Genomic DNA, 63,548 nt, shown 5'->3' on the forward strand with positions numbered 1-63,548 from the left:
ATAATCCATGGACTCAACATTAGTCATAAAGAACTCACATACTTAATAAGCACTACGCGCATGCTCCTAGGGGGATAGATTGGTAGGAAAACACCATCGCTCGTCCCCGACCGCCACTCATAAGGAAGGTAATCAAAGAAACACCTCATGCTTCAAATTTGTCACACAACGGTTACCATACGTGCATGCTACGGGACTTGTAAACCTCAACACAAGTATTTCTCAATTTCACAATTACTCAACTAGAACAAATCTAATATCACCATCTTTATATCTCAAAACAATTATCAAGTATCAAACTTCTCGTAGTATTCAATGCACCTTTTATGAAAGTTTCTATTATACCCATCTTGGATGCCCATCATATTAGGACTAGTTTCATAACCAAAGCAAACTATCATGCTATTCTAAAAGACTCTCAAAATAATATAAGTGAAGCACGAGAGTTCATCTATTTCTGCAAAATAAAACCACTGCCGTGCTCTAAAAGGATATAAGTGAAGCACTAGAGCAAATGACAAACTACTCAGAAAGATATAAGTCAATCACAATGAGTAGTTGAATAATTATCCAACTATGTGAAGACTCTCTAACATTTAAGAATTTAAGATCTTAGTATTTTATTCAAACAACAGGCCAAACAAAATAAAATAAAATGACGCTCCAAGCAAAACACATATCATGTGGTGAATAAAAATATAGCTCCAAGTAAAGTTACAGATGAACGAAGACGAAAGAGGGGATGTCATCCGGGGCATCCCCAAGCTTAGGCTCTTGGTTGTCCTTGAATATTACCTTGGGGTTCCTTGTGCATCCCCAAGATTAGGCTCTTGCCACTCCTTATTCCATAGTCCATCGAATCTTTACCCAAAACTTGAAAACTTCACAACACAAAACTTAACAGAAAACTCGTAAGCCCCGTTAGTATAAGAAAATAAATCACCATTTAGGTACTGCTGTGAACTCATTCTAAATTCATATTAGTGTAAAATCTACTATATTCCAACTTCTTTATGGTTCATACCCTCCGATACTACTCATAGATTCATCAAAATAAGCAAACAACACGATGAAAACAGAATCTGTCAAAAACAGAACAGCATGTAGTAATCTGTGTATTTCAAATACTTCTGTAACTACAAAAATTCTGAAATAAATTGGTGGACCTGAGGAATTTTTCTATTAATCATCTACAAAAATAATCAACCTAATCGCACTCTCCAGTAAAAAATGGCAGCTAATCTCGTCAGCGCAAAAGTTTCTGTTTTTTACAGCAAGATCGCAAAGACTTCACCCAAGTCTTCCCAAAGGTTCTACTTGGCACAAACACTAATTAAAACATAAAACACAATAATAACAGAAGCTAGATGAATTATTTATTACTAAACAGGAACAAAAAGTAAAAAACAAAAATAAAGTTGGGTTGCCTCCCAACAAGCGCTATCGTTTAACGCCCCTAACTAGGCATGATGATTTCAATGATGCTCTCATAAAAGATAAGAATTGAAACATAACGGGAGCATCATGAAGCATATGACAAGCACATTTAAGTCTAACCCACTTTCTATGCATAGGGATTTTGTGATCAAACAACTATGGGAACAATAATCAACTAGCATAACTTTAAAACCTTAAGCACATAGAGAGGAAACTTGATATTATTGCAATTCCTACAAGCATATATTCCTCCATAATAATTTTCAGTAGCATCATGAATGAATTCAAAAATATAGCTATCACATAAAGCATTATTTTCATGATGCATAAACATAGAAATTTTATTACTCTTCACATAAGCAAATTTATTGTCATGGATAATAGTGGGAGCAAACTCAACAAAATAACTATCATGTGAGGCATAATCCAATTGAAAATTAAAATCAAGATGACAAGTTTCATGGTTATCATTATTATTTATAGCATACATGTCATCACAATAATCATCATAGATAGCAACTTTGTTCACATAATCAATTGGAACCTCTTCCGAAATAGTGGATTCATCACTAAATAAAGTCATGACCTCTCCAAATCCACTTTCACAATTATCACAATATGATTCAACACCCTCCAAAAAAGTGGGATCATTACTTCCTAAAGTTGACACTCTTCCAAACCCAGTTTCATCAATATAATCATCATAAAATAGGAGGCATGCTATCATCAAAATAAATTTGCTCATCAAAACTTGGGGGACAAAAAATATCATATTCATCAAACATAGCATCCCCAAGCTTGTGGATTTGCATATCATTAGCATCATGGGTATTCAAAGAATTCATACTAACAACATTGCAATCATGCTCATCATACAAAGATTTAGTGCCAAACATTTTAATACATTCTTCTTATAACACTTTGGCACAATTATCGGAATCCTTATTTTCACGAAAGACATTAAAAAGATGAAGCATATGAGGCAACCTTAATTCCATTTTTTGTAGTTTTCTTTTATAGACTAAACTAGTGATAAAACAAGAAACAAAAAGATCCGATTACAAGATTTAAAGATATGCCTTCAAGCGCTAAACTCCCCGGCAACGGCGCCAGAAAAGAGCTTGATGTCTACTACACAACCTTCTGCTTGTAGACGTTGTTGGGCCTCCAAGTGCAGAGGTATGTAGGACAGTAGCAAATTTCCCTCAAGTGGATGACCTAAGGTTTATCAATCCATGGGAGGCGTAGGATGAAGATGGTCTCTCTCAAACAACCCTGCAACCAAATAACAAAGAGTCTCTCATGTCCCCAACACACCCAATACAATGGTAAAATTTTCTAGGTGCACTAGTTCGGCGAAGAGATGGTGATAGAAGTGCAATATGGATGGTAGATATAGGTTTTTGTAATCTGAAAATATAAAAACAGCAAGGTAACTAATGATAAAAGTGAGCGAAAACGGTATTGCAATGCATTGAAACAAGGCCTAGGGTTCATACTTTCACTAGTGCAAGTTCTCTCAACAATAATAACATAATTAGATCATATAACTATCCCTCAACATGCAACAAAGAGTCACTCCAAAGTCATTAATAGCGGAGAACAAACGAAGAGATTATTGTAGGGTATGAAACCACCTCAAAGTTATCCTTTCTGATCGATCTATTCAAGAGTCCGTAGTAAAATAACACGAAGCTATTCTTTCCATTCAATCTATCCTAGAGTTCGTACTAGAATAACACCTTAAGACACAAATCAACCAAAACCCTAATGTCACCTAGATACTCCAATGCCACCTCAAGTATCTGTGGGTATGATTATACGATATGCATCACACAATCTTAGATTCATCTATTCAACCAACACAAAAGAACTTCAAAGAGTGCCCCAAAGTTTCTACCGGAGAGTCAAGACGAAAATGTGTGCCAACCCCTATGCATAAGTTCATGAGGTCACGGAACTCGCAAGTTGGTCACAAAACATACATTAAATAGATCACGTGATATCCCATTGTCATCACGGATAAGCACATGCAAGACATACATCAAGTGTTCTCAAATCCTTAAAGACTCAATCCGATAAGATAACTTCAAAGGGAAAACTCAATTCATCACAAGAGAGTAGAGGGGGAGAAACATCATAAGATCCAACTATAATAGCAAAGCTCGCGATACATCAAGATCGTGCCAAGTCAAGAACACAAGAGAGAGAGAGAGAGATCAAACACATAGCTACTGGTACATACCCTCAGCCCCAAGGGAGAACTACTCCCTCCTCGTCATGGAGAGCGCCGGGATAATGAAGATGGCCACCGGAGAGGGATTCCCCCCCTCCGGCAGGGTGCCGGAACGGGTCTAGGTTGGTTTTCGGTGGCTACAGAGGCTTGCAGCGGCGGAACTCCCGATCTAGGTTTGTTTCTGGAAGTTTGGGGTTATATAAGAGGTGTTGGAGTCGGAAACAAGTCAGGGGGATCCCCGAGGCGGCCACGAGGTAGGGGGGCGCCCAGGGGGGTAGGCGCGCCCCCACCCTTGTGGTGGCCTCGGGACTATTCTGGCCCATCTTCGGTACTCCGTGGGCTTCTTCTGGTCCAAAAATGATCTCTGTGAAATTTCAGGTCAATTGGACTCCGTTTGGTTTTCCTTTTCTGCGATACTCAAAAATAAGGAAAAAACGGAAACTGGCACTGGGCTCTAGGTTAATAGGTTAGTCCCAAAAATCATATAAAATACCATATAAATGCATATAAAACATCCTAGATGGAAAATATAATAGCATGGAACAATCAAAAAAATATAAATACGTTGGAGACGTATCAACCTGCGGCAGGATAGTACCTAGAAAGTGGGCTGCGAATATTGGAGCAGTACACATGTGTTAGCAGAATAAGGCCAGTGTTGTTAGAATAGACCCACCCTATATTACTTCATTTCATTGCTTACCTACCATGTAGCTTGCATATGAGTATGAAAGTATATCATAAGGAAAATGTGTAGAACATATGAATCATCAATGCAAAAAAGGCTTCTAGGAAATTTTAATAGCTAGTCACTTATGTAACCGCTCTTGAATGCCGAACCATCAAATTTCTTGCTCTCCTTATACAGTCAACATTGATGCCTCCACCTTCTCGTGCATAGGTTACTCCTTGACTCACTTTCCATCCCTCTAAAGTTTATGATCTGTTCATTCTATCTATAGTGATTCATGCATTTGCAATACTTATTATGTTCATGGATGTGCATGTTCTATGCCTAGTACACACTTGCATGATAAGCTTATAATATGAAATCAATATTGTTAGCACCTTCGTCATGATTTTCTTATGGATCGAATTAATCAAAATATTGCTAATATATCCAACTCAAGGTCGAAAACATGTTTGGTTTCTAGTAGAGTATCAGATTATTTATGTTTTAGGGTGTTGTATGTTTAGTATAGACAAACTTTTGACTGAGATTTCATTTGTTGATATATGATCTTTATGGCATGAAACTAGTATCACTAAATTTGAATCTGAAAGTGCTTACTGATGATTATGCTTTCAGATCATATAAACAACATATTAATGGATTAACTCTTGGTCAAACCTAATATGCCCTACGTATAGGAATGGATGGAGTTCTACCGGTACCATGTTGACACATGGCGCTATTGAATAATTTACTTATGTGTTCTATATATAGAACACATATGATTGCTACTCCCATAAGAGTTGTTCGATTCCCCGAAGAGGAAAAAGTCATGTAGCACAACAGCATAAAGTATTTTTCTCAGTTAAGAATTAAGGTTTATCGAACCAGTAGGAGTCACCAAGCTAACAATGTAAACATCACCTGCACGCAAACACAAAACAAATGCTTGCACCCAACTTGACAAGGTCGTTGTCAGTCCCCTTATCTTGCCAGTTACAAGATTAAAAGCAAATAGATAGTGGTATAATAGTAAACGGAAAAAGGTAAAGGAAAAGAAAAGCGCAAAATTGTAAGAGCTCTGTATTGATGGAGAATGGACCGGGGGCCATAGGTTCACTAGTGACATCTCTCTCGAAAGCAGGTAGTGGCATGAACAAATTATTGTTGGGCAATTGATAGAAAAATGGCAATTTATAACTATGATAATTCATGGCATAATCTCCCAGAGGCATTATGTTCGTGATAAGTAGATCATTAATCCAACTGCATCTACCACTATCACTCCACCCCAAGACCACTATCCAGCATGCATATCAAAGTATTACGTTTATAAGAAATGGAGTAACGCAATAAGCAAGATGACATAATATAGACAAGAAGAAATCTAGCAATAAGATTAAACCCTGTTGTTTTATCCTACGTGCCAACAATACAAAAACGTGTCTTGTCCCTTTCTGTCACCGAAATATAGAAATTACCACTAGATTGAACTCACTATTATGCACCACTTCCTCTAAAGAAGTACTCATCTATCTTGGCTAGAGAAGACTTATAGATCAAAAAGCATACATAGCTATTTAATTATGCAACAAAAAACTTCAAGAGATACAATAGAAATCAATGAATAATATGATCTTAAATCCATAATTCACCGGATCCCAACAAACACACCACATGAATTAGATCAGATTAATCTCATAATAGAACATGATATTGAAGATCTGATAGACAGAGAGAGAGAGAGAGAGATCTAGCTACTAATATGGACCCGTAGGTCCTGAAGGAACTACTCACACACCATCATGGAGGCTGCAAGGTTGATCAAGATGGCCACTCCAATGGCTTCCCTCTCCGGCAAAACTCCGGAACATGGCTCCAGATGGGATCTCCTCGGAACAGAGGCTTGTGGCAACGATAAAATTGTTTCAGATCTCGCTCCGAGGGTTTCTGAATATATGTGAATTTATAGGTCAGGAATTAGGCCAAATGGAGTTGCATGGGCCCCAGAAGCATGCCCGGCGCGACCATGGGGGTATGCCCCTAGGCTTGTGGGCCCCTCAGCCATCTCTTGGTCTCCTTCCAAAGCTTCAAGAGTCGCTTATGTTCCAGGAAAAATCGTCAAAAAGTTTCCATCGTGTTTGGACCTTCGTAGGTATCGATTTTCTGTAAGAAAAAAACAAGCAGAAAACAACAACTGACACTGGGCACTAGATTAATATGTTAGTACAAAATAACAATTTAAAATGATGAAAAATGATGGCCAATGTATATAAGAATGGTAATATAATAGTATGAAACAACAAAAAGTTATAGATACGCAAGAGACGCATCAATGATCATATTGGTCGACGGTCTCTTTCCATTGAACCTTGATGGTATTCTCCACATATGTGAATCATTTCTGTCTTTTCGAACTTTGAAAGTTGAAACTGCCCGCAAATCTTAGACCGGTTATTTAGTTTTTTTTGCATATTTGGCGTTTAAAAAGAAAAAGAGAAATAACATGAACACGAGGATGTAATGCATTGGGAGCCTACACCAAAGTATCTTATTTTGTCTATTGCACAAAAAGACACGATGAGTCCATTTTTCTCATAGTAATTTTGCACATTACACAATAGTCATTTTTATGTGAAATTTTACAGATTTTACACTCATGGCATCAAAAATTTACATTATATGAGAACACCTAATGAATCACCATACAAACATAAGGCTAGGGTTCAAGTTAAATTGTTTTCGAAACTTTGTGATATATATGGATAATTTCATAGTCTATGATACCAATTGGATCAACCATCATAGTTCATGGTTTTAAGTTGACCTTATCAGTCTATGACCATTCAGAGAAGTAGCTAATTATGGTAACTATGGTTAAACATCGAAAGAAAAATGCTATCCTTGGCGTTTTTCTTTATGAAAAAGACCACACACTAGAACAAAGTAGAACTAAATCCACACCTTTATTGTTCGACATTGTTGATTTTTCTATTCTATTTTTTCAACACCCCCTATTCTTACTTATCAAATATATGATTTTGGTGGTTTTTATTTGTGCTTTAAAAAATACTTCATAGTTAAATATGCCAGTTTGGCCAACATGTGTAGAAAGCACTGCCACACAATTGAAAAAACCCTTACAATGGTGTAAAGGGGTAAATCAAAATGGTTTGAAGGGTAGATAGTAAGATTATCCTTAAAATAGGATGATAATATAGGGTTTAAAATAAATATTTTCTTGCTATATATTTAGTGAATGTATTTTATTACATAAATGCGTACTTAAAATGACACTCTATCAGTTTTGGCGTGTGGCAGAAGGCGCACTCACGTGGGATGCCTTGCTCACATATGGGACATTTCTGTAATTGGAACAAGAAAGAATTGATCTGCCGTTGGTATGTGATCCAAGGGCTATGAAAGAAATCTTACTCTTGAAACACATCCCCATCTCGTCTTTAAAAACAAACCACACTCTAAGCGATGACATGTTCCCTTTAGTCCTCACCCTTTCTTCTCGAGATCTATTCTTCGACGACCTCCTTCCTCGGTGACCCCACGACCAGCGCACCGTAGATCGACGTCTCCTCGATCCTCTTGTCGGGCATCGACAGATCTGCATGCCAACGACATCTCGTTGTTGGTTTGCCCGTACGACAACATCCCTAGCCTGGTGAATTCTTGTACTCCATGTACTCCTTTTGCTATAGATCTTCTGATTTATATCACACACTCGTGAATTTGAGTAGTCACATACTTTTGCCAAACGATCTTAAGCAAACACCCTATATATTCATTGGTTGTCTTTTACAGATGTATATACACTCAAATCAGCACTCCCTTATTTTTGACGTGTGATTAGAAGGCGCGCTTACTTGAGCGCGCCTTGCGTGTTTTTACACATGAAACATTTCGTTAGTTGAAAAAGGAGAGCATCAATCTGTTCGTTGGCAGGTGATCCAAGGTTAGGAAGGAAATCTTCAAAGTTTTAGACACACCTCCCCATCTGGTCATTTTAAAAATGAACCACCTTCTCTAAGCTATGGCAATGTTCCTGTTCATCCTTACTCCTCCTTCCCGAGACTCCCATTCTTCGGCGACCTTCTTCTCCGTTAACCTCATCTCCCGTTGGGCATCAGCAGATCTGCATGACGATGGGCGTCTTCATTGTCGAGGCGGCTAGTCGTCAACGCCCCTAGCCTGCAGAATTTCTCATACACCATCTCTTATAGATCTACTGCTTTATGACACATCGTCGTAAATTTGAGTAGCCACAGATTCTGCCAAACCGATTTTGGCGTATATTTATTGACTGTCTTTTATTATATATGTACACACTTGAAACGGTAGTACGGTACTCCGTCAGTTTTGGCTTGTGGTTAGGAGCCGCGCCTAGTGGGGCGCCTTGCGTGTTTTCACATATGGGTCATTTTTGTAATTGGAGAAAAGAGAGCCTCGATCTGCCCGTTGATAGGTGATCCAAGGGTTAAGGGTCAGGAATGAAATTTTCGGGTTCTCGAAACGCCTGATATTGCTCCCTCTCTCGCCATTTCAAAAAACGAACTGCCCCCCTCTCCGAGCGACTCACCGTGGCATGTTCCTCCCCGTCCTCACCCTCTCCCTCCCGAGACCACTCTTCTCCGGCGGCCTCCTTCCCCTGTAGCTCCGCGGCCAGCGCATCCCCCTTATCTACCGATCGACGTCTCCTCGCCCCTCCTGTCGGGCTACGGCAGATCTGCGCGGCGGCGGCGGCGGCGGCCGTCTTCGTCGGCGGCGCGCCCGGCCGGCGGCTTCCCTAGCCTGGTGAGTTCCTTGTACTCTATTTCCCGTAGATCTTCTCCTTTATGGCTCACCGTCTTCGCGAATTTGTGTAGCCACTGATTCTGCCAAACTGAAAATGAAGCCCCCTTCTGAAATTTGAACGCTAGGTTGTTCTGTAGCAGCCCGTAGATTGGTAAAGTTGGCACCTTTTAGGCTTCCATTATCACACTGTTTCTGCCCGGAGGTCATTTGACAAGAACTGTGGCTGGGGCCGTCGGTTCTGAGACTTGAGGACATCTGGTGTTAGTTTTTGGTTGAAATGTCGTTCAGTTTTAGTTTTGTGCAAGGAAACCTATGGCTCTGTTATATGCTTAGAAATTTAGGGCACGCCGACAGTGAATCGCTGGTAGGGGCAAGTTTGTTGTGCACATTTAGGTGGGGGTGAAACCTGAACATGAAACTATTAGGACTGGTTCTGCAATGCCGTTCAATTTCACTGCAGTTATATGCATCTTCCCGGTTCGCTTTTTGTTTGGCCGCTATCACTGTAAGGTACATTTTTCTTTTTGGACATACATTATTTCAGTTCAACATAAAAAGTCCGAGTGTTCGTGCAACATAGCTTGCAGCAACTCCTCAAATGCCTCTATTAGGATTGACAGTTTAATGATTCTGATTCATAGGAAGATTAAACTGTTTTTTATACATCTACAAGGCTCTGCTATAGAGGGGATTGAGCATCCAGTCTTCACCCGTGATGACAAGCGATAAAGGAAAGGCTCCGAAGAAGGCTGGAGAGGCTTCTGGACAGCCATCTACTACTCATGAAGGGAAAGTCAGCAATGAGCCACAGAGGCAACGGTCGCTCAATGGGTAGATACTAACAGATCTTTGCATAAATGGTTAATTGTATAACTTTTTTCTTATAGTTATCTGCTCCTTCACCTTTAGGAGGACCACTGGCCCGACACGACGCTCAACCAAAGGAAATTGGACCCCCGAAGAGGTATGCCATACGAGCCGAATCTTATGTTTTTATTGGCAAATGGCTATTTACTGTCCAAATGGCTGGATGGTGAGTGCTGACTGAACATCCGAGAATAGTTTAGGACTGATCAACTGTAAGATATGCATTATGTTTATTTGCATCTCTTTCTTAAATACACAATAATGGCAAACACTTATAAGTTTTATGGAAAATAATAATAATTCGATGGAACACTCTGGCCCTTTTGTGGAGGCTTGAGTTGTCTCATTGGGTGGTTTAGTCCAACAGTTGTAGTTCAGTATGAGAATTTCTTGCACATACACCCATGGGAGCATATCATAACTGCGCAACTTGGATTAACCCATATACTCCCTCCATCCTGAATTGTTAGTTGCTATGCTATCAGTAGTGCTTCTGTCATATACTCAATTCCAGTTCCACTTCATGCTGTGCTTGTTAGTTGCTATGCTATCAGTAGTGCTCCTGTCACATTTTTGTGGGGATATATTGTATATGTTTCAGTGCCTCACTGACATGTGGGCTCCATTTAATTAGCACCACAATGCAAAAGTCATAAATCAGTGGATTATACAAAAAATGAGTTTTTTTACTGAAACCGTCTAATATTTCACTTGTGTGCTAATCAAATGCAGGATGATATATTGTCCAGAGCAGTCCAGACTTACAATGGGAAAAACTGGAAAAAGATAGGTATATTCTATGGATCGATTCATACGTGTGTAAAGTTATGTGGGAATGCTATTAGTTTACTCTTGATGATGGTATTTTTGTAGCACATATAATTCTTTTACCTTTCTTGGACATCTCTATCACTCTTTCTGTACTTTGAAGTATATTAATACAAGACGACACACATTTGGGTGCTTGTTCAAAGAAAACACATTTTGAATTATATAGGCATCTAAAATCCATGTCCTATATCATCATAAGTGTTCTTTTGAGGGTAAGGACCCTACAGTATATGAAAGAGTAAGCTAAGAGAGTGGATCTCAGGGTATGAAGAACCCAAAATTGCTGGACAGACACACCCCCCTCAGCTAGTCTGTTCAGGGTGCCAGAAGGGTTGAATGCAGGTTCTGTTCTTATTTTGCCTGAGGGATTCAAAATTAGTGCCGCTCGAACCTATTTCCCCTGAGTTGAAAGAAAAGGTGGAAAATCTCTCTTCTCAGAGTTATCGTCCCAATAAAACTATATGCTTGTGATCCTGTTCCCGGTAAGAAATATAGTGAAATTGTCTTTCCCATTCTTTCCCCTGATCCTGCTACGAAGAAAGATGTTTTGCCGTGTCACGTTCCGAAGGTGGTTTGTGCATTTTTCTTTAGCATTTTTATATCTATGCGGCACTGCATTTTTTACAATGATGTTAGCTTCTTTTGTTCTTTTATTCTTCTATTCTCTTGTGCATGTTTGCTTTATAATTACATACATCGATTCATTAGAAACCAAGAGGATGATCCTTCCGTTATCTAAGATAAGATATTGATTTGTTCCATTAGTTTCTGCTTTCTCTCATTCGTCTCCAGTCAGCTTTCCTTTTTTTCTTTTCTGTTATTAGGAACACCTCCCTACACTTTCTGTTTTTTGACAAGTCTAAGCACTGACATATTGCCTTCTTTTCCAGCGGAGTGTTTTCCTGATAGAACCGATGTACAATGCCTGCACAGGTGGCAAAAGGTTCTAAATCCTGAGTTGATCAAAGGGCCATGGTCCAAAGAAGTAGGCCCCCTATTTGATTTGTTTCCATTTTCAGGCTTATTGAGCATCTTGTATGCTCACGTGAGTCTTATCAACCTGTTGTTTCATATTTTTAGGAAGACGATATCATTGTTGAAATGGTAAAGAAATATGGTCCAAAGAAATGGTCAACTATTGCCCAAGCTTTGCCAGGACGTATAGGAAAGCAATGCCGGGAACGGTATGGATGGGAGTGCCCTTTAATTTCATCAATCTTGTACTTAAGAACCTTTTTTCTTTGCAATATAATATATACGACTGAGCATTGAACAACTGAATGTGAACAGTAACTCATGGAGTTCCGTGGTGCCTTGTTGCTTTTGCACATCAGCACTGTAGTTTTATAAGGCACATGAATAATGTAATTCTTGATGCAAGTGATACAGAGTTCTCCTATGTATTCCTGGTTAAAGAACACAGTAATCTCAACAATCACTAATGCAATATTGATTTTTGCAGAACCACAAAGTGTTAGTTTGCCTCTTTCCATTATCCTGATGGTTCTACTGTTAAGGCATAGGCTGGGTTCTGGATAAAAATGTTTCATTAAATAGTTTCAAAAACATAGAGGATCAAGTGAATAAAATGTCAATATGTCCCAACCTTGTAATGCTAGCACCTCTTCGTGCTGCTAGCTAGTAATATCAGAATTCAGGAGAGCTGATTTTATAATTTCAGATTCACCAGCCTTTTGGTAAAGTCAGTAAAAAGCAAAAAGACATTGGAACTAAAGTATTAACCTTTTTTTAATTACATGTTAACATACTACAGCTGTTCCTCTTACAATTATTGTTATTTCGTGAAAGTTCTTATTTTGGGGCCAACTGAGTAGCAGCTAAATACATTGGCTTTAATTCGTAGCCATAACTAATTGACCATAGAGCATGTATCCTTTCACAATGGACTATCTTATCTGTGATTAGGTGGCACAATCATCTTAACCCTGGCATAAACAAGGATGCATGGACACAGGAGGAGGAAATTACTCTTATACATGCTCATCGAATGTATGGAAACAAATGGGCTGAATTGACAAAGTTTTTACCCGGAAGGTAACTAAATGATGTTTCCATTTATGTATGAGCTGCTGGGAAATATTTATGTATGATATCATGATGAGTCCTGTCCTGTGAAAAGAAGTTTTTCTTTTCATTCTCCCTGATGAATTCACAAACTTTTGGGTTCAGCATCCATTCCCCTTTTTTTCATTCGGCATCATTTGGAAGCTATGGTGTTATACTCGGGAAAAGATGGTAATCTCAAAAGGGAACTAAATTGTTTTGCTTTTGGATAATAAAATTAGGGCACCGGTCCCATAAAAATGTTAAACCACTGCCACTGCAATAGCTCTCTTTTATTTTCTTTGAACAAAATTTGAAATAATATATGTTATTTTTAGTCAAATATGGTGTCGACTGGTGAGTATTACAGCAAGCAGAGAGAATGTGCGACATGTTAGCAGTATTCCCTTTATGCGCATATATGCTTTGCACCTGAAATGATTGACTTCTAAATTTATGTTTCCCCTGCCAGGACGGACAATTCAATTAAAAACCACTGGAACAGTTCTGTAAAGAAGAAAATTGATTCTTATATGTCATCAGGTTTACTTGCTCAAGTCTCGCGTCTCCCACTTATTGAACACCATGCACATTTTAATTCCTCACCGGCAATTACGCAACAAAACAGTGAAGACAGTGACAGCAATGCTGTCCGGGAGGTTGAGGATTCATCAGGGTGTAGTCAATCCTCATTGGCCATGGTTTCTTGCTCGCAAGCGCAGGACACCAATCTGGCCTTGAGCTGTGATTTACATGTGAATGCGGATCCCAGCAAGACAGAAGCACATGATTCTCAGTCTTCTATGTGCCAGGAAGGCTATACTTCCACCGAGGGTGTTGCATCTGCTTTGTCTGAAGTTCATTGCCATGCTTCTTCCTCCAGATTTGGTCCAGATAAACTCTTGCAGCAGGAAATTTCACAAAGAATGGATTTGCAGATGGATATTGATGAAACACCAGGTAACTCTATGTTTGAAAACAACCAGACCATTTGTAGTACATCGAATAATGAAAGACCGATGTTACAGTATGAGATAGCACCAGATATGCCTATCTCTGTGCTAACTAATGTTTCTGGAGCTGAGCCAAAACTACATTTCATGTCCGAGGCTGACTTCAGCAGTCCTAATTGTTTGAAATCAGAACTTTGGCAAGATGTTTCGTTCCAGAGTCTTCTTTCTGGACCTGATGTAGTTGATGCTGATTCTCTTTCAAGACTAAACCACCATTCAGATACACATTCCTCTGAAGCAGACACCCATTTTTTGGCAGCACCCAACCCATCGCATACATCAAATCCGTCGAGTATGATGATGGCTGCTTATGGCCAGGATCCATCGTTGTCAGTACCACAATCTCTTATTCCAAATGGTTTGTCGGATGTGGCTGATGAAAAGTCAAGAGAAATGCAAGTTTCTGGGTCAGAGATGATCACATGCATGCATGATTCTTTTGGTGATTCTGAGCAGTTTGCTACCCCTGGCAGTACTGATGGTAGACATGGTGCTTCAGCAATTATAGAAAGAATACCGGAATACGGGGACAAACAGTTAACTGACGCTGAAGAACCTGCTTCCAGCATGGCCAAAGAACCACCATTGGCACAAGGTGAGGCTGCGTCAGATGAAAAGCAAGATAAGGGAGCGCTATTCTATGAACCTCCTCGCTTCCCAAGCATGGATGTTCCATTTGTCAGCTGTGATCTTGTAACTTCTGGCGATTTGCAAGAGTACAGTCCCCTTGGCATTCGGCAGTTGATGCGCTCAACCATGAGCGTAACCACTCCATTGAGATTGTGGGGCTCCCCTACCCATGATGAAAGCCCTGATGTTGTGCTGAAGAGTGCCGCCAAAAGCTTCATAAGCACACCATCAATATTAAAGAAACGACCGAGAGATCTGTCATCTCCGACTCTCGAAAAAGGAATAGAGAAGAAGTCTAGGACTGAACAGGACAGTGGTGTGTTGGGCACATCCTCCGTCAGTGCTCAAACAAGTTGCATGCATGCCATTAAAGACAAAGGACTTGTTACCGAATCAGTTTTTTGCACTAATCGATCTTCATCTTTTAAACCTCTGGAGAAGAAACTTGAATTCTGTGATGAAAACAAGGGAAATTTGGGTGAAAGCGAGCAGGCAAAAGATGGACGAAATGCACAGAACAACCATCCTGTGGATGAGCATGCAAGAGGGGAACAGTGTTCCACTGCAAATATGGTCAATATTAATGATGAGGTAAGTACTTCTAAATCAGTTCTTCAATTGGTACCATATCTTAGTAGAACGGAAGGTAGCGCTTATATAGTTATTGCGGCGTAGCATAGCAGTTGCTACAATTTCTCCAGTAAATCTAGCTTTACGTGTCTTCAAGAAATGTGATTCAAAGTATCAAGATCTCTAATGATGTCATCATGTATGTGATATGTGGGGTTGAACTGAAAGGCGGGGGCAAAGTGGCATATAAGTTTTCCCCTTGACCTGCTGATCTTGTTCTTACTTATATTTTTGTTCCATGCAGCCACCGGCAACTGTTCTTGTTGAGCACAAGGGCAATGACATTTCTGATCATGGCGCAAATGCCATGTATCAGAAAATGAACACAAATCTTGAAGCTCTATCGGCCTGTAAGGAAACGTTTGCTAAATCGAAGTCTGGAGAACTCATTGCCGAGAAATCTTCACCATGCATTCAAATGGATTATGAATATGTGAACATGTAAGATTGCACACTAGTCTGTTTCCAAGATGATTTTTTGGGTTCTCCAATCAGTTTCTTTACTTTGGTCAGCACGTAGTATGTGTGAGTCTAGATCTGGCAGGTCTTACGAAATCCACTAAATATAAATGTGAAACTGGTACCTGGCAAGTTGCCATCATTCAATGTTAAAATCTCTTCATCGCTAGAAAGCTAAATTTGCCTGAAGATTTGGATTTACCTAGGTACCTATTCTACTATTAGATTTATGAATTTAATTATTAATACTCCCTCTGTAACTAATATAAGATCATTTAGATCACTATTAGTGATCTAAATGATCTTTATAATAGTTTACAGAGGGAGTACATATCTGTGAGAGTAGAATATTCTTTAAGTGCTCCCTTTTCTACTCTGAAGCCTAAGATTTTGTTTTATCTAGACTAAAATCATAATAAGTCATTTATCTACTGACCCCCTTACTGGTATGAGCATCTGCAATTTGAATTCAACTGTCGAAGAACACATGGATCTTTCTAACGAAGAACACAATTACCGTTGCTCTTTCTTGCTATTCTGAATTGCTACTCTTTTTCAGATTGGCTGATACGCCTGGTGTCAAAAGAGGACTGGAATCTCCATCGGCTTGGAAGTCCCCTTGGTTCATAGATATGCAATATAAGGTACATTTAGCATTGAAATATTTATTGTCTTATAGCTATCCTGCGTCAAATCTGCAACAAGGTTTTTTTGATGGGCCATATTTGTAGTTTTGGACGAGCTGAAGCATGAGAAGTACTTGTCATCTGTTACTCATTCTTTCTTTCTTTTGGTTAATACCTTCACTTGTGCAGGGGTCATACTTCATCAGCCCAGCGGATACAACTTATGATGCATTAGGATTGATGAAGCGGATAAATGTGCAGAGTGCTTCTGCTTTGGCGGATGCCCGCGAGGTCCTGGCAAGTGGCAGCCAATGTGGCAACAAAGATTTTGATGAGGAAAACAAGGAAAACATAGATGCCGAAAATGAAACAGGAACTGGCAAGCCGCAAAATAAAATCATGGTGCGTAGTTCTCATCTGCTTCATTCAGTACCTGGGATAGTAGAGTTGGAATTTCTTAGGAGACCATAATTTAGTTGTTTTTTCCTAGGTATATAGCAATTACAAATCTTATGTGGGAAAACTATGGTAATTTGATTCCTGTAGTTGGTCAGATGTGATGATTTCGACCAATTTTGATTTTTGAACAAACTAGATCGAGCATTGACTACAGATACTACTCTATATATGATATTTAAGACTGCAGTATCATCAGTATTTCTAATTCCAGTTTAACTCTGCAGGCTGAAGCAAGAGTCCTTGACTTCAACGAGTGCGCCACACCGGTAAGAACAGCAGACAGCAGTGTGGGCGGCAGGCTGACAAAATCGCTCAGCTCACCCATTCCTTCCTCCCACCTCCTGAAAAAATTCAGATAGCTAGACCTCCGAGAAATACACCAGAGATATTCTTTGATTGCGCGTTACCAGCATTGTACATGCCTTGTCGTAAATCCCAACAGCCAGTTGTTCTCCTATTCGTTGCTCCTGTTACTTTGTACTTCGTGACTGGACCGCTGTCCGGCACACATTCCAGCCCGGAAAGAATCCTTGGACTGTTGAAAGTTGTATCATCAGTTAATTTATGTTGTTAATATTTCATATCCTAGACCCAGACTTTCACTGTCTTGGTGAGTCTGATAAATGGGACAGTTTTGAGCTCGTCTAGTTATATACCAGCAACTCTTTCATGTTTCATGAGATTGAATTCATTTTGCCATCAAGTTTGGATGCCATAATTATGTACAGTCTTGTCAATTATCAACCTTATTTCATACTCCCTCCGTTTCTTTTTAGTTTGCATATAAGATTTGCAAAAGATATCAATATTCACTTATGAAATCAATATTATTAGATGAATGATGATATTAGTTTTCATAACATATAACTTTAGTATTGTAGATGTTGATATTTTTTTCTGTAAAGTTAGTCAAACTTTACAAAGTTTGACTTTGACCAAATCTTATATATAGACTAAAAAGAAACGTAGAGAGTTGCTCTGGATCCTTGCCATGTCCCACTGCCCTGAGTGCTAATCTACCAGCTCATGCACTTTGGCAACCGATGCATTTGGTAGCTTGACCATGGGCCTCCTGCTATAATTCGAAATCCATGGGTCTGTCACCACATCGGGAAAGTATTAGGTGATACCAGCCCTTATATGCTACCATGATACCAACTTAAAAAAATTCATATTTAAACTTTTCAAAAAATTCCAAAAAAAATCATGGATGTTCATGACATATATGTCGACAACCCCTAAAAACTCCAGATCAAAATTTGAAATATACATGAAGAAACAAAAAATGACAAATTTAGATGTGAATAGTGTCATTTTTGCTTTTGTCTTCTTTTGACACTATTCATGATGGATTTGTCTTTTTTGTTTCTCTTTGTGTATGTCAAATTTTGATCTGATTTTTTTAGGGGTTGTCGACATATGTCACGAACATCCATGATTTTTTTTCAGATATTTTTGACAAGTTTAAATTTGAATTTTTAAAGTTGGTACCATGATAGCATATAAGGGTACTTTCCCCAACATCAACAACACTGCCGTTCCCCACCCTCTTAAGCAATCCAAGCTGCGGGGCATCCTTGCCGTGAAGAATCACTTGCCAAGTATGAGAGGCATTGCGCCTATCTTTCTATGTCATAAAGTCTCCATCGGCATATTTACCTTTCATAAGAGCATCTACAACCGCATATGACAAATATGACCCCTTAAATGCCTGTGGACGCGCTCAGGCGCTTCCATGGACAGTGACCAGACACTTCTCAAATTAACACAACTGCATCTGGACATCTTATACTAAATTTTTAAATCCATACAAAAGCATGCAAACTAAAAAACCTATGTACTACGTAGCTACTCCTTGTCGGAGATGTCGACAATCTCCGTGCCCGGCTCCGGGTACATGGGCGGCAGCTGCAGCTCCGGCCTCCTCCTCCTACTTTGCGTCGAGTTCGACGACTCCTGTTGGAGGAACTGTCGGTTGGCCTCCACATAGGCCTCATCCTGTATGGACTCCAAGATGACCTGCTGCTCCGCCATCTTCGCGGCTTCGGCGACGGTGAACTCCACCTCCGCCATGGCGAACCCCGGAGCAGGCTGCTTCGCTTCCTCCTCCTTCGGATCCGCCACCTCCATCGGCTCCGGTAGCTGCTCTCCCTCCTCCAGTGAGTCTGGAGGCAGACCGGCAGCGATGCGGGCAGCGCGCCTAGCCTGGATCTCCTCCGCGATCTGCCTCCCGCGCTCCGGCGTCAGCATAGTGTACGTCGTGATCTTGCGACGGACCTGGCGATGCCGGAGAGCGGGGGAGAGAAGGACGGCGGGCTCGGGTGGCGGCGCAGAGAGGAGGTGGATGGGCTAGGGTTAAGGGACGCCGACCAACTTAAATAGCTGGATTTGGCCTCGGACGGCGAGCCGGAGTGGCGCCACACGGCGTTCACGCCACGGCAATGTAGGAGGCGTCTGTCGGACCGTCGTGTTTCCGGGTGTTTCCGCGTGAGGACCCCATCGTCAGTCCTACGTGACGGACGCGGCCGGGCGCGTCCGGACGCTTCCGTATCCGCCCCATATTTGGGCTAGATATGAAAGGTGCCGGTTAGCCCGACATTTTGAGACCCGTTCGAAGCGCCCGTCTGAATCAGATTTTCGTGTCCGGTCATTGACTGGGCGGGCCACCCGAGCGTTTGGCCCGGTTTGGAGCACCCGGCTGTAGATGCTCTAAGACCCTGGGTCGGGGTTTGTAAGCAGGTGCCCTGCTTGGCGAAAATAGCTTGGTCGACCAACTCAAAGTCTAGAAATCCACTTTCCCATCGTATCTCTTCGGTATGTCAGTATCTCTTTTCGCCGATGCATTTTTCTTCTATTTTCATCTCCTCTCGCTACCGAGCTTTTTTTTGCACATGTTTTCAGATAATTTGAAACAACTCATTAAGAAAGTATGACAGCCTGCCACGCAGAGTTCGCAAGAACTTCTCTTCCGACACTATTTATCAATTTTGGGGTCCAACCATTTTCTAGTTTTCTAATACAATGGTTGATAGGATAGTTTTATCTTAAGTCTTGCATGTAATTTAGAGATGACAAAAAAAAATATTTACAATGGGTCATCTCTTACCCTTATCTTCGATAACTAGCTATTCCTAAAAACATGGTGAAACATATTATGCTAAGAGATCATCTCTTGTCTTCTCTTAAATAAAAGAAGATAAAACTTTTTTTTATGATTTCTCTCTTCTCCATCTTCATTTATCATACATGGCATTCTTAATATAAAACCATTGTAGATGCCCTAATGTTTGTAGGAATACTTCTAAACTGGGCGTCAGGGGATCTTTCATGATGAATCCCAACTCCCTCTGCGCCAGGGTCAAGAAGGGTTGGTACTTTCCAGACTCTGAATTTTTACTCGCTACAGTTCCTAAATCATCCTCAGCCACATGGAGGGCGATCGTTGCAGGAAGAGATGCACTAAAAATGGGGCTCATAAAACGAATTGGAGATGGATCAACGATCTCGGTGTGGGAAGACAGGTGGATTCCCTCTATTGTTACTATGATGCCAAAGCTACGACAAACAGTAAGCGATTTGATTGATACAACAAACAGGGACATGGCGACATGATCTTGTGCGTAGCATATTCATACCACCGGACGCATCTGCTATATTGAACATTCCATTATGGCAGGGTGGCAATGAGGATTTTCTAGCATGGGCTTATGAGAAATCCGGCATTTACTCTGTTAAATCGGTGTATCATGCTCTCGTGAATCAGAAAGAGCGTTTGGCTCTAGAGGAAGGGCAGATTACAGGAACTTCAGTGGATCAACAACAGATGTGGAATGCTATTTGGAAACTCAAGGTAGTCCCAAAAATGAGGGTCTTCTGATGGCGTATAATGCGAGGTATTGTGCCGGACGAGTGCACATTGAAGCATCGCCATATTAAAGAAGAAAGCACCTGCAAAATTGCCTAGCAATGGATGAAGATTTGGAACATGCACTCTTACTTTGCTCTCATGCCCGTCGTTTCTCGAAGGAAGCCAGACTACTGTTTGATATACATGTTCCACGACTCCATCCTTCTATATGGAAGAAAGACGTCCTATGTGATCAGCAATTCTCGGACAAGGGCCGAGCAATCATCATTACAGTGATGTGGGTTATTTGGATGTCCAGGAACAGATGGACACATGAGAAAGAGCGGATTGATCCGGTTACTTCAATTAGAAGAATCAAGAAGGATCTAGCGCTTCTGGATTTGCCCCGTGAGCGGGCACTAGAGTTGCCCGAGTTTGGCTGGCAGCCTCCAGACGTGTTACATGTCAAAACAAACACAGATGCTGCTGTTCACTTTGATGATGGCAATGCCGGCGTCGGTGGTGTTGCTCGTTCTGCATCGGGTTTCAAGGGTGCATGATGTAAGTCTTTTGCAGGTGTCACGGACTCACTCATTGCCAAAATTCTCTCTATGAAGAAACGCGTCATTTTTGCCACACTCCAAAGCTATACGCACGTGATCATGGAAACCGACTGTCTAGAAGCAGTTAGCCTCTTGAATTCTCGCTACACTGATTGTTCAGTGGCTGCACCAATTCTAACAGAAATTAGAAAACTAGCTCTTAGTCTTACTTCTTTTAATATTCAACATGTAATAAGTTAAGCAAATAGTCCTGCATATCTCCGTGCTAAGCGTGGATGTACGCTTAATGTGACCGATAGCTGGTTAGACTCTACCCCTAGCTTCCTGATCAGCAGCCTCTTGCTGACTGCTCGGCGAGTGCATTCGTTGAATAAAGCTCTGTGATATCCCCGCAAAAAAAGGTGGTTGGAAGACCGTACCTAAGTACTTCTCCCTCAGCGCTTCGGCTAGGATCCCACATGCGCCATGTCGGATCCAGCTCATGCTGACCCATCCGACTCCAGATATATCCGTCCTCATCTGCTTTTCAAACCAAGCCCTCTAGCCACTTCACTCCACTCCTCTCCCCTCCACTCCTCCACCCAAACTCCCACCGGCGATTTCCGGACTTGGCGGGAAGCAGATCTGAGCCCCACATCTCTAGATCCGTTGACCCCGAACTCATCCCATGCAGCCCTGAGAAGGAGAAGACCGTCTGACTTGCGCTCCGCCGCTCCCAGGAGGAGGCCACCGATGGCAATGCTCGGAGTCCTTCCGTCAGAAATCCATTGCGTCGGTCCAAATATTGGACTATTGGACAAGCCATTAGTCCACGCTTGGCATCGATGTAATGGAATACACGTGTAACTTAAAATGACGGGCAGATGCCTGTAAGTTTTATATGGTGATATTTGAAATGGAGCCTAAGGACTCATAGGTTTTTTTGCATCGAGGAACTGTCGTCGCACCTCAATAGACTGTTATGGATATGTTTGCTGCCACCTGCCAGTGACTGGAAATTGTGCTAGCGGCATGTCATCTACAGTAGTTTTCAAAATCCCCATACGGAAGACTGGCTTGCAAACAAATCACTGATATTAAAAAATTCATATTGTGATAACGACATCAATAAACAAGGGCTATACAAAGGACAAGTTTTTGACTCTTATTGCTAGCAGTACAACCGGAAGACCTCGTACAAATACTTCTTTGCTTCATGCTTGCAATTCTCCAGGCTTCTTCAATTGTACGTGATACTGACTTTCACCTCACCGTGGTTTGTGCTGATTGTCCGAATTCTATGGTCCCTGTCAAGAGGGAACTCAACATCACCTTCAAAGGGGATGGGAACCCCCTCGTTGCTTGGAGTTGTCACATTCAACCGTACCTTAATTGTAAGAAATGGCTGTGGATTGATTGGCACCGTAACAATGAACCGCTGCATTGGCTTTAGGATCACACTACCATTGCCAGCAGAGGGGGTGAGCTGCACCTTCTCCTCCTCCTCACAGAAGAAGAGCAACACATTGTCATCCTCGAAGACCCGGTTATGTGCAGTGATTTGACCGTGCAAGTGGATGGTCTGAAATGTATCGTCACCAAAGAGGCGGAGGCTGACCTGCACATGGACCCCCAAGCCTTCCTTCATCAACACATATGACACAACGAGGTGGCGGCCATACTTTGTTGTGATAAGGCGATCTTCATGCTTGGCATCCACACATGGGTAATCTCCAAAAACTAGAGTAGCAGTGTCAATAACACCAGGTCTGCTTATCTCAGGGATTTCAATTGTCATGCAACCGGAACCGAATCCTGAGATAGTTTTGAATGGCCCTGTGAGCACCAAATTTTCCTGCAATTATCATATCAATGAGATTAACAAAAGATGAACATTCAACATAAAAAATGATACATAAGTACTCCCTCCATCCCATAATATAAGAGCATTGTTTTACACTAGTGTAGTGTCAAAAACGCTCAAGGGGGGAGTATAATAGATGTGCAGTCGCGGGTTAACCTACTAGAATATTCATGCTTTCACGCAAGGGCCTGTGTGTGTGTGTGTGTGTGTGTGTGTGTGTGTGTGTGTACACAAATATAATATCAACTTTGTGTCACAAAAACATGAAGAAAATGTTGGTAAATAACTTATGTAACAAAACAAGAGAAATACAACTTATAAGTTGGAATCTAAGATTAATAAAGATAAGTAAAATTAGCATTTCACCAACATGTTAACATTCTTCTGCCCAACTCTAAAACAACCCTATATCATGACAGAGCCTAGCTATCATCAAATGAACCATGCCTACCTCAGAGTCAAGTTTGGGATTTTCTCCTTCTTCTTGGTGGTAGACAAACTGACCACCATTCTCGTCAACAGCGATTTTCCCAACAAAGGGGAAGAAGTGTGGATACACAGCCAATAGCTCCACCGATGGTTCAGGTCGACAAAAACGTATGACTTTCTTAAAGTCAACCACATCATCACTGGTTTCATTAGGTGGCGGCATTGGTAGCAGTTGCTTAATGTCATCATCCTCAGCATTGCCAGCAGTCGCTTGCCATGTCGATCGCTCTTTGCCATCAATAGTAGCAACAGTAGATGCCGGATCTTGCTGCTCATTGCTAGCATCATCCTCATCGCCAGGTGAAAGCAAACGGAAATCTATCATATTTTTTGTTCTTGTGTTCCAAGCCTCACAAAAAATCACCATTGTTCTTGAGAAGGATGCCTTTCAAAGAATGTGGATAACATTAGTAATAAGCATTTAACCTCAAATCTCTCCTACTTAAAAAACTATAAAACTATGTAAGCCATGCAATCCATATTAATTGTCACTAATTTAGTGCAATCCATATTATATTGTACTCTCTCCGTCCCATAATATAAGAACGTTTTTGACACTAGTGTAGTACAAAGCATAGTGATCAAAGTAGCATCCAGGATGACCGAAGTACAAAGCTAACTTGCAGCAGGAATCATCAAATTAGCTTTGCTAGCTACTCCCTCCGTTTTTAAATATAAGCCCTTTTAGAGATTTCAACAAGGACTACATACCGATGTATATAGGATGTATTTTAGAGTGTGATTCATTCATTTTGCTCCGTCTGTAGTCCATATTGGAATCTCTAAAAGGGCTTATATTTATTAATAGAGGGAGTATCAATCAAAACAAAACTAGGAAGTTCCCCATCAACCCGAGCAGATGCAACTCAAGATTCCATAATGCAGATTCCACTAAAGAAGCACCACCGAGAAGAACATTCTCTACTGAAAAATCAATTCCATAAGAACCAAACAACAATCGTATACTAATAGAAGAAATGAGAAAAGTAGAATGTTCAAGGCAAACTATTTTGTTCAAGAAGCACATCTCTTCTGAAAAATCAGTTCCATAGGCAACAAAATCGAAGAAATGAGAAAAGTAGAATGTTCAAGGCATACCATTTGTTCAAGAAGCACCAATGAGAAGAACATCTCTTCTGAAAAATCAATTCCATCAGCAACAAACCAGAATCATATTTAGTGGAGACTAATCAAAGACATGAGAAAGTAGAATGTTCAAGGCAAACTATTTGTTCAAGAAGCACCAATAAGAAGAATATTCCCTTTGGTAAAATCAATTCCATAAGCAACAAACCAGAATCATGACACTAACCGGAGACATGAGAAAAGTAGAATGTTCAAGGAAATCCAATATGCATTATTTTAGTTTATTTATAACAAGGGTCTGTTTAGGGCACATCTAGATGTGCCCTAATTATTGCACACCTAAGTGACTCAATCAAATATAAAAAAAGAAAAGAAAAAGGAAAAAAAATACCCACACGAATCTTCGCGTAAAATCAATGACACGGGGCTTAGATACTTAGGGCACATCTAGATGTGTTTTAGAAAAGACCATTATAACAACAATTCCTAGCACCTCTCAGCATCAAGTCACTACAAGTCAGGAGGCCACTACTGTTAACACAACAAATAGAAACCAACACAAGTGAAAGAGAGCAAGCAAATTAGGTGGCATCTTTCTTTATTACTCCCTCCATTTTTAAATGTAAGTCTTTTTAGAGATTTTAATACAAACTACATACGGATGTATATAGACATATTTTAGAGTGTAGATTCACTCATTTTGCTCCATATGTAGTCTCTTATTGGAATCTCTAGAAAGACTTATATTTAGGAACAGAGGGAGTACCAAATATCAAAATCTGCTCATACCAAAATTTTATTTTGTCATAAGATGAACCTAAAGAACTCACCAGGAAATAGTTAAAAACCAAGTGCAATCATCATTGACAAGTATGTAGAACAGTAGTCCGACAAATCCAAGCATGACCTCAAAGCAATTCAAGTCATGTTCATGTGCATGCCACACTACAGCCAAATCATCCAGCAAAGCATACAAGCATACAAACACACAGACAAGGCACACACCATCCACCCGAGGCAATATTCACACACACACACACACACAACAACAACAACAACAACAACAACAACAACAACAACAACAACAACAACAACCATGGAAACAGACTGGGGGGCACTCCATATAAATATAAGGGCTAAAAATTCCAGAACTTGAATGAGTAAGCTGATGATTTCTTAAGAGGGGTGAGGGTGATTCCAATCTTCGGTCTCGGAAATAGGAAGCTAGAGTATCTTCATCACTAGGCACATAACCTTCCACAATTTTAGGCATTAAATGTATGGATTATGGAACATTAGTGACATACGAACGGATACCTTGTCCTGATAATCCGGGATGTAACGAATATGCAATCGGCAGGAATTATCAAATCAGTGTTTAACTAGTTGTCAATTAAATTAGAAGTTCCCAAGTGTGCTTTGCATCTTAAAATCCAGGATGAAATAAGCACAAAACAAATTGGCATATGTACAAAGCTAACTTGAAAGTATACAACTAGCAGAAATCATCAAACTAGCTTTGCTAGCTATCAATCAAAATAAAACTAGATAGTTCCCCAGCAACTCCATGATCCAAATTCCACTAAAGAAGCATCAATGAGAAGAAAAGTCTCTGCTGAAAAATCAATAACAAACCAGAATCATATTTAGTGAGGATGACAAGATAAAAGTAGAATGTTCAAGGCAAAATATTTGTTCAAGCTTCAGTTCTGAATCCTCGATAGTTTATAACAACAATTCCTGACACCTCTCTGCATATCGAGTCATCAAGATTACCCAACTACAAGTCAGGAGGCCACTACTGTTAACACAATAAATACGGTATAAGCCAACACAAGCGAAAGAGAGCCAGCAAATTAGATGGCATCTTCTTTATCACCAAATTTCAAAATCTGCGCGTACCAAAATCAGGCCCAGTTCTTTTCACCCGGGATTCTGCAGAATCAAGATTCTAGAAAATTTTGCGAGAATCTGCTTCCCCCAGAATCTGGCGTCGAGTTCTTTTCTAAGATTCCAGTTTGAGATTCTGGAAAGAGTTGTGTGCCGAAATGTCTATAGCACCCCTTGACAGAAACTGTTTGATGAATTGTTAACAATTTGTTGTTTCGAACAATATCTTGTCAAATGTGAGCCAAAGCCAAGTTTCGGCAATAGCACCAATATGCAGTAGTATTGACAATATCAACAAAAAAAATTCTAGCACAATCCATCCATCAAACAAAATAAAACAATCCATCCATCCATGTGACAAATTGAACAATCAATCCACCCATTCATGTGACAAATTGAATAATCAATCTATCCATCCATCTAACAAATTGACACATCGGTTCCTCTATCTATGCAACAGCTTTTTTGCATCTACCTAGTTTATAGCTAAAAAAAAGAAAAACAGAGAGTTGGGAGAGTGGATGGATCACCGTGGAGGAGTGGAGGAGATGTTTATGTTCGGCTGCAGCTTCGGGACGGAGGCGCCATCGGTAGCCGGTGCGGAGGGGCCCGACGGCAGCTTCCGGGTGTCCCGGTGGCGGCAGAGGGCAAAGGGGGAAAGGGCCCGCAGAGGAAGCTGGACTGCGGCGGGAGTGCCGACCGGCGGCGGGAAGGTCCGCGCCGGCGGTTGCGTGGTCCGGGATGGCGAACTGGGGCGGGCGGCGGCGCTGGAATCTTAGCGGGCGGCCCTACTCGAGGTCGCGCGATGCGAATAGATCGGCATCGGTCGTGGGTGGCTCGGTGGCAGTTTTGCCGTAATAACCTGCTGCAACAGGGGCACTCTGTTAACTCCAAGCGTTTTCTTTGGTGGGACTTGCCAGAATCCTGAGATTGTGGGAGAAACCAGGTATTTTGGGATTTTGGGATTGTACTAGGATTCTAGAGAATCCGGTTGAGATTTTGGAAGTTCAATCGAGTTCTTTTCGCTCGGGATTTTCGGGACCAAGATTCTCCATAATCTGCTCAAAAGAACTGGGCCTCAATCTTGTGTCGTAAGATGAACCTAAAGAACTCACCAGGAAAATAGCTAAATTAACAAACAAAGTGCAGTCATTGACATGTTGAATAAAAAATGCTCTTATATCAGAGTCATTGCATACAAAATATGTGTAGCCCATTGCAACGCACGGGCAATTATGTAGTCCAAGAAAAAATTAGTAGGAACTAACCATACGCTCTTTCTATGATATGATGAAAAATACAATTAATCATTCTCAAAGCACATAACAAGATACAAAGCGCAAATTTTGCAATCACTAAGTTTATCTATTGCCTTATATATAGGGTCGCGTTATTCGTCACCCTGCATGAGAAATAGTTATTCTTCACCCCCTCTATTTTACCATCAGTGCATCGTAATTTTATGTTCCGTAAGTTTTGTCTTATTTCCGACGTAAAAAGAGACCGTAAGAAAATATATAATCGTTGTAAAAAATATTTCATGTTATGTAAAATTACAAACGTAAAAACATAGCGTAAAATATACATAAACTGTAAATTTTTTGTCTTATGACTTATATTTTTATTTTCTTATGCCAAATTTTACGTAGTAAATCAATAAGAATGTAACTATTTGAATTCGAAACGTAATTTAATTATGAAATGATCGTAAGATTATCTCGGATGAAGAATAACTTGTTCTGCACCCAGGGTGCAAAATAAGTTATTCTTCATCCGAGGTAATATTACGACCATTTCATAATTAAATTACATTTCAAATTCAAATAGTTACATTCCTATTGATTCACTACGTAAAATTTGACATAAGAAAATAAAAATATAGGTCATAAGACAAGAAAATTTGCAGTTTATGTGTATTTTAGACTATGTTTTTATATTTGTAATTTTACATAACATAAAATATTTTTTACAGCAATTATATATTTTTTTACGGTTCCTTTTTGCCTCGGAAATAAGACAAAACTTACGGAACGTGAAATTACGATGCATTGATGGTAAAAGGGGGTGAAGAATAACTATTCCTCAACCAGGGTGACGAATAGTGTTACTATATATATATATATATATATATATATATATATATATATATATATATATATATATATATATATATATTAGTTTCCAATCTAATAAATTATGATAATCCAATTTGCCTAACCAGCTTATGCACCATTTCCACAACAGATCATAAATAAAGTAGAACATAGTTTAAGCAAAAGGTATCTTTAAGGCTGTCTTAGTTGCGTACAAATTTGTATTGTCCTCAGGATCTAGTATAGTTTCGTTTAACTTGATGTATGCTTTCGTAGTTAATATTATTTGACGAAAATAAGATAACATAATCAAATCAGAATAATCTACAGGGTGCCTACCTGCACATTGCCGAAACAATTCCTCATTGTTTCAAAGACTGGAGTCATCAAAAGAGACTCGGCGGTGAGTACCTTTCAAAGTGCAGATTTAATTAGCAGTGATTATTCGACTTAGACATTGAGTCTATGAATAAAAATATTTTCAATGCAAATTGGTTGTCCTATTAAATTGATACGCCGAAGGAATAATTAAAATACAAATTTGTGGTGCAATCTTTATCTACTGCTTCAATTAATATTCAAAACCATCCGCATCTTGAAAATTGGCCAAGGTAAGAGCAGAGTCAAGGACCAAAAGGAAAGAATTATCTGAGAAAACAGATTTGGAGGTTGTGTTGGCCTACCAAACACGTCCACCAGGACGCTCTTTCCGTCGGCGGCGGCCCCCCGCCGGTCCCTGTCGACATACTTCACACCCACGCTTGCGGGCAGACGGCTCTCGACGCTCAACGGATAGTCTAAACCCTTGGACTAGATCAGATGCGGCGGCGAAGTGAGGGCGATGGCTCGAGGTCCTGGTCCTTTACTGCGTGGGTTGGCAAGCGGACGGAGTCCGACTCGGCCTCGTGCTCCGTCTCTTCCCAGCGACACGCTGGGAAGCGCAGGGCCGCACCGCCTTATTGAACGTGTATCTAGTACTCCCTCAATTTCACAATGTGGTGCTTTCTCTATCCACGTGTTTCAATTTTGACCGTAAATTTAACTATCAAGACCGATTGCGGCGGAAGCAAAAATTATATCAGTGAATTCGTATTCGAAAGAAGTTTTCAATTATATAATTTTTTCTCCCATCGCAATTGGTCTCGTTGGCTAAATTTATGGTCAAAGTTGCGCCTCGAAAAGCGCGGGCGCACTATATTTTGAAATAGAGGGAGTACGTATTAAGAGTTAATACCACTATTGGTACATAAACTTGTAGGGGTGGGAACAGTTTCATACACAAACTAAAAAACCCCACAAAACTAGTCCTCCAACTTGACTGCTGTAACAAATTCATACAAAGCCAGCCCGAACTGCACACGTGGCGCGCCAGGTAGGCTTTGTCGGGCCCGATGCGTTTTTTACAAAAAAACCTCGCGCTTTAGCAATTTCGTAGAGCAGTCCATACCATACCTCCGACAGAAAACCCCCTGGTCGTCAGGCCCGATGCAAACCCCTTCCAAAACCTTTCCCTTCTCTTTCGCGCGTCCCCTGTTCCTCGTCATCTGCTCCTGCTCCTACGAGGCGACGCCGCCGTCGGCCTCATCAGCGCCATGGAGCCGCGGCGTAGGGAACCCGGCGAGTGGCCTCCTGAATACGGTAAGCACTCCTCTGCCTCCTCTGCCTCCTCTGCCTTCTCCTCTGCTTCCCCTGTTCCTGCCGGCGAGTGGTTAGGTTTTTTAGGCCGATCATGCCGATGTAGTGTGAATTCTGGGTCGATCTGCTCACTAGGGTTGGTTGTGTGCGTCCCCAGGGTTCGTAGGGGAAGTACTTTCCATGAGCTTGTCTAGGGTTTCTTGATGCTGATTTGGGGAATTCAGGGGGGTCAATCAAGGGCAATGTGAGGGGATTTGACCTAGGGTTTTGGGTAGCATACAGGGAAAGGGGGGTCCTTTAGGTCAGAGAGGAAAGGGGTCATGTGTTCATGTGATTTTATTGTTCAGATATTCAGAGATTATATGCTATTGTTGCACTGAACTGTAAATGCACTGTAAAGTGTGATGAAAGGGTGGTCTTTCAGTCGATATTTCAGTGAAAAAATGCTTACTTTCTCTGTTTGGCAAAAGTACAAGCTTTTTTGAGATGAAATTCAGCATTTTTACTATTGTTTTGTGATGAAAGGGTGGTCTTTTAGTTGATATTCAGTACATATTTCTCTTTGAAAATCATGTACAGATTCAGTTAGAGTTTGAGCACTGTACTTTGTCAGTTGAAACTATGATTCGGTTATAGTTGAATGTGTTGTGCACTGAAAATTTAATGTGTCAATTATTGCAGTGACAAATGGAGAAGCTAGCCAGTTTTTCTCAGTGGAGTTTGAGCACAATGGGATTTTGTTGGGGGAATGCATAGGAAGAGAAATGAAGTTCTCTTACATTGGGTGCAGTCATCAAGCTTTTGACTACTGTCATTCAGACACATGGTCACTGGGGATGATCAAGTATTGCTTGGCAAGGATGGACTATGACCCTACAGACCCTCAAATCAAGGTGTATTGGATTTTGCCAGATAAAGACTATGGTGATGGCCTGCTTTGTGTGGACAATCCAGATGTTATAGCTGCTATGGTGAGGTCCAGCAGAGAAGCGAAGACATTGGATTTGTTAGTTGATGAGGAGAACAAGATTCAGACCTTATATCCTGAAATCATACTAAAAGGATGCCCAACTGCAGATGGAAATGAGGATGAAGAAGAAGGAGAGGATGCAGATCATGATGCAGAGAATGCAGAGGAAGGAGAGGATGCAAAGGCAGATCATGATGCAGAGAATGCAATGGAAGGAGAGGATGCAGATGCAGACAATGCAGATAATGCACTTGAAAACAATGATGGAGAAGAAGAGTTGAATGAAACTGACTCAGACTTTTATGATAGTGACTATGATTGTGAAGATGGAGATGATGATTTGTTTGCTCAGAATGTGGACAAATCATTGAATGACAACAATGAAAAAGAGGAAGAGATATTTGAGGAGGAAGATCCACTGGATGATGATGAGCTCAACCTGTCAAAAGATGAGTTGGAGAAGTTGAAATATACATTCAGAACATTCAATGCAGAAATGGATATGAGCAACCCAATCTTCAGGGTTGGGCAAGTATTTGGAGAAATGAAAGAGCTAAGGGAAGCAGTCACTGCCTACACAGTCAAAAACAGAGTGAAAATCATTAAAGCTAGAAATGAGGCAGAGAGATTCATTGATGTGTGTCAACCTGATTGCCCTTGGAGGTTGAAAGTATCTAGAGACAATAGAACATGAAGCATTGTCATCAGAGAGTACAATGGAGAGCACACCTGTCAGAAAACATGGGATTCCAAGTGCTTGACAGTGAAGTACCTGACTGAGATATTTATGGATGAGTTCAGAGACAACAAGAGCATGGACTTGGGTACATTTGGAAGGAAAGTTCAGCGGAAGTTCAAGCTTAATCCAGTGAGAATGAAGCTTGGCAGGGCCAGGAGTGCTGCACTTAAGATCATACATGGTGATGAGAAAGCACAATACAGCCAGTTGTGGGACTATGGACAAGAACTGAGGAGAAGTAATCCAGGGAGCAAATTCATTGTTTGCACAACCAAAGTGAAGGAAATAGGTGACCTGCTTCCAAAAGATCACCTATCTTCACTATATTGGTCCTATGATGCTTGCAAGAGAGGTTTCCTGAGGGGGTGCAGGCCAATTCTATTTGTTGATGGCTGTCACCTGAAGAGCAAATACAAGGGTGTGCTGCTTACAGCTGTTGGGATTGATCCCAATGATTGCATATTTCCAATTGCAATGGGGATGGTGGAGGTGGAGTCAACTTACTCTTGGGAATGGTTTCTCACCACTTTGAAAAATGATTTGAACATCATTAACACCTCCCCTTTCACTATAATGAGTGACAAGCAAAAGGTGTGTTCCATTTGTCCAAACATGCTGATGTTGCATATTTCCATATGGCGCTGTTGTCTCACATGTTTATGAACTAATTTTGCAGGGTTTGATCAATGCTGTTGAGAAGATATGGCCAGATGCAGAACACAGATTTTGTGTTAGACATCTTTATCAAAACTTCCACCAGAAGTTCAAAGGAGAAACACTGAAGAATATGTTGTGGGCCATTGCTAGGTCAACTAATATGGACAAGTGGACCTTGAACAGAGAGAAGCTGAGGGCACAGAACTTGGAGGCATATAATTGGTTGGATGGCAAGCCCCCCAACCAGTGGGTGAAAGCATACTTCAGAGATTTCCCCAAGTGTGACATCTTGCTGAACAACATGTCAGAGGTGTACAACAGGTAAACTTCAGTTAGTTCACTTTTGTAGCAAACAAGTTCAGTTATGTTTAACACAATCTTGCAGTGTCACTGAGTTCTGACAACACTTTACTATGTCTCTCTTGCAGCTACATCTTGGATGCAAGAGAACTGTGTGTTATATCAATGCTAGAATGCATAACACATAAAATTACTGTGAGGCATGACAGAAAGTACAAAGAAGCTTCAGAAAAGTGGATTGGACTTATCTGCCCCAAGATTAGGAAGAAACTGGACAAGAATGCAGAGTACTCAGGTAACTACTTTCCAACACATTCAGGACTTGGCATTTATGGTGTTGAATCAGGCAACAACAAGTATGTTGTGGATATTCCAGCAAGAACTTGTGATTGCAAAAAATTTCAATTGGATGGCATCCCTTGCAATCATGTGATTGCCTGTTGTAGAGCTGATAGGATTGACCCTGAAACATTGGTTCACAAGTGCTATAGCATAGAAAACTATCTAAAGGCATATGGGCACAACATCATGCCTATGAGGGACAGGAAAAGCTGGGAAAAGATGAATGGCATTCCCATCCACCCTCCAGTCTTCACAAAGAAAATGGGCAAGCCAGCAAAGAACAGGAGAAAGACACCAGAAGAGAAGAAGAAGAAAGATGGAACTGTTTACATCAACAAAAAAGGAGTGGCAATGCATTGCTCAGTGTGTGGTAGTGCTGACCACAACAAGAGAGGACATGCCAAGTTTATGAGGCAACAAGAAGCTCAATTAGAAGATGATGATGAAGTTGGAGATCCTTCAATTCTGCAGGTTAAATCAGTGATTTCAGTTAACTGTTTTCCTCTGAATTAGGACTTTGAACAGTGATTTCAGTTAACTGCATTTAAGTTCAGTTATGTTACTAACATGATTTTTTTTCTGACTACAGGATATTATGCCAACAAGAATTGATCCTAGGCTTGATCCTATGAATGATAGAAGCAGTATGGTCTACACCATAGGCCAGGAGGTGCACTTTTAATATTACTGTCTTTCTCTGAATTTGTACCTGCATTTCATTTTCTCATTTATATGTTCCTGACATTTTGTGATCCTGCATAGGAGAGGGCATATGTGAGCACTTGGAATCCTCCTGGGCCACTTCCTGAAGAGTCTGCTTTTGTGGTGCAAGCTAGGGATTCTATCCCTCCCAGAAGAACCACAACCACAGCCACAACAAGTGTGAGGGGAAGAGGAAGAGGAAGGAAGAAAGCTGCAGTAGTACCACATCCAGATGAGCCAGGGTCAAGTGCAACTGGAGGAAGAGGAAGGAAGAAAGGAAAGACAGTGAGATCTGGCACTACAGAGAAAGGAGGATCTTCTGGGAGTAGAGCAATAGGCAGAGGAGTGGCTGGGAGGAGAGACAGGAGGGAAGCTAGCACTTATCCAGCATACAGGCTCATGTTTGGTGAAGATGGAGCAAGGGAGCCAATACCTGATCTCAATTTAACTGAAGAAATTCCAGTTTCTCAGAATGCACCTGGGTGTGACAGTTAGATGTCTGTTTAGTTCATAAATGAACTTCATGCTAAACTGTAGAAGTTCATGTCTGAACTTCATGGCAGCATTTTTGAGTGCAAGACATTTTTCATAATTTATATTTTGTGGCAATGACATTTAGAATTTTTTGGTGACAGACAATATACTTGAGTTGTTTCATAATGTCTGAACTCCTGAATTTTGTGCTGAATTTTATGTATTTGGTGAATGTATGAAGTAACTGAATATGGTGATGAAGCACATGTACTCCATTTTACTGAAATAACTGAATTTGGGTGAACTCCATTTATTGTGTGTGCTGGAGACGCCCAAAATTAAAAAATAAAAATAAAAACAAAAAAATGTTTGGCCTGGGTCTCGAACCCAGGACCTGTGGTTTGACAAGTAGGGTACAATGCCAGTGCGGTAAGAGTAGGAACTTGTTAGTGCTACATGGAGTAATCTACTTGTACTTCTCCATTTTCCTGAATTTTGCACCTCCACTTTTGCACTAACTGAATTTTGCACCTCCACTTTCCATGCCAGTGCGGATTTTTTTGAACTAACTGAATTTTGCACCTCCATCTACTTGTACTGCTCCATTTATTGTGTGCTGGAGATGCCCAAAATAAAAAAAATAAAAAAATGCTGGCCTGGGTCTCGAAGCCAAGACCTGTGGTTAGAGAAGTAGAGTGCAATGCCAGTGCGGTAAGAGTAGGAACTTGTTAGTGCTAGATGCACAAAGTTACTTGTACTCTTCACAGAGACGCCCACTCCATTCTAGACGGTTCGCGTTCCCACCCACCGCATTAATAAATCCATGCCCACCCACCGCTCCGCCCACCACTCACCACTCCGCTCCCCACTCACCACTCCCCACACACCGACCACGTCGCCTGCTCTCCCCACTCACCACCGCCGGCCACCGCCGCCATGGCGAACGTTGAGGGCTGGAAGCTCGCACTGGAGGATCTGGCCGACAACGACCAGTCCTTCCGCGCGCAGATTCGAGAAGTCTGCACCTGGTTCCCCACCCCGAAGATGATGCGCATGCATGCGCGCGGGTTGGCCAAGCAGCTGACGGACGGCGAGAAGGCCCGTGCCTTCCCCACAGGACTCGCAGTGCCGCCGCCGTCCTTCCTCGTCTGGGCAATGCGTGAGGGTACGCTCAGCGTGGATCCGTACCAGCGAGCTAGGTGGTGGATGTACCGCTCCACCACCTCTCTGGCCCCGGTCCCCCTCGACGACGAACCTGCGAACGTCGTCGGCGTCGTGCTCGCGCAGCCTGCTCCAGTCGACCCTACGGACTACGCCTCTGACGATGACCTGACAGAGGCTGTTGTCATCAGTGACGACGGCACGGATGCGGACGAGGTTGTGCTCGTTGCGCCGGTCGCCAGAGAGGGTGGCAGAAACATGCCCATCGACGTCGAGCTCCTGCCGGACGTCGAGCTCCTGCCAGAAGAGGTGAAGGTTGAACAAGAAGAAGAGGTGAAGGAGCCAGAGCAAAACAAGAAGAAGGCGCCGCTGAAGAAAGAGGTGAAGAAGGTGCGCCGCTCCATCCGCCTGCAACAGCTCAAGAACTGAAGAAGATGCAGAAGAGGTGCAGAAGAGTAGTTAGGTATGCTGATCTATATGTTGGCATATAAGTTATCTATTTTGAGCAGTCCATGTTGAACTGCTGTATCTGTTGGCATATATGTTGGCAATCTGGTGTTGAAGTGCTGTTGAACTGCATGTTCTCTGCCCATGTGTGTCTGCTGTTGAACTGTAGGTTGTCTGCTTATGTTGTGCCCATGTGCACACATCCTAAAATAGAATGTACTATGTCGGTGTACTAGAGTAGGGGTACCCTAGTATCCCGAACTTGTGCACGGGCAGTCGCAGCATCCCGCGGCAAGGCTTGCCGGGTGACCGCCAAGATCCTCCGTGGTTCCTCTGGAGCCATTCAAGAACAAAGTGTCCAAGTCAAGAAGACAAGACCCCGGCAAGAGGAGCTTGCCGGGAAGGCCACTCAAGGCATTTCAAGGAACTTGCCGCGGCGCACCACGCGTTCCGGCAAGACCCGGTGAGCGACAAGCTCCTGGACGCGACAAGACAACGACCGCGGCAAGGCGCTTGCCGCGGCAAGCCACCTCTCCGCGCCCGCGCTCCAGCACATCCACCAACGTGTCGCTCTGGGGCCCTTCCAGGCATACGTGGCGGAAGGCTGTACAGCTAGGGACGTGCGGTGGCAAGCGGCACTGGCAAGATCGCCATCGTGGCGAACGGTGGCGTCCCTGGCGGTCCCTTTTCGCACTGTTTAGGCGACACAGACGGGCATTTAAGACCCTTGTCCCCTGCCGTCAGGGTTAGGTATGATACACTGTAGCAGGTAGTTGTGCCTACCACAGCACCTTTCCATTTTTGCCCTTTACCTCTGTTGCCACCTGTCGGTAGCCCCTTGAGCATATAAAAGGAGGCCCGTGTGCAACGTAGAGGGGGGTTAGCCAGTTGGAACACTCACGCTCGGTCTTGCTAGCCGCTGGTGTGTACTGTAGCACTCCGCGCTCCCGAGCTAGAAATCAATACAAACCATAAAGCAGGAGTAGGGTTTTACGCATCCGTGCGGCCCGAACCTGGGTAAATCGCTCGCGTGCCTTGCCTCGATTTGCTCTTTGCACGACCTCCGCCCCTGCCGAACCGAAAGGGATCCGGTCCGCCGGTCCCATAGGTGTTCGTGGATCAGTACCCCGGCATCTTTGGCGTGCCAGGTAGGGGGCGTCGAAGTTATGTGAACCAGATCCGGCGTTCTCGCAAGCTAGATCTTCATCATCTTCATCAACATGCCGCCGAAGAAGAAGGTTTCGGAGGCAGCTGCTCCGTCCGCGCCGAGCCCACCATCGCCAGAGCAAACGGCTGATGGGGCAGGCGCCGGCGGAAGAACGCGCGTCAACGACGGAGCTCACGGTGCTGCCAGGTCCAAGGACAAGGCTGCGCTGCCCACCGGCGGCGTAGCCGGTTCTCACAACGACCGGGCGCACTCCAAGACCTCGGCGTCCGTACATGCACCGCGCCCGTCTTAGGAGGCGCGGGACCGGCAGCGTCATGGTACTCATGGTACCATGCGCTCGCTAGATCAGGATCGAGCTGGTGGATCTCGGAGCGCTCAAGACCACCATGTACGCCAACATGCTGGCACGAGCGAGGCACGGTCGCCTGGACGGGATACTGCTCCTTCTAACGTAGTTAGAAGTCCGAGCATATCCCGCTCCTCGCACCGTTCGCCACCGCCACCCGCCACTGCAGCAGAAGCTTTGGCGCGAGCTCAGCTGCTCCTAGACTACCCTCCAACGGCGGACAAGATCGACGACTGGAGGGCCACCATCCAGAGTCTCATCGGCTTCGCCAACGGCGACTCTCCACGGCGGCCGAGCACGTCTCAGCCGCGGCAAGCCAGCCAGGCACGAGCCGGAGACGACAAGACTGGTGGGGGTGCAACTACTGTGCACTCTCCGCCCCGAAGGCCAAGATCGCCGACTCGCCGGTTCCACCTCGACAGCGACTCCACCGCGTCGCCAGATCCGCGAGCTCGTCGCGATCAGCGCCAAATTCTTCAAGAACGACAACAAGAAGACGCTCGTACTCGCATCGAGCGTCGAAGAGAAGCGCGACGTCAATCAGACCAGCGCGCTGGGCCCTCTGTTGACATACATGCGCCAGGGGAACCAGGCGACTTGCCGTACGCGGTAGGTTGCCCTGCGTTCACTCGTGAGCTGCGGCAAGTCCAGTGGCCCAGCACGAAGAATTTCAAACCAGATGTACCAGAGAAGTACGACGACAAGTCGCATCCGTCGGAGTTCCTCAGCATCTACACCATCGCGGTACAGGCTGCTGGGGGGCGGGACGACAAGATCCTTGCCAACTACTTCCCGTTGGTACTCAAGCCCAACGTCAGGTCCTGGCTCATGCACTTGCCGGACAACTCCATATCCTCTTGGGCAAATCTATGCCATCAGTTTGTCGGCACCTTTACAGGCGGCCACAAACCTCATGGCCAAGAGAGTGACCTCCATCTGCTCGTCCAGAAGGAAGGAGAGCCCCTGCGCAAGTACATTCAGAGGTTCAGCCGTGTACAGTACAACATCCCAGACGTCCACCCCGCCGCGGTCATCAGCGCGTTTCATCAGAACGTGCGTAACCGCGGGATGCGGGAGGAGATGGCGATGTGTAGGATCAGAGACGTCAGTGAGCTATATGCCCTGGCCGACAAGTGTGCACGCGCTGAGGAAGGGAGGAGACTCCCCGGAGAGAAGACGGGAGCAGAAGGATCTGACAGTGAGGATATTGCCCCGGCAAAGAAAAACCGGCGGCGGAACAGCAAGAAGAAAGGCAAAGAGGTGCTAGTCGTTGAGCAGCCCGGCAACGAAGGTGGCGCCAAGAAGGCCAAAGTTGGTAGTTCCGGTAAGGAGATTGCCGCGTGCGCCAACTGCCAGGCTGTGGCAGCCGCCGACAAGCAGGACGGCTCCGACAAGCAATACTGCAAGATTCACCGCACCAAGGGCCATGACCTCCAGAGCTGCAAAAAGGTCGAGCAGCTTGTCCAGCAGCAAAAGGCTGAGTACGAGCGGCGAGACAAGGAGAGGGCCCAAGGTGGCGCTGCAGAATCTGGCAAGAAGCGCGCTGGCCGAGGAGGACGCCGCGGTAAGGCCAAGCAGCGGCAAGGAGACAGACCTCCCCGCGGCCGCGACAACGATGAAGACGACGACGGCGACAAAGACATGGATGATGTTGAGACCAGTGAGCAGGAGTTTCAGAAAGCCACAGAGGTCTTGTGCGTTGACGGTGGTGCTTCTCTGTATACCTCGCACCGCCAACTCAAACAGTGGGTGCGGGAAGTTAATGCAGCAGAACCACCTATCGAATCACGCAAGCTTCTGAAGTGGTCCAGCACGCCTATCATCTTCGACATTGAGGATCACCCTGATCGCACAACTGCGGTCGGGTGTTTGCCGATGTTGGTATCACCAACTATCCGCAACCTCAAAGTCACCAAGATGCTAGTTGACGGCGGGGCCGGCTTAAACCTGATCTCCTCCGCTGTACTCCAAAAACTCCAAATCCCTGACAGCGAGCTCGAAGAGACCGGCACATTCCAAGGAATCAATCCGGGAAGGAGCAAGCCGAAGGGGAAGGTCACGCTGCCGGTAACATTTGGCAGCGAGCTAAACTTTAGGACTGAGAATGTCACATTCGACGTTGCCGATATTCCATTGCCTTACAATGGGATACTTGGCCGTCCAGCACTCGCCAAGTTCATGGCAGCCTCTCACTACGCATATAACATGCTGAAGATGCCAGGCCCGATAAGCGTCATTTCTGTCCCCGGTGACAAGAAGGATGCTCTTATCTGTGTCGACAAGATCTACCGGGAAGCAGCAGCCACGGCAGATCGCAATCCACTTGCCGCTGAAGCTCCCGGGGGGAAGAAGACCAAGTCCGGCAAGAGTTCTGATGCTCACTCCGGCAAGCGCACCTCTTCGGAGTGCTGCGCTGTCGTCGAGGACGCACCATCGAGCTCCACCGGCAAGTGCAAGAAGACGATGGCAGCTCTGCCAGAGACAAAGAAGGTATCCGCCAAGGAGGACGGCACTGGTGGTACCTTCACCATCAGTGCCACGCTCGACCCTAAATAGGAAAGTGCGCTCGTTGCTTTCCTGCGGGCGAATGTCGACGTGTTTGCATGGCAGCCGTCTAACATCCCCGGTGTTCCCAGGAAAGTGATTGAGCACCACCTTGCCGTTAGTCCCCATGCGCGGCCCGTCAAGCAGAAAGTCAGGAAGCAGGCAGTGGAGCGCCAAGAATTCATTGCAGAAGAGATCAAGAAACTGGAAGCAGCAGGCCTTGTCAGAGGAGTGCTCCATCCCACGTGGTTGGCCAATCCTGTAGTCGTGCGCAAGGCAAACGGGAAATGGAGACTTTGTATCGATTTTACCGATGTTAACAAAGCTTGTCCCAAAGACCCATTTCCTTTGCCGTGCATTGACCAGATTGTTGACTCCACCGCCGGATGTGATTTGCTTTCATTTCTTGATGCATACTCAGGATATCATCAGATCTTCATGGCAGAAGAGGATGAGGAGAAGACCGCATTTATTACTCCATGTGGCACGTACTGTTTCATACGGATGCCTTTCGGATTAAAAAATGCTGGTACGACATTTGCAAGAGTAGTCCATGTTGCTCTTGAGCCACAAATACACAGAAATGTGGAAGCCTACATGGATGATATAGTGGTCAAGAGCAAGGACAGAGCAACCCTGATTCAAGATTTAGACGAGACCCTTGCAAATCTGCGCAAGATCAGCCTCAAGCTCAACCCAGAGAAGTGTGTGTTTGGAGTTCCCTCCGGCAAGCTTCTCGGGTTCTTCGTGTCTCAGCGGGGAATTGAAGCCGATCCCGACAAGATCAAGGCCATTGAGCAGATTGAAGCACCAAAGCGCGTCAAGGATGTACAGAAACTTGCCGGTTGCGTGGCTGCTCTCAGCAGGTTTATCTCTCGGTCTGCTGAGCGCGCCCTGCCGTTTTTCAAATTATTGAAAAAGGCAGGTCCAATGAAATGGACTCCGGAAGTGGAGGCTGCGCTGCAAGACCTGAAGAGATACCTGTCCTCCCCTCCAATACTTGTCGCACCTAAGCCACAAGAGAAGTTGCTACTATACATAGCGGCAACCAATCAAGTGGTTAGTGCTGCGTTAGTAGCAGAGAGGGAGGCAGATGATGAGCCAGCAACCGCGGCAAGCGCATACAGCGACAAGCAGGGAGCTTCCCCGACAAGCTCTGGTCCCGACAAAGATGGATCTGCGCAGATACACGACGAGATACACAAGAAGATGGTGCAGCGCCCAGTTTACTTTGTCAGTTCCCTTCTGCAGGGGGCTAGGTCAAGGTACTCTGGTGTGCAGAAATTGCTTTTCGGCCTTCTCATGGCCTCAAGAAAGCTGCGCCATTACTTCCAAGCACATGAGATCACCGTTGTCACTCGCTTTCCGTTGAAGAGGATACTGCAGAATCCAGAAGCGACAGGCAGGATTGTTGAGTGGGCACTAGAACTGTCAAGCTTTGGCCTCAAGTTTGAAAGCACTTCAACTATCCAGAGCAGAGCATTGGCAGAATTCATAGCAGAATGGACGCCAACACCAGATGAAGAAATTCCAGAAACGAGCATCCCCGACAAGGAAGCAAGCAAAGAGTGGCTGATGTACTTTGATGGTGCCTTTTCGCTGCAAGGCGCCGGCGCTGGCGTGCTGCTTGTCGCACCCACCGGTGAGCACCTCAAGTACGTAGTCCAGATGCACTTCCCTAAGGAGAAAGAAACGAACAATACTGCAGAATATGAGGGCTTGCTTGCCGGTCTCCGGATCGCGGCAGACCTTGGGATCAAGAAGCTCATTGTCAGGGGTGACTCACAGCTTGTCGTCCGCCAAGTAAACAAGAGTTATCAGAGTCCGTTGATGGAAGCTTACGTCGACGAAGTGAGAAAGCTAGAAGAACACTTTGACGGCCTACAAATGGAGCATGTTCCAAGAGCTCAGAACGCCATTGCAGATGGCCTGTCAAAGTGTGCCGCACTTAAGTTACCTGTGGAACCAAGGATCTTTGTGCTCAAGCTGACTCAGCCGTCCGTAACGCCATCAGCTGGACAGAGCAAGAAGAGGAAGTTGGTTTCTGGTGACTATTTGCCGGCAGAGCTTCCCGAAGCCGCCGCCAAGAAGGTCCCCAAGATCAACGCCAAGAGTGCTGAGGAGCAGTCTGCTCCGGCAGACCCTAGGGTTTGTTCCGTTGAAGCAGGAGCTCCCGACAAGTTTTGCTCCGGCAAGCTTGCCGGGGAACATCACGCTCCGGCAGAGCCGCAGGTTCTTGCCGTAGAAGTGGATATTCCCGCAGCAGTCTCCAAGATCAACACCAAGAGCGCTGAGGAGCAAGATGCTCCGGCAAGCCCTAGGGTTTGTTCCGTTGAAGCAGAAGCTCCCGACAAGTTTTGCTCCGGCAAGCTTGACGGGGAACGTCAAGCTCCGGCAGAGCTGCAGGTTCTTGCCGTGGAAGCGGATGTTCCCGCAGCAGCAGATTTGCCTTTAGTCCTTGTTGTCGAGTCACAAGCTCCAGCATGGGCACAGCAGATTGTCCATTTCCTTCAGACAGGAGGACTTCCCGAAGAGCAAGAAGAAGCGGAGAGAGTAGCCCGGCAGTCAAGTATGTACCAGTTTGTCGACAAGACACTATACAGAAGAAGACTCAACGGTGTGAAATTGAAGTGTATTCCCCGGGAAGATGGACAAAAGCTGTTGGCAGAAATACATGGAGGCATATGTGGTCACCACATTGGCGCAAGAGCACTTGTCGGTAAAGCTTTCCGGCAAGGTTTCTTCTGGCCAACAGCCCTCCAGGATGCAACTGCACAAGTAACCAAGTGTGAAGCGTGTCAGTTTCATTCCAAGCAGATACACCAACCAGCTCAATCTCTCCAGACGATCCCTTTATCCTGGCCATTTTCGGTCTGGGGGCTCGACATCCTTGGCCCCTTCCCCCGAGCTGTCGGGGGCTTTGAGTACTTGTACGTTTCAATCGACAAGTTCACAAAGTGGCCGGAAGTGGAACCAGTGAGGAAGGTGACAGCACAGTCAGCAGTCAAGTTCTTCAGGTCGATTGTTTGCCGCTTCGGGATCCCTAACAGGATAATCACCGACAACGGCACGCAATTTACGAGCCGCACCTTCATGCAGTACGTCCAAGATCTTGGCGCCAAGGTCTGCTTCGCTTCTGTTGCTCACCCGAGAAGCAACGGTCAAGCGGAGAGGGCAAATGCTGAAGTGCTGCGCGGGCTCAAGACCAGAACTTTCGACAGGCTGCACAAGTGCGGAAGAAACTGGATCGACGAGCTGCCGGTGGTTCTTTGGTCGATCAGAACGACGCCAAATCGAGCCACTGGACAGACACCTTTTGCTCTAGTCTATGGAGCAGAGGCAGTTATCCCCACGGAACTCATATACGGGTCACATCGAGTGCTCGCTTATGATGAGCTCGAGCAAGAGCGGCTGCGACAAGATGACGCGCTGCTCCTTGAGGAAGACCGTCTTCAGGCTGCTGTGCGAGCTGCTCGCTACCAGCAAGCTTTGCGCCGCTACCATAGCCGCAAAGTTAACGCCAGAAGTCTCGAGGAAGGCGACCTTGTTCTTCGGCGCGTTCAGTCCGCCAAGAATTCCAACAAGTTGACACCGAAGTGGGAAGGCCCTTATCGGGTGAAACGAGTCACTAGGTCTGGCGCTGTCCGCCTTGAGACCGAAGATGGCATTCCGGTGAGCAACTCCTGGAACATTGAGCATCTTCGTAAGTTTTACCCGTAAGGCGCGGTTGTCGGAACCTGTTCCGGCAACCACCTTTTGTACAAGTCTTGCCGCTGTTGCATGTAATCCTTTGTACAAAGCCGGGCGCAGATCCCGTGCATAAGTAAAGCTCATGTGCTCCGCACATTTTGTCAATTTTATGCTTTCTATTTTTTGGCATATATGATCTGACACTTTGTGCAGCACCTACCCCACGGTAAGCAATAACGAGCCATAAAGCTCCATATCTGTATTGTCTCTTCTTCCTTTTGAAAGCAAGGTTCCCCTCGCCCACAAGTTTACCGGGGGGGGGGGGGGAAGGAGAAGACGATGGTATGGACCAGGCGCCGTTCAAGAAAGTTTCGCTTTGCCGGGAAGCAGACAACAGAAAAGCTAAGTTGCCAAAGTTTGAGTAATCAAATTTTTTAAAATTTTAAGTTATCTCCCTTGAACGACCGCACTTTGTATGGAAAACATGTGCGCGGAGGAACCAACTCGCAGCTAGTGGCGCCATTACTTTGTTTCGAGTCCGCTCAACAACTTAAGTGAGCCGCTAGCGCCCTTACTTTGTTTCGAGTCGTGAGCTGCTAGTGCCCTTACCTTGTTTCGAGTTCGCTCAACAACTTAAGTGAGCTGCAACTAGTCACGACAAGGTTTCTTGCCGGTAGCGGCACCACCAGCAGGCTGCTGACGTCCCGCACTCAGTGCTCGCGGCTCTGATGCCTGCACCGGCAAGTTCCCTAAAAGCGTAGGGTAAAAAGCATACAAAGTAAAGAGTCAAGTAAAGGGAATAACATTGCAATGACTGCCTAGAATAAAGTTATATTACAAGGATAACTTGTCGCGGCCCTAATAGTCTGTTTTTATAACATGTCAAACAGCGACAAGGAAAGAAGAAATGGGCGGCCTAATCTACGCGATCGCCTTCGACCCTCTTAATCCCGCTCACCTTGTCCACAATGGGTGCGACAAGGGCCTTGAGCTCCTCCAGATCAGCCTCTGGCGGCAAGGACCTGAGGATGTTGGTGAGGCGGAGGCCCGGATTGTGGAAGGCCACCTTCATCAACACTTTCTCGAGGGCTCCTGCACAAATCTCGCGCGACTCGTCAGCTAGTTGCCTGGGGATCCTCTCTCGGAGTCGCTGAAGGGCTGTCGCCACGCCCTTGAAGAACAGGACGAGCTTGGCGCTGGGCTGGAGGTTGTCGTCGGAGGGATACCCAAAATCTCCCATCCCCAGCTGCACCAACTCCCTGTCAATATCTGTGGCAGCATCCACCAGACTCTCCGTCCAATGCTCCACAATCTCTTTGAAGGCGTTCTGGGTGGCGGCAACGCTCTCCAGCAGCGCCTTGTCGGCCTTGATCTCTTCCTTCAAGGCCGCCTCCCGCTTCTTGGCGCCGTCCAGCGTCTTGGTCAAAGCGGTCAGCTTCAACTCAAAACTCGCGTTGGAGTCCTTGGCGGCGCTGAGCTCTTTGCCCTTCTCGGCAAGTTCGGCTTCTAGCTGCGCCACCTTCGTCTTCAGTTCCTCCTTGGCGGCCTCGGTGGCGGCGGCGGCGTCTTCTGCTTATTTGAGGGCTTCGCCGAGTTTTCCCTCGCGCACGGCAAGCTCCTCCTCATGGGCATCGAGGTTGACCTTCCGCTGCGCCAGCTCGCCCTCCTCTGCGGCTAGCTTCACAGCGGCAAGTCGTTGCCGCTCTTCGGCTTCGGCCTTCTCAAGGAGGAAGGCCTTCCGCGCTTCAGCGAGCTGCTCCCGCTCCTCCGCCAGGGATCGGAGGGCTTCCCGGTGGAAACCCCCGAGCTCTTCCGCGCGCTTTTCAATGTCTGCTCCCGCCTTCGCGACAAGCGCCTCGCGGGATTCCAGCTTGGCTTGTCGCGCGCGGTAGAGCGACATCAACCTGCGCAGCAGCCGCTCTTCTTCAGGCCCGTTGCTGCTGCTGCTTGGCGCGTCGACCAGCTTCAGCCCCGCGGAGGCGAGCACTTCTCCGTCGAAGACCTCCCCCTCGACCGGCGCTCTGGAGCTTGATGCCCAGGGAAGATTGATGAAGACGTCGTCGCCGACCTTCAAATAAACGCCCGGCTGGGGCTCCTTGGAACTTGGCGCTGCGGCTTCGGCGGATGGGTCGGCGGTCGGCGTAGCGCCTGGCGCTCCTGCGGCCTCTGGGCCGTCAGTACGATCGCCAGATTCCTCGCCAGTTGCTGCGGCGTCAGCCTTGGCGGCCTCTGCGCCGGTGGCGTCTCCAGCACCGGCTGCTTCGTCGGCGGCGACCTCTATCTCCATCTGCTCCACAGCAGATGGATCTGACGGCCGGAAAAGGGGAGAAGAGTCAAACAGAATCCAGCAGAAACCCATAAAGATCAAGAAAAGAAGGATCCAAGAGAAGTTTTGAAGCAAGGGGAGTACCTGCACCAGGCTCTGCGGTCGTGGTCTCCGTCGTCGGGGGGCCGCTGGCGCTGTCCCTCGCCGGAGAACCCTCCCTTGCCGGAGACTTCTCCCTCACCGGGAAGCCTTCCCTTGACGAAGAATTCTCCCTTGTCGGGGGATTCTCCCTTGGCTCCTGGTGGGGCTGCTCGGCTCCTACACAAGTCAACAAGCAGATATCAGCAAAGACAAGTACCCATGCACGCCTCGCCGCGGAAAATAATTCACACACTTACGTTGGGGGCTGCCATGGAGGAAAGTCGCCGGCTCCGGCAAGGTTGTCTGGGGCGCGCCACCTGTTGTCGCAGTGGGCTCGTCCTCGATGATGATCACCGGGGCCTTAGCTCTCTTTGCCGCTCTCTGGGCCAGAGTCCTAAAGAGGAACAGATTCAGGGAAAAGCAAGTGAGAAACAAGACCAACATCAAGAGTTGAAGAAATGCAAGTACAACAAGAGAAGCTTACTCTTCTTCTTCTTCCTCGTTGGAGCTTAACGTGGAGAAGTCGAAGCCTGGCGCGCGCCTGGCGCGAGGAGACGGAGGAGAAGCTTCCCTTGGCCGCTTGGCGGGAGCAGTGGCGGCGGTCCGAGACGACCCCGCTCCGGCTGTCGGCGCGACGTGAGTAGCGGCAGGGACTGAAGCGGTGGTCCGGCTAGACTCCGCTCCAGTTGTCGTCGTAGCATGAGGCGCTCCCGCGGCAACGGTGTTTGCCGTGGTCGAGCGTGTCACGCGGCGTGGCGACTGTTGGCCCACTTGCCGCTCCGCCACATCACCAACCTTGCGGAGACGCCTTCTTGGTGGGGATGGAGGCTCTGCTTCTGGTGGGCTGTCTGAAGACGAGGTGGAAGAAGAGTTGATTTGCAACGAGCCGCTCGTGTCCTTGGCGTGCTCGCTCGGCTCGGTGTCTTGCCCGGCAAGCCCCTTCTTGCCGGCAGGCTCCCCTCGCTCGGCACGGCTTGCCGCTTCTGCTGCATCGGCCTCCTCCACAGTGAACCCGAACTCGCCCGCGGCTGCAACTGCCGCTGCCTCCTCCAGCCTAGTGGCGATGAGCGCCATCTCCGCATCCGTGGTGTCGCGGGTGAGGCCGTCCTTCTCGTCGAGGCGGATTGGCACTTCCACCAAGTCGTCGAAGAATTGCTGCACGACCTCGTCTGCAGGCTCCTGCCAAGTTGGCACAATCCCGTGCGAGTCGCACTCCGGCATCATTGCACGGATGCGGTCGAGCGCGGAATTGTTGCACAAAGGCACGACGCCCCCCGGCAACCTGAACACCTCGGGATGCTGGGGGTCATATTTGAACAGCTCCTGCAACATCGTGTTGAGCTCCAGGACTGTGAAGTTGTAATTGAGGCCTGGCCGCAGCCTCATGATGTCTGCCGCGTTCTTGAACTCCCAAGTGGGCCTCCCCAGTTCCTGCAGGGGGCGATGCGGCGGCGAAGGAAGTCTGCGCCAACAGCGCCAACAGTAAGCCCGGCAAGCCTCAGGCGCAGGATCCTGGTGACGGCAATCTTCAGCCTGGCGTCCTCCGGAGCCATGTCACTCCAATCGCTGCCGCGTGCTACTGGGGTTCGGCGTCGGACGGTAAATGGCTGCGGGCTCTCCTCGTCAATCCAGCACCAATCAGCTCTCCACTCCTCCCACTTGCCGTGGAATTCTCCCTCCAGATAGGTCTCTTTCTTGCCGGGCCTTGAGATCCAGGCAATCCCGCCGGATAGAGGCTCTCCTCTCTCTACTCGGGGTATGAAAAAGTGGCGGAAGAGGGCTACGTTGGGAAGGACTCCGACAAAGTTTTCGCAGAGGTGTGCGAAAACTGCCATTGTCAGGACGGCGTTGGGGGTGAAGTCAAGGAGATGGAATCCATAGGTGTTCATGATGTCGCAGAAGAAATCAGAGAAGGGCGGGCAGAGCCCGCAATAGAAGAACAATGCGAAGAAGGGGTACCCATTCGGAGCCTTCTTCCAAGCGGCGGCGGGGAGAACCTTTGTGCGCGGATGCGCGCGCGTCTCCGCCGACCAGAACAGATAGTAGTTCTCCCTCAGCTCCTTCGCGCCGAGCTTGGGGGGGAAACGGACCGCTCCTTCCGCAGCGCCGCGAGCCACTGCGCCTCGGTCGTCTTCACGGTCTTCCCCTTGTCGGCTTTTGGAGCCATGGCGGAAGTAGTGGAGGAGGTCGACGGCGTTGGTGGTGCTAGTGGCGATGGGGGGCGGAGCGCTGCTCTCTCTCTCAGCTTTGGGGAGGCAAGGGAGCGGCGGAGATTTCTGAGATTGGGAACGGCAACGGGCGAGTAGGCCAACTGCCCCTGTTTCCCCTGCTTATAAAGGGGGAGGGGCGGACGTTCCGCATTTCCGAATAAAGAAACCCCCACGACCTCTCCCACGACGCCGCATTCAACGCGTGCCGTTCGGGGAGGGCGCGGTGGATACAGAGTGAGATATGGCGTAACCTAGGCCGCGCGTGCCCGTGCCCTGTTTTGGGCCTGGCCCAACAGCGCTCGGCACCGTGTATGGCCCAGGCCCGGGGGCTCCTGTCGGTGTACTAGAGTAGGGGTACCCTAGTATTCCGAACTTGTGCACGGGCAGTCGCAGCATCCCGCGGCAAGGCTTGCCGGGTGACCGCCAAGATCCTCCGTGGTTCCTCTGGAGCCATTCAAGAACAAAGTGTCCAAGTCAAGAAGACAAGACCCCGGCAAGAGGAGCTTGCCGGGAAGGCCACTCAAGGCATTTCAAGGAACTTGCCGCGGCGCACCACGCGTTCCGGCAAGACCCGGTGAGCGACAAGCTCCCGGACGCGACAAGACAACGACCGCGGCAAGGCGCTTGCCGCGGCAAGCCACCTCTCCGCGCCCGCGCTCCAGCACATTCACCAACGTGTCGCTCTGGGGCCCTTCCAGGCGTACGTGGCGGAAGGCTGTACAGCTAGGGACGTGCGGTGGCAAGCGGCACTGGCAAGATCGCCATCGTGGCGAACGGTGGCGTCCCTGGCGGTCCCTTTTCGCACTGTTTAGGCGACACAGACGGGCATTTAAGACCCTTGTCCCCTGCCGTCAGGGTTAGGTATGATACACTGTAGCAGATAGCTGTGCCTACCACAGCACCTTTCCATTTTTGCCCTTTACCTCCGTTGCCACCTGTCGGTAGCCCCTTGAGCATATAAAAGGAGGCCCGTGTGCAACGTAGAGGGGGGTTAGCCAGTTGGAACACTCACGCTCGGTCTTGCTAGCCGCTGGTGTGTACTGTAGCACTCCGCGCTCCCGAGCTAGAAATCAATACAAACCATAAAGCAGGAGTAGGGTTTTACGCATCCGTGCAGCCCGAACCTGGGTAAATCGCTCGCGTGCCTCGCCTCGATTTGCTCTTTGCACGACCTCCGCCCCCGCCGAACCGAAAGGGATCCGGTCCGCCGGTCCCATAGGTGTTCGTGGATCAGTACCCCGGCATACTAGGTGCTCACTTTGTGCCAAATATGCCAAGTTGTACTACCTGAAGATCCCTGGGCCCCTTCGAAATGGTTAACTTAACTGAAATTTGCACTGTTAAGTTAACTGAATTTTGCTTAAGTTAACTGAATTTTGCTTAAGTTAACTGAATTTTCATGTGAAATAAGAGAATCATTGATTTCAATTAAGTAAACAAGCTACTGATTTCATGTGAAATAAGAGAATTTTGCAACAGAATTTTTCAGTTAAGTAAAGTGGCCACTGATTTCATGTCAAATAAGAGAATTTTCAGTTAAGTACACAGAAATGAGTACAAGCCACAGATTTCATTTCAAGCCACTGATTCCAGTTTGGAATGTTTACAACACTGAACATAGATAATAGGTAGCCACTGATTTCATATAATCAGTACAAGTAGCAACTGATAACAAATAGTTTCACCTCTCAAATCATGCCAAATACTAAATTACCTAACTTACTACACAAAACCTCTTATCACTAGTGCTATAACACCATACAACAGTGCAGAGCAGCAGACCAAACAGGCTAACCAAATTTCCCTCCTATCCCTAGTTCTGATCTCCTTCTTGTGCTTCATGATCATGGCCTTCCTTTCTTCCTTCAGCCTCATAATTTCAGCATCCTTGTCAAACACAAATTTCTGAAGAGCCACATTCTCTTCAGCAAGTTTGCCAATCACCTGCCTAGGTCTCCCCTGCCATTCCTTGTCCACCCACTTCAGATAAGCACATGTATCATAACCCTGCAAAACAAACCAATTTGTTCAGTACAACAATTTGGTCACATCAACCTCTAACAACTACAGATAAACAACACACTTTTGTAAACAAAAGTTGGGCACTTGACTAACCTCACGAGGACAAACAAGAAATCTACGACCATAGTCATATCCATCAGAGCAAACTCTTCTCGCAGGTTTCAGTAAGTGGCAACAATGGTCACTTTTGTCAGTGCCATTGAAAGCAGCATCAGGAGACGAAAGAGGTATACCCCAGTCAAATTCGGGTAGGTTTTCAGCCTCCTACCATGGCCATCAAATCAAATGTTAGCATCAGGAAGCTCAAATTCATGGGCATCCGAAGCAAATCGGCGAGGGGAATGGGGACACGCACCTTGCAGAAATCGACATCCATGTAGCGCACCTCTCCGGTGATTTTCGCCCAAGGCTCACCGTCCTTCGTCATGTCGGCACCGGCGAGGTCACATCCATTGAGCGGGAGAGGGTGGCTTGAGGACGACGACGCCCCTGCTCCACGGCGTCCTGCCTGCTGCTTCCCGCTCATCTCGACAGGGCGTCGGAGACGGCTGCCGGCGGAGAGGGCGGCCGACAGGGCGTCGGAGGGGAAGGCGAAGACGGCTGGCGGCGGAGAGGGCGACGGCAAAGGGGAGGAGCTAGGGATTTACGAATGGGGAATCGTTGCAGAGAGAGAGGGCGAGGGGGCTTTTTGTAAAATACAAAGAGTGCGAGGGGGCTTTTGTAAAAGTAAGGCGTGTGCCAAAATCCAGCGTGGCATGCCAAATGTCGCATCCACAGCTGCTTTGTATGAATTTGTTACAGCAGTCAAGTTGGAGGACTAGTTTTGTGGGGTTTTTTAGTTTGTGTATGAAACTGTTCCCACCCCTACAAGTTTATGTACCAATAGTGGTATTAACTCACGTATTAAACCCATTAACAATCGCTACAAGGGAACCCTAAAAAAAACAATCGCTACAAGGGCGCATGAAAGGCTATGCCACGTGTCTTTTACTGTGCGGAAAGGGGAAAAGTTAAAAATGCGTCTCCCTGTCTCTCTCGTTCCTCCCCAACTACGCCTCGGCGTACACTTAAAAAAAAACTAGGGTTGCCGCCGCCGCCGCCGCCCCATTGTTCCTCTGGCACTGCCCACCGGAGAGGGATGACCGTGGGAGGAGCAGCCACGCAAGGTGGAGCCCTCGTCACGATGAAGCAGCGGGAAGAGGAGCCCCACCCAGATGAGTTCCTCCACGTCGCCCATGGACGGTCCTTCTTCCCTGGAGACGCCCAGGGCTGACGGATGTTGCTTGTCGTCAGCCCAGGGCCCGGTTGGCCGGAGCAGTCGGAGAGGAGTGGCAGGCTCGCCGTCGCCATCGCCGGTAGGAGCGCCAGGCCCATCTTCCTCGCATCGGCCGGGCTGTTCGCGCGGCGGGGGTGGAGTTCGTGCGAGGCGGATGTTCGCCGATCTGTTCCTGCGAGCCCTTGGTTACCTGTGCTGCCTTATTTCCTAGGTGCCGCCATCCTAGCAAGCACGGCCACGCCGGCGTCTTCTCTGGTGCTACCGGCAAGCAATCGACCACGCCGCTGCCAAGCCTCTGGCGCTCCCTGGTAGCCATCCCTACATCTCTCTGGTACAACCGTCCCCTTCCCTCTCCTCTAGTATGGATCGAATTTGGCCATAGATACTTGGACTGTAGATAATTTCCAGATTTGTGAGCATTGATGCTTGTGCTTTCTTGTTCATGTTCTGGTGAGGAAGAAGGGAAAACGCTGGAGCCAATAGATGTTTAGTGGGACTATGTTCTGAATTGACAAAGCTAAAGGAATCACATGCCATCTATCTCTCAAATTGGTTATTTGGACGGTGAGATTAGCTTGTTTTGACAATTTTTCTCAATGCAAGGAAGGAAACAGAATATGGGGATTGCAACTATGGAATGGGGATTAGATATTCTTGACAGAGAGGCATAGATTTCTAATGTCAGTCTTTGATAGAGTTCACATATGACTGCAGTTTTTACATCTATGGAATTGTGATTGGATATTCTTGAGTATCCAGTTCTTCACTGTTAATTGAATATATATTGGAAGTCAAATTTCTAGTACAAGTTAAAGTGTGATAGGGAACTGCTTAACAACATTATAAACTGTTGAACCAAAAGCACTTCACTGAAAGAGCCAGAGTATGCTTATCAATTTATTGTCCGCCTCACAGTGGTTGTATTTAGGTTACTTTTTTGCCCTGAGTTTCAGCATTGACTCATTGTTTGCATATGTGATCAGATTTCCATTCTTCTTTTAGGCAACAGATAGGTTTATTGATATGGCTCGTATGCAAGCTCCTGCGGAAGTGAATCTCAATTTGCCAGTATGAAAAATTACGCTTGTGCGGCATATGCTCATTTGCTATCAGATGGTTACAGCTTAAGGCATGCTATCAAACACGCAAGATGGAGTTGAAACTGTTCGTCTTTGCCTAGCAGCATCAGAATTACAATTTAGCTGTATCTCAGGTAACAAACATATTGCATGGTAAAGCATTAATGCCACTGGGCAGATAGTATCTGAAGATTGGGTTATTCCAAGAAGACAAAAAACATCACTGATAGTTTATTAAAACAAGTGTCGTGCCCTTTCTTTTTTGCAGGTCACAAAATGCTTTGGATAGCGTATGTACTCATGTCAGTTGCATTCCATGTCTTTTTTCTCGTCTATTTTATTTGGATCAGGAGATGGAAAATTAAGGTAACCATTCTCGGTGTCGTCACTATCATCCTCACATCGAGATGTCTCCAACAATGCCGCCATAATTGTCCCTCGTGTTGTCATTGTCATCCTGATAGGCAGCTCGAATGCTTGGTTAGAGGATCCCAGGTTCCTCTCTCCCTCTCCCTATCTTTCTCTCATCAAAATTCATTTTCAGTCTCGAAATGATATATATCATAAAGTCATGCATTACTAGGGGAGAGCTCTTCTAGGCCTGGGGAAATAATACACACATGACAATCTTAACCTATTTGAGAATTCAAGAATTGTTAACATTTCTAAAAGATACATGTTCTTTGTCAACTGGAACATAAAAAAATAAAGATATGCGCTCAGTCAGTCAAAGTAAAGAAAGACAAACATAAATGAATTTTATGTTTTGCTCTGTTATATGCATTCCGTCAGTTACTATGTTTTATAAAAGTTGCGCCTAAAATTGGAGTGCATCGCTAAAACTGATCATTTTAAAGAGCAGAATGAATTTTAATCTGCAAAACTCCACCTATTTTTTACTATCATCTTAAATGCAAAGTCAAATGCCACTAGCATTTGATCAAACGAATGAAGCTGTGTAACTCAATATACCAATGTTAAAAGTGACCAAACACCTGATTGTAAAATGACACATGTACATCTAGCTCTTTATTCTATCACTTTGATTTCTGGAAGCCACTAAGTCTGCACATTCTATTTCAGGTGCAAGGCAAACCGCCATCTTCTCTCTCACTGTTCATCGTCTCTAGACGCACCGCCGTCGACATCAGCTACCGCCTATACATATGATCCATGTATCATCTTTAGTATCTCTCATGCTCAGGAGAGGCAGAGGTCACCCAGCTAGCTCGTGCAGGTATCATATCAGTCTACCATATATATACACACAGCTAGCTCATGATCTGGGCATCTTCTCAGCTGGCTATTTTTGGTTGGTTCATGATTAGCTCGCGTTGTTCTAGCTCGATACCCAGTAAGCATAATCCAACACATTGGAGTGTGCATCTTAAATAGATGGATATTACTCAACAGCAACCAACACTTGTATTGTCTAAAATTACCTACTGTTTTTAATAATGAAAGGATCAAAAGGCATTAAGCCTTGGTCAGTAGATCTCTTAAGTTTCAGATGTGGATGGAATGTTTCTCTCTAGACTACATGTTTAGTTAATTTTGGGCCAAATTTTCTTTTGGTTGTTGCTAACACTTGCGAATTGTTTCATCACCAAGGGCGATGGAGATATGCAAGCACATTAGCTGATGAGAGGATGTACTAAATGTTATGCAGAAACCAAATGAATAACTTTTCTTGCTCATCCCTATATCATGTTCTCAGTCTTGTATCTTCTGATCAGCTAAGTCATTTTGGCTTGTGATCTTTTTTCCATTCAGTCAGTCTCAATCTCATCTTGGCATATACATAAGAAAGAAGAAGCCAAGAGCATGTGAAATGTATCTGTACATGTCTGCCACATAATTCTAGCTTTTATTTGCTCCGCGAAAATAGTTGCACGGGAGGCGTAATGAGATGCTTCAGCAAGAAAAGTGTGCCACAAGCACGCACTTGGCGGGCCCCAGCCACTTGTAGGTTAGGGCACGCCTCCTTTCTCCTTCGTTTCTAGGTACCGTGTATAGCTTGAGAGACAAGTTGAGTTGATGTTGTGCATCCTTTGTACCTATACATGTGCACTTGCACGTGAGCAATGAATTGAGTCACATCCAATCCAACCTTTTCTAATAACATGGTATTAGTTTTCGTTTTCTCTCATGCGATCTAAACTTCTGCTCCACGCCGCCGCCGCACCTTGCCGTCGCTGCCTCTTTCCTTCTCACCGCAGCCGCCGCCCTCTTGCCGTTGCAGCCTCTCTCCCTACAAACGTCGCCACCATACCTTGCCGCCGCTGCTGCAACCTGTTGCCGCCGGCCTCTTTCCTTCCCATCGCAGCCACCGCTGCCTCTCTCCCTACCCACGCCACCGCCGCACCTTGCCGCCGCCTTCGTCCCTCCTGCAGCGGCCGCTGCAACCCCTTCCTCTCGCCACTACAGTCGTCGTCCGTGCCGCCGTTGTTGCCCCTCTTCCTTCCATCTCATCTCCCACAAAAACCCTAATCCTCATCCACTTTGGACATCTACTGTTGTTGCCATGGACTCCTCTTTCTCGAGTGCCTTTAATCTTCTCACCGGCGCCAACCCGTGGACCGAAGTGGGCCATGCCCACCGCACACCGATTTCGTGCGACCCTGCACCGAACCTTCTCGGTTTGTGCCCGACCGACCATCAGGCGTCCCTGGTGGCACCGCAACAGCCGCCTGGCGGCGGCTACGCACCACTGCCCGCGCAGCCGATGACGGGTGGCTACCCGCCACTGCCCCCACCCCAGCCCTACGGGGGCCCTGCAATGCCCTAGGATCCCGCTCCTCTTGCGGCACTGCACTCAGCTCCTTCACCGAGTAACTCTGGTGGCGGCGGTGATTGGTACATGGACACGGGCGCTACCGCCCACATGTCAACACATCCCGATAACCTTATCCCTTCCTATCCGGTTCACACATCCACTCGCATTACCGTCGATGACGGCTCTTCTTTACCTATCACACACATCGGTCATAGTTCTTTTCCTTCTATATCCATGCTATTATTCTTGTCTCACCTACGCTAATCAAGAATCTAGTTTCTGTTCGTTCTTTTACTCGTGAAAATCTTGTCACTGTTGAATTTGACGAAATCGGTTTTCCGTTAAGGACGCTCATACCCGGATGGTTCTCCACCGGTATGACAGCCTAGACGAGCTATACCAGGTGCATTCATCCTCCATTGCCACCGCCGCCCATGTCACCCTCTCCATCGGTGTCAACCTCTGGCATGCTCGTTTAGGTCATCCCAATTCAGTCGCACTTCCTCATACTCTTCGGAGTTCTCATCATGTAATAAGATCGATGACCATACCTGCCATGCTTGTCGTGTCGGGATGCATGTTCGTCTTCCGTTTAGTGCATCCACCACCATATTTTCTTTTACGTTCCAATTACTTCACAGTGATATATGGACATCTCCAGTCACGAGCAATACTGGCTATCTTTATTACCTCGTGATCTTAGACGATTTCTCACATTATGTGTGGACGTTTCCCTTACGTCGCAAGTCTGATGCACTCACGACTCTTACGGCTTTCTATGCCTACGTCTCCACACAGTTTGATCGTCCCATACATGCACTCCAAACCGATAAAGGGAAATAATTTGACAACCTTGTCGTTCGCACACTTCTCGCATCACATGGCACCATCTTTCGCCTCACATGTCCATACACATCTCATCAGAACGGTCCCGTTGAACGCGTGCTACACACTCTCAATGACTGTGTATGTACCCTTCTCTTTCATGCTAACGTGCCTCCTCGATTTTGGCCCGACGCACTCGCCACCGCATCTCTTCTACCTAACATACGTCCATGTCGTGTTCGCTGGAACTATGCAGCCCACTAGCTCCTCTTCGGCACTCCACCCTCGTATGACGAGCTTCATGTCTTCGGGTGTCTTTGTTACCCTAGCATCGCCTCCACCACCCCTCATAAGCTCGCACCACGCTCCCTTGCTTGCATATTCCTCGGCTATCCTCCCAACACCAAAGGTTACTGGTGCTAGGATCCCATCTCCCACCGCGTGTTCACCTCGCGACACGTTTACTTTGACGAGAGAATTTTTCCCTTTCACCAGGTACCATCGGCCGCGACATCTTCGCCGCCCCCTCCTGACGCGCTCCAGACCTGGCATCCTAGCCGGACGAGGGCCACTGATACAGGCGCGGCCGCCTTGCCGCCTCCCTTGGGCGCGGCCACCTCGCCGGCCCTCTCGCCAGCCTCCTCGGGCGCGACCACCTTGCTGGCCTCCTCAGGTGTGGCCGCCTCGTCGCCCACGGGTTCTGGATCCATGCATGCCGGGCTCAACACCACCTTCGCTCGCCGCTCCCCTGGTGGTGCCCCACCACATGATGACTCGTGCTCACGCCGATGTACTCCGTCCCAGCACGCGCTATCCGCCCGACGAGTATGCACCACATGGACCTCGTCACCATCGCCGGTTCCCTCTTCAGCTCACGCTGCTCTTCGCGACCCTCATTGGCTTGCCGCGATGCAAGAGGAGTTTGACGCATTGCAGCATAACCGCACGTGGCAACTTGTGCCATGCCCCCCTCACGCCAACGTCATTACCGGCGAATGGGTGTTCTGTCACAAGACCCGCACCAACGGTTCTCTTGAGCGCTACAAAGCGTGATGGGTGGTCTGTGGTTTCGGCAGCCCGCCGGAGTTGACTTCACTGACACCTTCGCTCCGGTTGTTACACCGGGCACGACGTGCGCTGTCCTACAGCTCGCGGTGTCTCGTGCATGGCCTGTGCATAAGTTGGACGTCTCCAACGCATTTCTTCACGGTCACCTCGCCAAGCAGTTGTTCTGCCAGCAGCCCACTGGATTCGTGTCGACGCCACTCATCCGGATCACGTGTACCTACTCTCGATCCCTCTACGGGCTCAAGCAGGCACCCCACACGTGGTACCAGCGCATCGCCGCCTTCCTCCAGCGGCTGGGCTTTCGCTCCACCTGGCCCCACGCGTCGTTGTTCGTCTACCATCAGGGCGTTGCTACTGCCTACCTTTTGCTCTACGTTGACGGCATCATCCTGACGACATCCTCTACTAAGGTTCTTCATCAGCTCATTGCTCGTCTCCGTGATGAGTTTGCCCTCAAGGATCTAGGGCCTCTTCACTACTTCCTCGGCATCGAGGTTGCACGGTGCGCTGACGGGTTCTTTCTTCATCAGCATCGGTATGCTCATGACCTTCTCGAGAGCGTAGGCATGCTTAACTGCAAGCCTGCCCCCACGCCTATCGACACGAAGGCCAATCTCTCTGCACTTGACGGCTCGCCTGCGCCAGATACGACATTCTACCGCTCCATCCTCGGTGTGTTACAGTACTTGACGCTTACTTGTCCGGATCTCCAGTATGCCGTGCAGCAGGTGTGCCTTCACATGCATGCTCCACATGACTCCCATTGGACCCTGGTGAAGCGAATCCTTCACTAGATCCGTGGCACCATGGCTCTTAGGCTCACACTGACGGCATCCTCCTCCATCGACCTTGTGGCCTATTCGGACGCTGACTGGGCTGGCTGTCCGGATACTCGATGCTCTACATCAGGCTACTGTGTCTATCTCGGGTCATCATTGATCTCGTGGTTATCTAAACGACAACCCACGGTTTCCCGCTCGAGCGCTGAGGCGGAATACCGGGCAGTGGCTAACGCTGTTGCTGAGTGCTCTTGACTTTGCCAACTCTTTCAGGAGTTGCTTTGCGATATCCATAAGGCCATGGTCGTGTACTGCGACAATGTCTCCGTCGTCTACCTATCTGCTAACCCTGTTCATCATGGCCGGACGAAACACATTGAGCTCGACATACATTTTGTTCGTGAGCAGGTTGCACTTGGACGGATCCGCGTTCTGCATGTTCCCACCGCTTAACAGTTCACCAATGTTATGACTAAGGGGCTTCCGACATCCACCTTCGAGGAGTTTCGGTCAAGTCTCTATATCGTCAGCGATGTTTTGACTAGGGGGATGTTGAATGTGTATGTACATATAGGTTAGGGTCATGTATTGTCACGTCTTCTTTCTCCTACGTATAGTGTATAGTTTGGAAGACAAGTCGAGGTTGTGCACCCTTGTACCTACAATGTGCACTTGCACACGATCAATAAATTGAGTCGCATGCAATCCAATCTTTACTAACAACACGTCTGGCTGGACAGAGCAGCCTCTCAAGCGTCGGTCGTTGGCTGCGCCGCCAGAAGCCACTGTCACGCATGAAGACGCCAAGTCCAAGTCGCACACATACGGGAACGCGCGTGTAGCCATGTCCCCGTCGCCGCGCTCAACCGTCACACGTCGAAGAGTCGGAGCACCCTGTATTCCGTGGGCCGGGGCATGCGCCGGAGGACGTCGTTGTGCGGCGCTGCGGTTGGAAGCCGTCCTCACCCTAGTTGTCCGTGACTTGATTTTGCCGATGGCTCCTTCTCGTTCCCCCCGTGTTGATCCATCTCTGTTTTTCTCTTCTATTAGCAGCCGTTCGGCCCCTCAGGACATCGAAAAAGTGTTGTCTGAGGCTCAACCCACGTTTAATTTCGTCATGAAGGCGATTGTGTTCCCAGTCGCTACCCCAGGTCGCCCTCAAATCGGCGCAAACACGGCACAAACTCGACGATTTCATTTAAATTTGTACAAACACGGCACAAACTCGGCGATTTCATTTAAATTTGTACAAAAAACAGAAAACAACTACACCTAGCCCTACTACACCGTTGTCGCCGCCCACCTTCTACATGCCGAGAAGCCTGTAGAACCGGGTGTAGTCACCGTCGTCGTCGTCGCCGCCGCCGCCGTCCTGCGTCTGCCGGAGCCGCCGCCATCCCTGCTGCACCCCTGACCAGGGTCGTCGACGCGCGGGGGGTTGGACGGCCCGGGCGCATCCTCCTTGTCATCGCTATTGAGGATGACGACGCCGCCCTCATCACGTCCGTGGCGCCGAGCTTTGATCTTCTCATAGGCCCGGCGCTTGCGCTCCACCTGCTCGCAGACATAGTCCACCTTCGCCCACTTGAGGGCGGTCTTGTCAGCGGCGGCCATCTCCGCGTGCTCCTTCTTGACAGGGAGCAACCCCGGCTCGGTCTTCGGCCGGACGAGACGGAGGGAATGAGGGGAGGGGCGCCGCCCTCGTTGATGACGAGGGTGCCGCTGTGGGTGCGGCGCCCAAGCGGCGTCTCCTACAGCTCCGGCTTGACGGGGCGGAGCGCCGGCGACCCGGAGGAAAGTGAACCGGAACCTGACGATGAGGAGGTCGCCGCCTCCATTCGCCGTGGCGTCCAAGAACTCCCGCGGCGGCGAGAGAAGGACGGGAGCGTCGGGTACTTGAGGCGCGGCGTGTTGCCGGTCTCGATGTGGTCGAGGACGGCTTCGAGGGTGCGGCCGGGCACGCCCCCATCATTCGCGCCGCCTGTCGGCGTTGAGGCAGCCACGGGAGATGGCGCCGTTTGCGGAGGCGACCTGGTCGGTGTGGCGGCAGTCGAAGTACATCATCCACAGCGTGTGGCTGTCGGCGGCGTACCTCGACTCGTTCCGCTGTGCCTCCGACAGCGACGAACGGATACGCGCGATCTTGACGCGCCGCTCAGCCTCCACGAGTCCGGCACCCGCATGTCCGGGGGCGCCGGGTAGTCGGCCTCGTAGAGGAGGCACGCCTTGTCCTCGCGCAGATGACATAGGCCGAAGCCGTTCGATGCCGCGGCGTCGCCTGGGTAACGCTCGACCATTGCTCATCGGCGGGGGAAGAGGGAGAGAAAGTGGTTTATGTGGTGAGACGAGGCGAGAGAGGTGGCGAGTTGTGGCGACTATGACGTTCACCGGCGCGGAGGTCGGCTTTTATAGCCGAAGCGGGACGGTGAGAAGCTGTCGGGTGCCGCGTGACGGGAGCGGGTGGGACGCACGTCGCGGCGCCTTCACTGTGCCGGCCGTGAGGCATCAATGTATGGTTAACCGACGCGGCAGCCTTGGCTGATTCCCGTGGGAACCGAGGCGACGAGAACGACGAAGCGGCGTGTCGCTGACTCGGCAGGCCCATTCCTGTTCACGCCAAAATCAGTTTTCCCGGTGCCCCCAGCGAGCCGGGTTCAGCCTGGGTTCGCCGGCGCCAGGTTCGAGTCTAACCGGCAAAAAATCGACTCCTGAAAATACGATTGGACCGAATTTTCGACGTCGGCATTAAAAAATGGCTTTAGGAGCCTATTAAAAGCGCGGCCGGAGATGCTCTTACCTGCGAAGAAATCCACTGGAAGAGGATGTCAAGAGACTCATCGTGTCGGCTGCAGCCGCCTCAGTCTGGTGTAGGAGGTCGAGGCCGCGGGACCGCGTGTCGGTTGGAGACATGCGCCACCCCGCCACTCTGCAGGGTGAGGCCTGCTCGCGCCACGCGCCGGAGGGCGTGGCCTGCCGCGGATGAGCCCTGCCGTGAAATCACTCCGCGAGATAGCGTGTTGATAACGTGTTAAAGTTCTATAAAAAAATGAATGATGGAACAACACTTGATTCCATTGATGATTGTGGTATACTTCCTTCTCTCCGGTTTAATAGGCTTGTACTCTCTTCGTCCAAAAATACTTGTTATTAAAATGAATAAAAAGGGAGATGACAAGTCTTTTTTTTTTATCCATTTTAATTACAAGTCTATCCTTTTTTATCATTTTGATGACAAATATTTAGATACATTCATTTTTATCTATTTTGATGATAAGTATTTTCAGACGGAGAGAATACCAAAGCATTAAGTCCAATTGAGTTAAAATGCTTTTGAGTCTCATGCCATATTTAATTCATAGAGATAAGAGAGAGGGATTAGTGGTCGTGCATGCATCTTATTTTACAATGCACGATGCAAGTCCAATGAGAGCAAGTATAATAGTGGGTTTATAGCCTGCTTACATGACAATTTTGCCTATGTGGAGAAGAGAGACATGAAAAAGTGAGGGAAGTGGACTCTCATGCAAGAGTCTAGCTATATGCGCACTCCTAAATAGTTACAATAAATGTGAAGAAAGAGTTAAAGAGAAGGTGGAGAGAAGTAGTATTTTTATAATCAACCTTATAACTAACCTTATTGTATGAGTGGCTACAAGTGATGACTATATATAACATGGCAATATCATATAGCCAGGAGTTGTCTATATTATTAACCATGCTCTGAGAGAGTGCTGCACTTATTGCTTCGGGAATCAAATATGTTAAAAATATTTTAGTGTTTGTCTAGGGCACATCTAGACGTACCTTAGTTATTGCACATCTAAGTGACTCAAACAAGCATAAAAAACGTTAAAAAATACACACACGAATCTCCACATAAGATCAGTGACATAGGACTTAAATGTGCAACACTAATCGGAGGGGGGAATGTTTAGATTGGTTGGAAGTTTACGTGACATGTACGTAGCGGCTTCATAGGTTTAGCATTTTCGTTTCATATTTGAGCTCTCTAAATCAGAAAGGAGGGAGTGTATACAACTGAAAGGGACGCCGGTTAAATGTACAGAAAAAGAAAGAGGGAAAGGGCGCGTCTGTTGGGGATCGATATTTCCAACGAAGTGAACAATGGTGTCCTCTCTCGCCTCCGTGGACGGGTCCCTTCCTTAGGTTGTGTTCAGTTGAGAGGGATTTGAAGGGGTTTTGGCAGGGATTGAAGAGAATTTAATCCCTATAAGTCAAACCCCCAAAATCCCCTCCAATCATCTTGTGGAGGGATGTAACTAGAGGTGCAGAGCGGTGCCTGATTCGCCCTGTTTGTAGGCAAAATAGGTTTAGGCTAGTTATAATTGCCCCTCTCGGATTTAATTCAACTTGAACTAATCCTCTGTTTATGCATCCCTAGGTGTAACCTAACAAGGCCTTAGAGCATATCTAACATACTCCTTATATCGTGAACCCGTAAAGTGAGTTTACAGTTCACGGAATGCTTCGAATACGGCCGAAAACATCCATGACAGTGTTGGGGAACGTAGTAATTTTAAAATTTTCCTACACACACGCAAGATCATGGTGATGCATAGCAACGAGAGGGGAGAGTGTGATCTACGTACCCTCGTAGACCGACAGCGGAAGCGTTATGACAACGCGGTTGATGTAGTCGTACGTCTTCACGGCCCGACCGATCAAATACCGAAACTACGGCACCTCCGAGTTTTAGCACACGTTCAGCTTGATGACCATCCCCGGACTCCGATCCAGCAAAGTGTCGGGAAAGAGTTCCGTCAGCACGACGGCGTGGTGACGATCTTGATGTTCTACCGCCGCAGGGCTTCGTCTAAGCACCGCTACAATATTATCGAGGAGTATGGTGGAGGGGGGCACCGCACACGGCTAAGAAAACGATCACGAGGATCAAATTGTGTGTCTAGAGGTGCCCCCCTGCTCCCGTATATAAAGGAGCAAGGGGGAAGCCGGCCGACCCTAGGGCGTGCCAAGGAGGAGGAGTCCTCCTCCTAGTAGGAGTAGGACTCCCCTCTTTCCTACTCCTACCAGGAGGGGGAAAGGAAGGGGGGAGGGAGAAGGAAAGGGGGGCGCCGCCCCCCCTCTCCTAGTCCAATTCGGACCAGAGGGGGAGGGCGCGCGGCCCACCCTGGCCGCCCCTCTCTCTCTCTTCACTAGGGCCCATAAGGCCCATTACTTCTCCCGGGGGGTTTCCGGTAACCCTCCGGCACTCCGGTTTTCTCCGAAATCACCCGGAACACTTCCGGTGTCCGAATATAGCCGTCCAATATATCAATCTTTATGTCTCGACCATTTTGAGACTCCTCGTTATGTCCGTGATCACATCCGGGACTTCGAACAAACTTCGGTACATCAAAATATATAAACT

General features: G+C 46.6%; 5 protein-coding genes and 1 long non-coding RNA gene across 17 annotated transcripts; 4 read left to right on the forward strand and 2 right to left on the reverse strand.

Moving 5' to 3' along the window:
- Positions 1–7,849: 7,849 nt before the first annotated feature.
- On the forward strand, positions 7,850–17,386 carry LOC125543360 (transcription factor MYB3R-1). 2 transcript variants are annotated; one of them, XM_087546662.1, is made up of 12 exons: positions 7,850–8,022; positions 9,826–9,983; positions 10,062–10,116; positions 10,752–10,809; positions 11,741–11,835; positions 11,931–12,034; positions 12,777–12,905; positions 13,387–15,148; positions 15,432–15,628; positions 16,206–16,290; positions 16,462–16,674; positions 16,956–17,386. In XM_087546662.1, exons 2-12 carry the CDS (start codon positions 9,868–9,870, stop codon positions 17,088–17,090), a joined length of 2,949 nt encoding a protein of 982 aa, XP_087402788.1. In that variant the 5' UTR covers positions 7,850–8,022; positions 9,826–9,867; the 3' UTR covers positions 17,091–17,386. The 2 variants fall into 2 exon arrangements, with proteins under 2 accessions (XP_087402788.1, XP_048562638.1); XM_048706681.2 differs by lacking the exon at positions 7,850–8,022 and adding an exon at positions 8,878–9,152.
- Positions 17,387–22,193: 4,807 nt separating this feature from the next.
- Positions 22,194–27,305, reverse strand: LOC125543361 (uncharacterized). Of its 6 annotated transcripts, none has more exons than XM_087546667.1 (5): positions 26,980–27,305; positions 23,436–23,858; positions 22,739–22,975; positions 22,508–22,621; positions 22,194–22,427 (listed from the first exon to the last, which is right to left on the reverse strand). In XM_087546667.1, exons 2-5 carry the CDS (start codon positions 23,838–23,840, stop codon positions 22,419–22,421), a joined length of 765 nt encoding a protein of 254 aa, XP_087402793.1. In that variant the 5' UTR covers positions 23,841–23,858; positions 26,980–27,305; the 3' UTR covers positions 22,194–22,418. The 6 variants fall into 6 exon arrangements, with proteins under 6 accessions (XP_087402793.1, XP_087402792.1, XP_087402790.1 ...); XM_087546666.1 differs by having other exon boundaries at positions 22,508–22,624; positions 26,980–27,304; XM_087546664.1 differs by having other exon boundaries at positions 22,194–22,621; positions 26,980–27,304.
- Positions 27,306–31,013: 3,708 nt separating this feature from the next.
- On the forward strand, positions 31,014–31,841 carry LOC147978993 (uncharacterized). Its single transcript, XM_087514977.1, has one exon. It carries the CDS (start codon positions 31,014–31,016, stop codon positions 31,839–31,841), a length of 828 nt encoding a protein of 275 aa, XP_087371103.1.
- Positions 31,842–31,961: 120 nt separating this feature from the next.
- On the forward strand, positions 31,962–34,382 carry LOC147978994 (uncharacterized). Its single transcript, XM_087514978.1, has 5 exons — positions 31,962–32,477; positions 32,563–32,864; positions 32,972–33,656; positions 33,775–33,855; positions 33,948–34,382. Exons 1-5 carry the CDS (start codon positions 31,962–31,964, stop codon positions 34,380–34,382), a joined length of 2,019 nt encoding a protein of 672 aa, XP_087371104.1.
- Positions 34,383–50,056: 15,674 nt separating this feature from the next.
- Positions 50,057–50,882, reverse strand: LOC147978995 (uncharacterized). The gene is made up of 3 exons (XM_087516695.1): positions 50,712–50,882; positions 50,450–50,620; positions 50,057–50,341 (listed from the first exon to the last, which is right to left on the reverse strand). The coding sequence occupies exons 1-3, from the start codon at positions 50,880–50,882 to the stop codon at positions 50,057–50,059; spliced, it is 627 nt and encodes a 208-aa protein (XP_087372821.1).
- Positions 50,883–51,371: 489 nt separating this feature from the next.
- LOC125543362 (uncharacterized) lies at positions 51,372–53,948 on the forward strand. Of its 6 annotated transcripts, XR_015618442.1 has the most exons (5): positions 51,379–51,963; positions 52,092–52,196; positions 52,635–52,845; positions 52,980–53,206; positions 53,795–53,948. It is a non-coding gene; the product is annotated as an uncharacterized LOC125543362 (long non-coding RNA). The 6 variants fall into 6 exon arrangements; XR_015618443.1 differs by having other exon boundaries at positions 51,372–51,940; positions 52,092–52,845; XR_015618440.1 differs by having other exon boundaries at positions 51,373–51,963; positions 52,092–52,845.
- The last annotated feature ends 9,600 nt before the right edge of the window (positions 53,949–63,548 follow it).

This window comes from Triticum urartu, chromosome 3A, assembly GCF_056163025.1.
Source record: "Triticum urartu cultivar PI428250 chromosome 3A, HENAU_Tu73, whole genome shotgun sequence".
NCBI lineage: Eukaryota > Viridiplantae > Streptophyta > Magnoliopsida > Poales > Poaceae > Triticum > Triticum urartu.

Coding starts and splice junctions, on each gene's coding strand:
- LOC125543360 (XM_087546662.1), top strand. CDS start 9,868: ATGACAAGCGATAAAGGAAAGGCTCCGAAGAAGGCTGGAGAGGCTTCT. Junction 10,810..11,740: donor GAAAAACTGGAAAAAGATAG/GTATATTCTATG, acceptor CTTCTTTTCCAG/CGGAGTGTTTTCCTGATAGA. Junction 16,291..16,461: donor TCATAGATATGCAATATAAG/GTACATTTAGCA, acceptor TCACTTGTGCAG/GGGTCATACTTCATCAGCCC.
- LOC125543361 (XM_048706683.2), bottom strand. CDS start 23,840: ATGGTGATTTTTTGTGAGGCTTGGAACACAAGAACAAAAAATATGATA. Junction 22,976..23,435: donor ATCCCAAACTTGACTCTGAG/GTAGGCATGGTT, acceptor TGATAATTGCAG/GAAAATTTGGTGCTCACAGG.
- LOC147978993 (XM_087514977.1), top strand. CDS start 31,014: ATGATCAAGTATTGCTTGGCAAGGATGGACTATGACCCTACAGACCCT.
- LOC147978994 (XM_087514978.1), top strand. CDS start 31,962: ATGGACTTGGGTACATTTGGAAGGAAAGTTCAGCGGAAGTTCAAGCTT. Junction 32,478..32,562: donor TAATGAGTGACAAGCAAAAG/GTGTGTTCCATT, acceptor CTAATTTTGCAG/GGTTTGATCAATGCTGTTGA. Junction 33,657..33,774: donor GAGATCCTTCAATTCTGCAG/GTTAAATCAGTG, acceptor TTCTGACTACAG/GATATTATGCCAACAAGAAT.
- LOC147978995 (XM_087516695.1), bottom strand. CDS start 50,882: ATGAGCGGGAAGCAGCAGGCAGGACGCCGTGGAGCAGGGGCGTCGTCG. Junction 50,621..50,711: donor TGGATGTCGATTTCTGCAAG/GTGCGTGTCCCC, acceptor TGGCCATGGTAG/GAGGCTGAAAACCTACCCGA. Junction 50,342..50,449: donor TTCTTGTTTGTCCTCGTGAG/GTTAGTCAAGTG, acceptor TTTGTTTTGCAG/GGTTATGATACATGTGCTTA.